The sequence below is a fragment of the Triticum aestivum genome, chromosome 1A (assembly GCF_018294505.1).
Source record: "Triticum aestivum cultivar Chinese Spring chromosome 1A, IWGSC CS RefSeq v2.1, whole genome shotgun sequence".
NCBI classification, from domain to species: Eukaryota; Viridiplantae; Streptophyta; class Magnoliopsida; order Poales; family Poaceae; genus Triticum; species Triticum aestivum.
Window position 1 is genome coordinate 224,271,874 of NC_057794.1, and position 72,089 is coordinate 224,343,962.

The 72,089-nt window shown below is 44.8% G+C and overlaps 1 protein-coding gene and 1 long non-coding RNA gene across 2 annotated transcripts; both read right to left on the reverse strand.

Annotated features, from left to right (window-relative positions):
- Nucleotides 1-17,777: 17,777 nt before the first annotated feature.
- On the reverse strand, nucleotides 17,778-40,440 carry LOC123043718 (RING finger and transmembrane domain-containing protein 2). The gene is made up of 8 exons (XM_044466260.1): nucleotides 39,717-40,440; nucleotides 37,747-37,823; nucleotides 36,913-37,081; nucleotides 21,561-21,649; nucleotides 19,640-19,804; nucleotides 19,441-19,518; nucleotides 18,777-18,880; nucleotides 17,778-18,384 (listed from the first exon to the last, which is right to left on the reverse strand). Exons 1-8 carry the CDS (start codon nucleotides 40,288-40,290, stop codon nucleotides 18,279-18,281), a joined length of 1,362 nt encoding a protein of 453 aa, XP_044322195.1. The 5' UTR covers nucleotides 40,291-40,440; the 3' UTR covers nucleotides 17,778-18,278.
- A 4,604-nt stretch (nucleotides 40,441-45,044) lies between these two features.
- On the reverse strand, nucleotides 45,045-48,355 carry LOC123043728 (uncharacterized). Its single transcript, XR_006419498.1, has 2 exons — nucleotides 45,547-48,355; nucleotides 45,045-45,434 (listed from the first exon to the last, which is right to left on the reverse strand). It is a non-coding gene; the product is annotated as an uncharacterized lncRNA (long non-coding RNA).
- Nucleotides 48,356-72,089: the final 23,734 nt, after the last annotated feature.

Sequence of the window (72,089 nt, forward strand, 5' to 3'; positions counted from 1 at the left end):
CGGCGTGACAACTTATGACCAGAACTCGAAACTCTAAAAGACTAGACTCTAAGACCAGCAACTTGACACGAGATGCAACCGCAAATTCAACAAAGCAAAAACCCTAAAAATATTATGCAAAGGCTCAGATTGGTTCGGATATGATGAACTAACCCTAATTTTTTTTTCTGGCTTTTTCGTGGACTGTAGGTATGAAGAACAGACTCAATCTAATCTACGAAAAACAGTAAAATCTCACCGAGCAACCTGGAAATTTGATACCACTTGATAGAGGCTAAGGTGTCCCGATGTTTCGATGAGATGGTGGCTATCGTTTTCTGTGGGAGTCGACCTTGACAATCCAACTACGAACGTGCGAGACGTCGCGCCTTAGCAATCGCTAAACCAACTTCCGAGGGTTATTGACCACACCAGAGCACGATCAGCCTGACCACGAGGGTCTGTTTCCTATGAGCAAACGAAGAACAAGCAAGAAACTGAGATTGCAATCGGGATATTGCGAATATAAGATGAAAGCTTTATTGATCAAGGAGGGGTTCTGTGACGTCTTGGTCTGGTCGTTGGACACAAACGAAGTACGCGAAGTTGCAGCTATGGCGAACTTTTAATCTAAATAAAACCCAAAGTCTAAACGACGCCCTAAGGGCTGTATATATGGAGGAAGAGGGGGGAATTTCGTGGCCCTTGAGGGTGGGGTCCGAAACCAACCCTAACTCTTGTTTCCCCACACATACGGACTCTAAAAATAGCCTATACTTAAGTATTTCGAAATTACATGGGCCTGGCCCATTAATAAGGTGACGCAGCACCTAGAATAGCCTATGGACGAATATTATGAAGTGGCATCTTGTATATTTCGTCCAAGGCTTCATGCACTCCTTATGGCGGCTTCAAAGTCCTGAAATCATCACTTGTAACTCCGTTCTTGATCCCCTTGCGCATGCCATCAACTCCATGTGTGTTCTTGCTCCAATGTTCATCCTTCTCCAAGCTAGGCCCTTCATTTGTAAGCAAAACAAATGTATCCAATTTAGGCAGCATCATAATCTCATGAACATTAGAATCATTACCAAGAAACGAAAGTACCTGGTAATTTAATTGGCATGCGCGAGCTCTAGTAATTGGTCCAGTATATGTAACAGTAGGGGCTGTGGGTGTAACAATGGTATTGATGTCCTCATCAGATATACACTATACTATACTATTATATTACTTATGTTACTGTTCGGAGATGGGGGCTGAAGGGGCAGGTGGTTCTATCCAGGTAGTGATGGGTCTGGGTTCCCGACAGCCCCCTGTGTTGGGGAACGCAGTAATTTCACAAATTTCCTACGCACACGCAAGATCATGTTGATGTATAGCAACGAGGGGAGAGTGTCTTCCACGTACCCTCGTAGACCATAAGTGGAAGCATTATGAGAACGCGGTTGATGTAGTCGTACGTCTTCACGATCCGATCGATCCAAGTACCGAACGTACAGCACCTCCGAGTTCAGCACACGTTCAGCTCGGTGACGTCCCACGAACTCCGATCCAGCAGAGCTTCAAGAGAGAGTTCCGTCAGCACAACGGCGTGATGACGGTGATGATGATTCTACTGACGCAGGGCTTTGCCTAAGCACCGCTACGATATGACTGAGGTGGATTATGGTGGAGGGGGGCACCGCACACGGCTAAAAGATCAATCGATCAACTTGTGTGTCTTGGGGTGCCCCTGCCCCCGTATATAAAGGAGCAAGGGGGGAGGCCGGCCGGCCCTAGCAGGGCATGCCAGGAGGAGCCCTGCTCCCACCGGGAGTAGGACCCCCCCCCCCCCTTTCCTAGTTGGACTAGGAGAGAAGGAAGGGGGAGAGACGGAGGAAGGAAAGGGGGCGCCCCCCCCCCCTCCTAGTCCAATTCGGACCAGAGGGGGAGGGGGCGTGCGGCATGCCCTGGTCTCCTCTCTCTCTCTCCACTATGGCCCAGTAAGGCCCATACATTTACCGGGGGGTTCCAGTAACCTCCCGGTACTCCGGTAAAATCCCGATTTCACCCGAAACTATTCCGATGTCCAAATATAGGCTTCCAGTATATCGATCTTTATGTCCCGACCATTTCGAGACTCCTCGTCATGTCTGTGATCATATCCAGGACTCTGAACTACCTTCGGTACATCAAAACACATAAACTCATATTACCGATCGTCACCAAACTTTAAGCGTGCGGACCCTACGGGTTCGAGAACTATGTAGACATGACCGAGACTAGTCTCCGGTCAATAACCAATAGCGGAACCTACATGCTCATATTGGCTCCTACATATTCTACGAAGATCTTTACCGATCAAACCGCATAACGGTATACGTTGTTCCCTTTGTCATCGGTATGTTACTTGCCCGAGATTCGATCGTTGGTATCTCATACCTAGTTCAATCTCATTACTGGCAAATCTCTTTACTCGTTCCGTAATGCATCATCCCGCAACTAACTCATTAGTCACAATGCTTGCAAGGCTTATAGTGATGTGCATTACCGAGAGGGCCCAGAGATATCTCTCCGACAATCAGAGTGACAAATCCTAATCTCGATCTATGCCAACTCAACAAGTACCATCGTAGACACCTGTAGAGCACCTTTATAATCACCCAGTTACGTTGTGACGTTTGGTAGCACACAAAGTGTTCCTCCGGTACTCGGGAGTTGCATAATCTCATAGTCATAGGAACATGTATAAGTCATGAAGAAAGCAATAGCAACAAACTAAACTAATGGATGGGTCAAGTCAATCACATCATTCTCTAATGATGTGATCCCGTTAATCAAATGACAACTCATGTCTATGGTTAGGAAAAATAACCATCATTGATTCAACGAGCTAGTCAAGCAGAGGCAAACTAGTGACACTCTATTTGTCTATGTATTCACACATATACTAAGTTTCTGGTTAATATAATTCTAGCATGAATAATAAACATTTATCATGATATAAGGAAATATAAATAACAACTTTATTGTTGCCTCTAGGGCATATTTCCTTCACCCTGATGGCTACTTTGTGGCGGAGCGACAGGGCAGGTTGACACCACCTAGGAGAGAGGTGGGCCTGGCTCTGGTCGGCGTCCACGGTTACTTCAAAATAACACACTTAACAATATCTTGGTATTTGATCTGAGTCTGGCCACTGGCCTATACGCACTAACCAACTACGCGGGAACAGTTATGGGCAGTCGACGTCGTCGTATCAGCCGAAGCCTTCTTGACGTCTGCGACTCAGCGGCGCGTGCCGGGTTGGACCGCGCAACGCAACTTCCTTTGTAATGGAGGTTGCTAGGTCTTCTCACCGGCCGCGTACGCAACGTGCAGGTGTGCAATGGGCGATGGGCCCAGACCCCTGTGTGCATAGGAGTTAGATCGGCGTGCTGACCTCTCTGTTGTGCCTAGGTAGGGCTGCGACATGTTGATCTTCCGAGGCCGGGCATGACCCAGGAAAGTGTGTCCAGCCAGAGGGATTGAGCGTGTTGAGAAATGTGGTGCACCCTTGCAGGGAAGTTTATCTATTCGAATAGCCGTGTCCCTCGGTAAAAGGACGACCCGGAGTTGTACCTTGACCTTATGACAACTAGAACCGGATACTTAATAAAACACACTCTTCCAAGTTCCAGATACAACCCGGTGATCGCTCTCTAACAGGGCGATGAGGAGAGGATCGTCGGGTAGGATTATACTATGCGATGATACTTGGTGAACTTACCATCTACTCTCTTCTGTACGCTTCAAGATGGAGGCTGCCAGAAGCGTAGTCTTCGATAGGACTAGCTATCCCCCTCTTATTCTGGCATTCTGCAGTTCAGTCCATAGATCTACCCATTTCATTGATACCAATGCATATGTAGTGTAGATCCTTGCTTGCGAGTACTTTGGATGAGTACTCACGGTTGATTTGCTCCCTCTTTTCCCCCCTTTTCCTTTCTTCTCAGATGTCGCAACCAGATGATGGATTCCAGGAGCCAGAGGATCCCGAGGATGTTTCTACGTGGAGTTTGGCTTAGAGGAGTAGTTAGGAGGTCCCAGGCAGGAGGCCTTGCCTTTCCGATCGTTGCTAATTTGTGCTAGCCTTCTTAAGGCAATCTTGTTTAACTTATGTCTGTACTCAGATATTATTGCTTCCGTTGACTCTTGTGTCTTCGAGCATTTGTATTCGAGCCTTCGAGGCCCTTGGATTGTAATATAAAGCTTGTATTATTTTATTTGTGTCTAGAGTTGTGTTGTGATATCTTCTCGTGAGTCCTTGATCTTGATCGTACACATTTGCGTGTATGATTAATGTACGGCCAAATCGAGGGTATCACAGTATTCCAATGATATGATCCAAGATGATCCAGTATGACAATCTTAATGTAGTATGATGCTATGGTTCTTGCTTAAAAGCTCTTTGCTTATCTTTCCCTTTTGCTTAAAAACTTGTATGGTTCTTTCTCTTTTGGGCTCTTTTCTAATGCAATGCTTCACGAATCAAGATAGCAATTGTGTATGCGATGACAACTTTGTGACACAAAAGATGATACCAAGATATGTACCAAGATGATATGGTAAGTATGCAATGGGAAGTATGATCACTAATGTGCACAAGTCACATTGTCGGCAATACTCAAAGACTAGTCTCGATAGGCAAAGATACGCAAAATTGGGCTATGGTGGTTATCAATGTAATGGCAAGGAGTAGACAAATATGTCATCGAGATTACCGTCCTTGCTTACGGTTGAGGATGTCAAAATGGTGGAGTGGTTGTTGTCGATGACGAATCTATGGCATAGATGAGCGGCAGTGATGTTGATGTCGAACCGTCCCTAAGTAGCCGAAACACGTTAGGAAACGGGAACTGCAACTCAAATTCTCAAAGAAAAATGTGGCAAAATTGTGTCGGAGTGCGAAGCAAGTAAGCAATGGTGGTTGCGGAAAAGCGATTGTGGTATTGGGGTGCGTATGCGGAAGTGGAAGTGTTAATGGAGTGTGTATGCGGGGGTGGAGGTGGAGAGGTGGCGGAGGCTGAACTGAACTTTTTCAGTTTCATCAGGAAACGTCAGACGTCCGGTGGATGTCGGACGATCGGTGGTCGGACGTCCGGTAGCGGGCGGACGTCTGGTGCCTGGGCGATTTCAGGCACGGTTTGAACAGCTAGGGTTCGTGGGGGAGGTGGCAAAATTGGTCAAATCCGAGCAATTTTGTGGATAGAAATGGTGGAGACGAAGGGGAAAAACTAGATCCACTCGTGGCAAAGTAAATCCATGGATCAAATCCAACAAAACTTCATCACACCAACAAATCACAAAAAAAATTGGGGCTATTTTTGGTGGGGATTTTCGAGAATTGGGTAAGAACACAACAAAATCAAGCTAGAAAACAAGGTGTAGGGGCTCCAAATCCGTGATCAACCTTGCTCATGATACCAAGATGATGTAGGGTGGAAACCCTCGGGCCGATCTTTCACGATTGGAGCAGATCCTATGAAGAACACGAGAGGGGAACGAGGGAAAACACAAGAGGAAACACTCAAACAACTAGATCCGTTGACACATGTGCTAGATTCCCGAAACACAAAAGGAGAAACAAGATCCATGATCAACAAGGGACGATACAAAGGTAACCGGTTCTTCTCCGTGAGAAGGTCTTGAGGGGGTTCTTCCCATAAAGGGGTCTTGAATCTGCTTGGGGAATCTTCTCCGAGGAGGTCGTGAGCTCCAAAGGAGAAGTAACCAAGGGGGTGAGCAAAGCTCTATCTCTAATATGAGCTATCACATTGCTAACCCTAACTAGGAGGAGGGTTACGGTGCAAATGGAAGCGAAGTGAAGGGGTACATGGGCCTCGGGCCTGAAACTGTGCGCAGACAGGTACCAGACGTCCGGCGGGTTACGATCGTCCGGTGGCTCGTGGGCGTCCGGTCGTCCGGTAGTCGCCGGACTTCCGCTTGTTTTGGCTCGGTTGAGGTGGCACCGGATTTCTGGAGATGGCCGGTCGTCCGGTCGCGTCGGACATCCACTGTTTTGGCTCGGGTGTGGTGACGCCGGTTGTTCGGTCCTGGCCGGACGTCCGCTCGCTGTAGCTTGTGTTGGATGGGACCTGGGCAGGCTGGGGCTTCAGGTGTCGGACGTCCGGTCCCGACCAGTCGTCCGGTGGTTGTAGCTTCAGTGGCAGCTCTTCTTCTTGTCCTTCACACTTGGTGTCCTCGTCGTCTTGTCCGTTGGATGTAGCTGCTCTGTGGCTTCCCTCCAAGTACATGATCACACATAGTGTTTCCGCTTGAGGTAGTAGCCATGTCTCATGTATAGAAAGTGGTAGTTCGGAGAGGAGCGAGTTCACCTTATCTTCGATAGCCTTCGCTCGGGCTCTTGTCATTGGTCCAAGTGGTGTCATAGGAGACGTAGGTAGGTCCATGGGGATGACCTTGGGATGCTCCGCATCACTCCTCCTCCACGTCCTACTACACTGACGACGCCATGATAGTCACACTGCATATTTTCACCGTCATGCTCTGCCTCAACGCTTTCCTAATCGTTACTCCATAGGACTTCCTTTGCAGCGACGGCGCTAGCAAACAGCTTACCATGCCGCCGATGAGATCGCTCGCCCGCGACTCCGTGCTCGTCGTATCAGACACGGTGCCGTGACCACTGCCCACCGCTGTCGCAAGTTATGGTTAGTTGTTAAGTCTTAATCATATTCCGTGCAAGCAACCAAACAACATGCACTCATCTAACCACGTACAATGCGAGCAACCAAACATGGTGCGTAGAGGCATTGTTACGATGCAGGAAGAGGACATGCAGGCAACCAATTAACATGCAGATGTTGGTTTTTTGTCTGCATATGCTCAACCAGGCTCAACTGGGACAAGTATGCAAAATGGAAAAAAATGATGCGGGTAACCAAACACGCCCTAAATATACCTTCACGTACTCTTGCGTCGTGGACGATGGAATTGGCGCCAGAGGCAACCGAGTACCTAGACAGGCTGCATGGTCTACCGGCCACTTGCATTGTGCTCTGCGTCCTTCTCGATCTGTAATCAGCCGTGAGTTTGAGTTTTAGTTTGAGTAGCTAGGTAGTGCAGCAGGACGGCGACACCAGAGGACAGGGCGATGCATGGTTAGCTTTAGGGGGCACATCGCGCCATCGGCGTCACCAGAGGACAGGGCGATGCATGGTTAGCTTTAGGGGGCACATCGCGCCATTGGCGTCACGCTTTGGCATATTATAGGATCCTGGCATTTCACTTTTGTATACACACATATATGGTGTACTTACATTATTAACAATTGGCGGGAAAATGCAATTTTAGATAGCCGTTCATCCAACCACATCATGCATGTGTGCATTATCGATCCCAGCTGATGCGGAGCATCCTGCGGACATTACCATGTCAAAAGTCCATTTGGCAAGTGACACGTGCGACATCTACTTCACACACACAAAGGTAAATCATTTCTTTTACACGTGCTCACTTGACCCTCTCGAGGATGGTATACTACTTGACACTCCTTCCGTGTGCGTGCATAGGTATTGTCGAAACATCACGAATGTCGAGGAGAAGTGCGAGCGCAAGTGTACGTCTACGCCATCCGTGAGGGAAGCGTGGAAGAGAAGACGGAAGAAAGGAGAAGAAGAAGACGGAGCGGCTGCTGGAGTCAGGCCGGATGTCCGGACCTCCGTCCGGATCATCCGGATAACTCGCAACAGAAGACACCCGAAGGCCTCATGTGAAGCCGGATCATCTGGTCCCCCTCCCGGATCATCCGGACCCCCATCAGGATCATCCGGGCCTTGCCTGCGTGCAACGTTTTGGGCCGAGGCCCATGTACCCTTTCCGCCCCCTCACTTACCCCTTAGTGGCTTAGACTATAAATAGACCTCCTCCACCTCCTTTCTAGGGTTAGCGTTGGTTTAGCTCATTTGAGAGATAGAGCTACGCTCATCCATATCGGATCTCCTCCGTGCGAGAGACTGCGGCCTCTTCGGAGAAGATCCCTTTGGATTCAAGCCCCCTTTCTAAGGGAAGATCCCCCCGTGGATTCAAGACCTCCTCGCGGAGAAGACCGATTACCGTGTATCGTCCGTTGTTGACTTTGGATCATGTATCTTCCCCTTTGTACTCGAGGATCTAGCACATGTGTGACTATTTCTTGTTGGTTGAGTGATTCTCTCGTGTTTCCCCTCGTGATTTCCCTCGTGATTTCCCCCTCGCGTTCCTCGTGTTCTTCGCGGGATCCGCTCCTTTCGTGAAAGATCGGCCTATAGGGTTCTACCCTACATCATCTTGGTATCATGAGCAAGGTTGATCACGATTTCGGAGCCTCCCACACCGTTTTCTAGCCTTCTTTTGCTTGATTTCGTCTTAAATTCGAAAATTCCCACCAAAAATAGCCCCAAATTTTTTTGTGATTTGTTGGTTTGATGATGTTTTGTTGATTTTGATCCATGGATTTGCTTGGTTTCGAGTGGATCTATCATCTCCCCAAGTTTCCCCACCTTCCATCCACGAAATCTCCTCAGTTTTCCCCCGAAAATCCCCCATTTCCGCCCAAAAATTCGTTCCCGAGAGAAAATCCCAAGCAATTTGACCTGCCCGGATCATCCGGAAGTGCTCCCGGATCATCCGGATCCACCCAGATCAGCTGGACCATCTCCTGGATGTCCGGACGCCCCACACGACAGAAATCCAGTTGACGAACTCGGATCATCCAGACCTACTCCCGGATGTCCGGGTAACCCTGACATTGACTCGGCTGAATTTTTGTTTTGGCCATATCTAATTTATCCGGAGTCCGTTTTTGACGTTCTTTAGCTCGTTTTAAAGCTCTTGACATTCCCCTTCTCACAAAAGTAACACCACCATCATTTGACTCCATCAAATTTTCTGAAATTTGGCATGTTTGCCTAGGCCCTCCATCATATCATCTGCTACACCACCACCGACTTCCGCAACCTAACCCATTTCGATCCCCATTGTATATGTTGTTGTTTGAGTTGTGACTTGAGTCTTCTAAGGTGTTTCGGCTACTTAGGGACGGTTGCTTCTTCATCGACCACCACCACTTCCGCATAACCTTGCCCACCATACACTCCCGCCACCTCAACTTAACCCAATTTTGTTTGCGTTGTGAGTTGTGTCTCCTAAGGTGTTTCGGCTACTTAGGGACCGTGCTTTCAACTCCGACACCGTGTATAGTCCACCACCATAACCTCCACTTCCGCATTTCCTAGTGCAACACCACCGCTTTTCGCTACCACCATTTGACTTTTGTCCTTGAGATTTTGAGTTGTGGTTTTTCCATTTCCTAAGGTGTTTCGGCTAATTAGGAACGGGTCAACATCGACAACACCGCCTCTCATCATCGCCACGTACGGTAACCTCGACGACACCATTGTATATTCCCCTTGCAATTGCATTTTTAACCCCTAGCCCATTTTGCGTCACTTGCCTATCGAGACTAGTCATTTGAGTATTGCCGGCAACGTTACTTGTGCACATTAGTGATCTACACCTCCCATTGCATACATACCATATCATTTTGGTATCATATCATCCCTTGTGCCACAAGATTGTTCCCGTATATACCCAATTGCTATCTTGGTTTGTGCATTTCGCATTGTGGCATTACAAAAAAAAGAATAAAGCTTTTAAGCAAAGAAAAAGAGTGAACAAAGAGCTTGTAAGCAAGTGCCATAGCATCATCCCACATTGCACATAAGATTGTCATATCCGACCATCTTGGATCATACCATCGGAACATCATACATATATAGCATACTTGGGATAGAAAGTTGATACATTTTGCATCTTATAGGTTGTGCACAAGTGTCGTATCCGCCTATTGAGCAATCGTGCTAGTGTCTCTCTTGAGTTGTGCAACATGAGTGTTTTTCGTGGATTCCACATTTTATGCTCATCCTTGGTTGCACGACCCCATTTATCTATCCGTGTGTGCATTTCCGTGTGCCATTCATTGCTATTGGTCTACTTGTTACACTTGCGAATTTGTGAATCTTTTTCAACATTATTGACTCTTGCTAACATTTTACATCAATTTTTTGTGCCACTATCCTCACCGAGCTCCACCATAAGCCTTATTTGTGTACGTGTGAGAAACCGACAAGAATTGGTACCAATTGTGCTATTTCCTTGTCCACATTGGAGTGATCATTGATCCACTTTCAACTTCGGTCAAGGTACATTTGGTATTCGTTCTTCTCTTTCTACCACTCACATTTTTCTCTTGGAGTGATGGATAGGCAAGGCATTTCATCTTCGGTCTACAACAACAACAACGAGTTCGATGCCGCGAACAACTTCACTGATGCAAAGATGCAAGCTCAAATGGAGGAGATCAAGGCCCTCATCAAGTCCTACAAGCGGTCTTCCTCATCTTCGAGAAGACGCTCAAGAGCACATGCCTCCGAGCTACCATCTCCGGCAAGATCACATCGGCATCGACACCATCACCAACAAGGACGTGAAGGTCAAGAGATCAACACCAACAACCGCTCAACGACTTCACTATCCCCCTTGGCATCTTCGCCAAGCGACTTCAAGGCATCTTCGCCTACGGACATACGGCATCTTCGCCCACAAGCACCTCAAGAGAAGCTCCCCAAGCTCAAGTCCGCGACTTCCATGAGCTACTACGACCTCGACACCGACCACAAGATTCCTTTCTATGGGACTCAAGAACCCGAGGAGTATCTCGAGTGGGAGCGCCTAATGGATGACTACCTCAAGTTACATCAAGTTCCTCCCCAAGATCAAGTGAAGTGCGCCACAAGGAACTTCCACGACTACGCGTCCACATGGTGGCTTCACGCACCTTCGGAGACCTACGACATGAGTTGTCCCAAGACTAAGAGAGCTTTGCAGCGCGAGTGTGTGCCTCCAACCTACACGGAACAACTTCTATGCCAATTGGAGAACACCACCCAAGGATCCAAGTCCATCGACACGTACTTCAAGGAGATGAAGATTGCCTTGCGACGAGCCGGCGTGGATGACCCCATTTTGATGAAGTTCCACTTCATGATGGGATTGAACAATGACATCTCCAAGATGATCTTCCTCGAGAACTACAAGTCCCTCGACGGCAACTACATTGGTGCTCTCGGCGGAACAAGAACTCATGAAGGCCAAAGGTCCTCCACCCCAAGCTCACTTCGCGACGACCAAACTCCATGAGAACGAGCATGAGGCTAGTACCACCATGATGTCCAAGCCCGACGAGCTCCAAGACGATGCTCCCAAGTTTGACTTCACCGCCATCCCTCTTTGTGGCATTGACGATGCCGAGTCTACTTCGACTCTTTTTCAAGATGGTGCGGCGACGACTACGACTACGGACACCATCAAGGACCAAGCTTTGGAGGCGAGCGACATGGTGACGAGCAAGGATGATGCTTCCATCTTAGGAGGCGAGAGTGATGATGTGCCATCTTCGGCCTTCATCCATGGCGACAACAACGAGATGGTTGAGCATGGGATTTTCCCATCGACCACGGCAACGTATGATGACTTGAGTGACTTGTGCCACCATATTGAGAGTGAGAGTGACTTCACCACTAGCCCCATATATGTGTTGCCACAATTCACATGTGAGGAGAGCCACAACCCCCACCACTTGAGTGAGATGAGTGACTCCACCATATGTGAGTTTGAGTGCACCTATTTTGAGGGAGTGAGTGAACCACCACATAGAGAGAGTGAGATAGTTGATAGGTCATATGAGGCCACTTTTAACACTAACGACTTGACCTCTACCTCTATTGTGTCTTCTCATTTGGTGCTAGGTCCCTTATATGATGATGCGCCGATTCTCGACGACTTCGTCCTACCTTTGGACAAGACGATGGCCATGGTGGAATATGATGCACCCCCCACATGGTTCCATCACAATGATGATCTTGACCACCATTCGGTCTTACCCACCTCACCTACACCACGTGAGTGGAATGACAAAGGTAACATAGGTGAAGGTGATGCTCTTGTCCCACTAGTGGACTATCATGACATTGATTGCTTGCATGATGTTGATCAACCTCTTTCCATGCTTCATGCTAGTGTGACTTCCCCATGCGATGATTTACCCATTTATGATGAGTATGATGATTGCCATGTGGAGTCTATTAGTGGTGATGCCATGTTACATATGATTTCTTGTGCTAATTCTCTCGGTCACATCATGTTTGCCAATCCGCTTGACTTGTCATATGCTATGCATGAGATCGACCACATGTCATATTTGCAATCTCTTCATAGTGACTATGCATATGCCATTAAGATTAACCCAAGTTGCACTTATGGCATAGATGACAAGCCTATGGTTATTGGCATTTGTTTCTCTTGTGATGATATTGACATGCTACCTTTGCATCATTTATCTCATATGTTATGCCATAACCATCTTGCTTCGGATATGCATTGTTTTGGGTGTTGCCCATTTTCTCCATATGATGTTTCAAATATTGCACATGAGGAGACCCCCATAGTTTCCTCATATATTTTAGGAGATTGTGATCACTCCCACCCATTGCATGATCCCAATACTTGTGTGCACCATATGCTTCCCATGAATAAACATGATATTGATGTGCCATATAATTGTATGCTCAATTTGCATCCCCATCGTGTTATACATAACAACTATTCTTTCATGATGGATGACATGTTTCTATACCATGCATCAAATTTCTTTGAGTGATGCTTATCTTGTGCTAACTCTCACGTGCACATACACATCATGATGGATGATGTGTACATTTACCACACACACAATTTCTTTCGCTTGTGTGTTTGTTGTGTAGGTACCCATGCTTACTTGTCAACCTCACAATACCATGAGTTAACAAAACGAGCTCTAGAGAGCAACGATGCCTTGGGATACCATGGATTGTCCTTCCCACCGCTCTCTTCACGCGAAGTCTTCGCGCATTTCTTCTATATAGCTCTCACATGGTTATGGGTTATTGTCCATTACATATTCTATGCCCATCTTGCCATGTTCACTTTGCATGATATGCTCATTCTATGCCTTTGACATGCATTTGTGACCCATGCTTTGCATTACACATGATGATTGATTCTAGTACTTGTATGTGTATTTGCAAGCTTGGTGGAGATATCACTTGTTATTGCCATCTTTGCTTTGTGACCCATGCCTATGATGATACTATGATCTTGCTTTGTGTTCGTGCTTGCGACATGTCATATGTTTTTCTATGCCTCTTATTTGCTCACATGACATGATTGCCATGATTTCCTCTAGTATGTTGCATCTTCGCACTACTAGCTTGCACGACTTGATTCCTATGATTGCTTGCTTTGTTGCATCACAAATGATTCATACTTGCTTATTTCATGCGGTTGATGACAACCATCTACATGCTTTGCACATGATTGTTATTGCTTCTTGTCATATCTCTCCATATGTTGCCTCCCTCATACTAGATGATTTGACATGTATTGAGTGCAACAATGCCTTTAGTCTTGATAATGAGTTTGCCCCCATAGCATTCTCACATATATTCGGAGATTTTGACATATTCCTTATGAAGCATGCTTGTCTTACCTCTTTGCACAATATACCTAGTGCCACGAATATTGCCATTGTTGCATCATATTATCCATGCACTTGTGCTTCTAACGGTTATGTGCAAGAGAAGAGAACCATCGTGATGGGTGATGTGTTTCTCTACCATGCGCATACGTTCTTTGTTTTATTGTGTGCATGTGTAGGATACTTGGACTTTGTGTCGACTTCCACCTCACATGAGTTGACCATTCGAGATCTTGAGAGCGAACCACTTGCGACCGACTCGCTTCTACACCGCTTTTGCTTGCGTTTCGGCATTGTGAAGAACACACAAGGACATGCTTTCAAGGTGATATCCTTCTCTTTTGAGAACCCCCAAACCATGATCATGGATATTATGGATCATACTACTTGTGTTGCTTGCACCATGAGACTTATTGTTCATCTTGGACCACTTGATTGCACACATGTTAGAGATCTTGCTTTGACTTGTCATTTTCATCGTTCCATGCATCATGATATATATGCCTTGTGGGTTGCATCCAATTCTTGAATTACTTGCTCCTATCATATGTTTGGTTGCAACAATGTCACTTCTTCACATATACCATGTCCCATTGATTGCTACGTGATTAACTTGATTGCCTCACACATGATGAACAATTGCTCTTTCTATTGTGTTGAGTGCCATACTATCTTCACTACACTCTATGCACGTTATGCTTGGATTGTCTTGCACTTGACTCATGTGTTTAGACACTTCATTTTATTTGGTGTTGTGAATGCTTCCTATGCTTACCATAGACCGTTTGTTGAGCGCTTTATGCATGCTTGCTATGAACTTGAGGTGGATGCCTATTCTCTTGTCAAACATATTCGCATATCTACCTCACATTTACATGCTTCTCCACATGATATCTTTGCTTGTGCTCAATTCATATACTTACATGCTATGTCACAATCCTTTGTCATACCATATGCTTTGCATGATGACGACACTTGTTGGGTGAATCACCGCTTGAATGCTTGGTTTTGCACTCACGCTAACCACATTTGTTTTTCCAAGTGTTTGTTGTCCTTGCTCCTTTTGAAGGAATCCCTAGACGGTGCGACCTTGGAGAGTGCCCATTTCGAGCTTCAAGATGACGAGAACTTGAATCATCTCCTTTACACGTGCTCACTTGACCCTCTCGAGGATGGTATACTACTTGACACTCCTTCCGTGTGCATGCATATGTATTGTCAAAACATCACGGATGTCGAGGAGGAGTGCGAACGCAATTGTATGTCTACACCATCCGCGAGGGAAGCGTGGAAGAGAAGACGGAAGAAAGGAGAAGAAGAAGATGGAGCGGCTGCTGGAGTCAGGCCGGACGTCCGGACCTCCGTCCGGATCATCCGGGCTCAGCCGGATCATCCGGGTCCCCCTCCAGATCATCCGGATAACTCGCAACAGAAGACACCCGAAGGCCTCATGTGAAGCCGGATCATCCGGGCCCCCTCCCGGACCATCCGGACGATGGCCGGATCATCCGGACCCCCATCTGGATCATCCGGACGATGGCTGGATCATCCGGACCCCCATCCGGATCATTCGGGCCTTGCCTGTGTGCAACATTTCGGGCCGAGGCCCATGTACCCTTTCCGCCCCCTCACTTACCCCTTCGTGGCTTAGACTATAAATAGACCTCCTCCACCTACTTTCTAGGGTTAGCGTTGGTTTAGCTCATTTGAGAGATAGAGCTACGCTCATCCATATCGGATCTCCTCCGTGCGAGAGACTGCGGCCTCTTCGGAGAAGATCCCTTTGGATTCAAGCCCCCTTTCTAAGGGAAGACCCCCCCCCCCCCCCCCCCCCCCCCGTGGATTCAAGACCTCCTCACGGAGAAGACCGGTTACCGTGTATCGTCCGTTGTTGACTTTGGATCGTGTATCTTCCCCTTTGTACTTGAGGATCTAGCACATGTGTGACTATTTCTTGTTGGTTGAGTGATTCTCTCGTGATTTCCCTCGTCTTCCCCCTCGTGTTCCTCGTGTTCTTCGCGGGATGCGCTCCTTTTGTGAAAGATCGGCCTATAAGGTTCTACCCTACATCACCAGCCTAGCTTCAAGGAATCTTTATTTAGTTGCCGGTTGATCATCTTGTGCATATGTGCATGCCAGATCGTGCGTGATGGGTGGTTTGATCCCTACTGAAACTATATGCGTAGGATAGATGATCGGAGTTGGAGGTATTCCGGTTCTGGAATGTACGTCGGCCACCTGAATTTGCACACAGTGAAAGAACAGGGTGTTAATTTGGACGATGGACGATGTTTGATTATGTGAAAATACAATATTTGTGGTTCTTATTTAAATTTTGCTGGAAACATTGCCCCATTATTAGTATCTCACAAATATCTAAATATTTGTAGTATCATTAGTAGCACATGTGAATACAGTTGCGAGTACATGATTAAATTAGCTGTTCAGTACTAGAGGACATACTTCCTCCATTTACTTATACAAGGCCACTATGAAATATATATTTTACATCTATACAAGATCACCAACAGTATTCGAGGCAAAAATGAATGATGTTTTCTCGTACTAGCAACTTGTTTAATACTTGCATGCATGCAGTTATAATGACACTCAGCTACTTTCTTCACTCAGTTTTATGAGTAAAGTGCACTGTACTTATCGTATAAGTTCACTTTGATCACTATACTCAAGAATACGATCAATACGGTTACTATATACGTGATGAGGTGATTATATGGTCACTGCAAGATCGTATAGCTCCGTATCCATCCATTTTAATGAGTCAAAGAATCCTCCTGGTGCCTTGTCGGATCAGTTTTCTCTCTCTCTCTCATTCTTTATGGGCAAACAGGCTAACCAGTTATAACAACCTCCAGTTGTAATTAACTAATGGCGTTTATACCTTTAGCAGCGGCACACGCATGCAGCGTGCAGCTTGTAGTGCATGCACACGCACTAGCATGGACTCAAGTCGCATGCTGGCCTCTATTGCTGCCAAGTTCGTGTAGTACCTCGCCTGTTGTCCGTCGCCCGTTCTTGACCCTGCCACCCGAGGTTGTCGACCCGTTGCTCTACCACTACGCCAAGTCCGAGCTCTCGCTGCTTGTGGCGCAACGCATATGAATTCCGTCTGCGTGAGATGACATGGCCATCAATGATGATTATGATGACACCCACACTAGGTCGCTCTACTCGCCTTGTGCGCACGATTGCCGTGCAGATGCTGAAGTACGACCTTGCGGCCTCAACTTCGTCGCCGGTGTGTTCGTGCATTGTGCTAACTACTGTGTGTCTGCCCGTTGCGTGCTAGTGTGCGAGTGCTTGCATGCGTATTGTGTGCATGTTATAATAAGGATTCACTTAAAATAGTATGTGAGCGAACAGAGGGATCAATTGAACAGTATTCACGAGCAGTATCAAGATGTGTGAGAGAAGATACACCGTTGGCGCTTTTAATTTTTTTTTATTAATTTGTTTGTTTCACCCTCTGACTGGTGGAACTCAACATACTACGTGAAGAGAGGTAAGTTGACTAAGGCTGCATTATTTCTGTACTACCAACACTGTTTTAAATCCCAAAAGACTTTACCACCAAAGCCACATGGCATGATTATGATTTAAATCCCAATAACTTCCACACAAAAAGTAAAAATAAAAAACACGATATGCTTGTCACACGAATGCAGGAATGTATAAATGGTGATTTTCCTCTCATTAATCGTAGCTGGTTAGCCTGCTCAACCATCAAACCTGTTCGATGCCCGCAATTGAGCATAATTTTATTTTTGTTCAACTTCTTTCTTCCACCCGATGGCAGGTACGCCCCGCATGAGAGAGAGAGAAAGTGATCTAGGGCGATGCCAAGTGGATTCTTTGACCGGTCAAAATGAATGGATATGGAGCTATACAATCTCCATATCACGTATAATCACCTCATCACGTATATAGTGACCGTATTGTTGAGTACAGTGACCAAAGTGAACTTACACGATGAGTTCAATGACCAACAATGTATTTTACTACAGTTTTATTGCATGCACACAATGTATTGATGATCCCAGTAAATGAAAAGAAAAGCTGGCATACAAAACATGTATTAAATTCTATCTTAGTACTTGTAATTTGAGTTTGTAACCTTGTATATAAAAATGGAGGGTACACGCAATACCGGAAACATATCTGATTATCAGAACAAGACATGTGTTAATATTGTGGTCCTCGTAATATTTACTGTTTGTAAATAGTACAATGTATACGGCTCTCAACATTTCATATATCACAGCTTTACAGGTTACATTTCTACCCCTTTCTCAAACAGAATTCTGCTAGAATGCAAAACTTGCAAGCTCGAATTAAACCAAAACGCATTCACTTTTGTAAAAAAATGTTACCAAATTTACATTACACAAGTCAATAGCAAGATGTGGTCCGGCACTTCAGGATTCGCAGGAGCAGATTCCTCCAGCTATATTTCCTGCTGTTGCAAACTTATGCAGATGCTGCAACTGACCCGAACCATTGCTTGAACATATGCATGAACGGAATGGTTGCAATGAGATAATTTTCACAAACATTCTCAGTATCCTCATTCCACAGGGAAGATGGTGCCACATCATAAAGAACAAAGGACTTCCACCTGGACTTTTCTTATAGCCAATTGCTTGTGATCGATTGTTATGTGTTAGGGTTTGCCATTTGGGCTCTAAAACAACTGGAAGAAGAGACTTGTAGAACCATCACCAAATGACCGAATGTCAGCAGGCTTTACCAATGCTCTACACAAAGGGCAAGTTCGTTCTCGCTCAAACCTAGAACAGAAACAGATAAAAACAATCATTAGTTGAAATTTCCAGATGTGGATAAAGGTAAAATTAAGGCATAAACCTATACATTGAAACACGGTACTGAAAAGAAAGAAAAGAAAATCCCGTTGCACTCCTAATCATACAAAATCAATAGAACATCTGCACTGCCATGAAAAGGTCTTGCTCATATGAGCTCTAGAACCCCTGGTCATACTAAGAGTTACAAAGTGGTTCATTATCCTGTAAACCATACCCCTTGCAAGTTCATTCAAGCGCAACGAATATGCAAGAACACATTGCCAAATGTAAAGAAAATGCAAGAATCAATTGTACAACAAACTAGATGGATTACGCATTCAACCAACAAAATAAAGCACAATAAAAGAGAAAGTTACCATTCAGAGACACAGTCCTCGCAGAAAATATGTTTACAGCGAAGGAGAACAGGAACGTGCATCTTTTCCTGGCAGATGGCACACATATCACCGGCAGCACTTGCCTGCAGTGAGTTCCACCAACACACAGATACATTAGCAGTCTTTAAATTCTTAGCTCCTAACTGAAATGGCAAAACAGAGAGAACTAATCTTATCCATATTCACTAGATTGTGGACACTGAGAACTTATATACTGGAGTAGAAGGTAAATAACAAAATAATAATGTGATGTAGTCATCTTTAAATAATATAAGAAGAGCAACACAGGATTAGAAACTTCCTCAGGTTAGTATGCAATTAAAAATAAACCAGAGTTAAGTGACACTGAAACTCCTGTTAGCAATCGTTTTTAACTCCACAAAGGAGACAGAAAAAAAACTAATCACAACAAGCAAGAGTTGGGTTAATTCGATATATGACACTGCCAACTTTGCATATTCGAAAAATGCCATTGCAAAAGACGACTTGTAAGAAGCGCGCCAACATTAGGGAACGTCATTACACAGTTGAAAGCAGGGAGTTATCGACATTATTCTCGGAACGATAGTATCCTCAATGTAATGAGTATTCACAGCATACTGCATTTTTAGTTCAGGCACTTGAGAACAAATGATCTTTTCACCTGTTCTACTGTCGCATAAGACCCATAGTGCACATCTTTACGTGACAATGCTTTCACTGCAGATAAGAATGATTGAACCTGGAGGACACATGGCCAAAAATGAGAAGATGGTAAAAATGTCACATGCACAAGACAAGTTTTTATGGTTTTGACCAACTGCATCAGCATGCAAAATGCAATAAGCAAGAAGCAAAAGTACCTTCTCAACTACCGAAGTCAACTTGAAAGTCAGGTATAGCCCAGTAGTTAAAGATGAGAACAGACTCCCATATTCCTTGTTCAGAAAGAAACGGTACCAAACAGGAGTCGGCAATAAAGCACGATATAGAAGCAGAAGGTACTCCACAAGTGTTAGCATTTGTCCCTAAAATAAGAATAGGAAAATCCTCAGAACCAGGTAAAAGCCCATCAGTACTTAAACAAAGGATCAAAGGAAGTTGCAAGCTTCTAATAACAGAGAGAATTTACACAAAAACTTTAACTAGCATTCGAGATATGGCTCGTCCATAGCACCAAAATCACAATGATTGAAAATCAAACATTTGGAAGCATCATCCCATTTATGTGTGAATGAAGCCCCCATAACCAGTTGTTCTAAACATGACAGTTCGGTCCATGTTACTCTTACTCCAGAACAAATAGCGGATGAAGCCAACAGCAGAATAACAAATGATGAATTTTCAACATTATTCAGTAAGCGGCATACCGTCAGAAACTTGTGAGAGATGCTTGCAATTATTCCTAGGTGTGAGAATGTTAAAAACTATCTGGTACTAAAATCTTCATATTGTGAGAACACATGAAGCATTCAGCAGCTGCGCACACTAATTCAGTAGAGATTTTTGGTACTCCCTCCGGGGGGATTGTAAGTCGGCAGGACCATGGCTCCACGATCAAGATGCGTATTAAATATCCTCCCTCACTGAATCAGAATTTAGCGGTTAATCGCCATCATTATTGCATGCTTGTTGGCCTTCCCATGCAGCGCTATCATCGAGTAGAAACCGAAGCATGCATTGGCTAGACGTTCTACAAGGGCTGGAAAGGAGGGCATACAGGCCAGAAATGAGGGCATGCAGTTTTGGCCCTTACAGTTAATTAGGCACCCGACTTCAATGATTACGAGTATAACAACTATTTAGACTAGTCTAGTATTCTCAATCTGATTGTCGAGTAGCTTCTTCGTATAGACTAGTCTGTTGAGTCGAACAGTGGAGCAACTAGTCATCGACTAGTCCAGACTAATCTGGGTGTTTGAGTCAATCGACTCAATTTGGGAGGGATAAGTGAGAGCTTAGCCCACGGGACGGAAAAAATTGTAGCCCTAGCTTTCCAGGCTCGCTCCACAACGAGCCACCGCACCTGGGACTAGGCCGCCGCCACCGCTGCCACCCACCACCGCCACCAGCAGTGACCAGGAGCATTACAACACTCTCCCTCCGCTGGTTCTGCTCCTCCCCTGGATCCACCCCTCTGCTGTTGTGCTCCTCCCCTGGCTGTTCTCCTATGCTGATGTGATCCTCCTCTAAATCAACTCAAATTTTATTGTATATTGTACTGTAATATATACTAGTATATAATACTTCCTCTGTAAATAAATGTAAGACGTTTTAGATCACTAAAATAGTGATCTAAAACATCTTATATATGTTTACAGAGGGAGTACATAGGTATTAGTAGTTGAGTACTGTAAGTTGAGTACTGCAGTACCATGTCGACTAGTCCAGCAGTAGTCTAGACTAGTCATGATTAGTCTATGAGTCTCAACCTCGGCTCGACTCGTCGACTCGCAATTCTTGCCCGACTTGCACTCCAGGAATATCTGGGATGACCAGCCGACTAAAGTACCAGTACAGAGGGTGGTATCTGAGGGAAGACCAGTACTATTATGGACATGGACAAAATTTCTCTTACAACAAAGATTGTGCAGTTTGGGGACAGAAGGGAATTTCATGCCAACAGTATAGCTTCACGCTCCATGGGGTGTAACACTACACACAGGATTATTTTATTTTTATTTTTTTGGAGAAAAATACACACAGGATGTTATAAATATGATGACTAAAAGAGCATCACTAAATAAGAAGTTTAAGTACACAGACACACAAGAGATTTATCACCTGCCTACGGTAGTTACGGCCTCTGCTGTTCTTGTAGTACATAAGTAGCATGCACTTGACGGTCATCGCTGCTTGGCGGACCATTGTATCTGCAGGTAATTCTTGTTTATGAATGTGGATGCGGCAGAACCAACAATGCTAATAGCTATGAAGAGTTCCTTTTGGCTGAAGAAAAAATATGAGTTGCCAATAAGTGTAGTTGTCTCAAACTCCACACTGAAATTGCTGGACACAATCAAGTTAATGCCATATTTCTAGCATTCCCAGATTTCTGGTCCAGATAAATACTGAAATAAGTTTTCCAGCATACTTATTTTTCTTTTGTGTATTTTACTGAAACTTTTTACAATTGCTCTGAAGCTGAATATCAATGGAGAGAAGTTGACAAACTCAAAGGAATGAAGGCACAACAAGAGCATTATTTCTGTTGTACCACATAAAGTTCTAACAAGCTAACGGGACAAACAACAATGCTAACTCCAATTATACATCTCCTATTCTTAAATAGTTGCAACCCACTAACTATTTTTCCTAAGCATGCAAGGCTTCCAAATCAACGAACCACACATGTTCGCCATGTCATTAATCTACAGTCCCACTAACTATTTTTTTCCATGCATGTAAGCCTTTCACATCAACCAATTATGCATGGCTGCCAAATCATTTGCCTCACATCATAATTAATCTTCTATTTTTAAATAGCTGCAACCCACTACCTATTTTTCCTAGCTATGTAATCATGCCACATAAACAACTAATGCATGCAAGCCATAAATTACTCTTTTTTTTTGCATTACTCTATGTATGCAATGATGCCATATCATCAATTTGTTCATGTTAGTCGTAAGTTATTTTGTTGCATTAGAGTTCACCCACCTTTCACAGTTTGTTAGAAATGACATTCTTTTAACTCCAATTCATTTTTTCCTTTTTTTATACGTTTGTATTTTTAATTGTCTTTAAGCTTACATTTGCTTTCCATTAGTTTAAGATGTTTCCGTAGCGATTATTTATTTACCTTTTAGCAAGGTTCCCGCAGCAACGCGCGGGGCATCATCTAGTTTATACTATATAGTAGCCAGTCAAAGTTTTTTTTTCAAAAAAACGCAAAAGCTTTGCGTTTCATTGTATTCAAAAGAGGGAGTTTGGTACAATCCTCCTAGGATGACAGTTACAAGGCAAGCACATGAACATTAGTGAACATCCCAGGTTTGTGGTAGGATGCCGCGGAGGCCTAGGGCCCCGGCTTTGGACCAAAGTGCAGCCTCGGCCTTGATCGAAGCGATCAGTGAGGTGACCGAAGGGCGAGCCCCCTCGAAGACGCAACCATTGCGATGCTTCCAAATCATCTATGGCACGAGCAGGGCAGTGGAAGCAAGACCCTTGTGCATAGGCTTGGGCGTGTTCTGTCTTGCCGATTGCCACCAATCGTGGAGTTTGGCGTCGTTGTCGGGCGGCGGCCATGAGAGGATCGCGTGCCACACCTGTCTAGTGAAGGGGCATCCCAGGAGAAGGTGATGTAGCGTCTCCGGGGCCTACTCGCAAAGCGGACAACATGGTAGGTGTGGCGGGTTGCGGCGCGCGAGGCGGTCAGCAGTCCAGGAGCAGTCAAGGTTTGCAAGCTAGTGGAAGAAACGCACCCATGGCGACGCCCAACACTTCCAAGTTAGCCTCCAAGCCTGGCAATGGGTAGAGCCGTGGAAGGTGGCGAGGTATGCAGACTTGGCAGAGTACACTCCATTCGCAGTCCACTTCCAATGTAGGCTGTCCGGCGCATTGCTAAGGTTGGTTTGGGCGATCAAGGTGCCAAAGGCAGAGGTATTCGCCGATCTCCGGGATGCCAATCGTGCCATGGATGTCGGTAGCCCATTGGTTTTCATGTAGGCCGTCGGCGACTGTTCTAGACTTGCGGCGTCGTTTGGGGATGCAAGCGTAGAGGAGAGGCGCGACCTCACTGGCGGCGCGGCCGTTAATCCATCGGTCTTCCCAAAAGAGGGCGCGCAGGCCATTCCCGAACGTCGTTGTTGTGGACGCGAAGAAGAACGCGCGTTCCTCGCGCAAGAACTGCAGGTCAAGGCCCTTCTAGGCCCTCCCGTCGCCGGCGTGGCTGAGCCATAGCCAGCGCGTGCGCAGGGCGAGTCTAGTGTGCTCGAGGTCGTGCACGCCAAGGCCGCCAAGCAGGATTGGCCGACAGACGCGCCGCCAGTTAACATGGCAGTTGCCGCCATTGGCCTCAGCGCGGCCTGCCCAAAGGAATTCTCTCGATTTTTTCTGGTAGTTTGAGGGTCTATTTTGGTGGCGAGCATAAGGAGCTGGTGGATGGAGATCGCGCTCAGGGCGGCTTTGACGAAGGCCAGGCGGCCAGCCTTGTTCATGAGCCAAGCCTTCCAGGAGGGCAGCTTCCCGGCCACTTTGTCGACGACGGGCTGGAGTTGGGCGGTGGTAGGGCAACGCAGCGTGAGTGCAATGCCCAAATAGGTGATCGGGAAATCAACGATGGGGCACCCTAGGTGCTCGACAACATGGGCAGCATCTTCGGTGTCGCATCGGATCAGAGCCACGGCACTCTTCCGAAAGTTCACTTGGAGTCCAGATGCGCGCCCAAAAAGGTGCAGGATTTCCTTCACCGCCGTGATGTCGCCAGGCGAGGGGTGGCAGAGGAGGATTACATCAACTGCATATAGGAGATGGCTGGTATGGTGCGGCGAGGGTGGAGCTGTTGCATGACACGAAGCTCGATGGCGCAGTGAAAGAGGAGAAAATCGGCTATTTGCCACTTTCAATACGGGGCTTCGCAGAATTGCCACTCTCAACATTGGCTTCGTAAAAATGCCACCCAACTCATGTGCACTTTGATTAACATGCCATTTTCCCTTTTTCCATTGCTTTTGTTTTTCTTTTCCTTTTTCTAGCACCCGAAAGGGCCAAAGTACCCCTGATGTTGTCTACCGCTATCTACACGTATTTGGAATCAGATGAGAATGCTTGAAGCAGACGAGTGCATGCTGCCCGCCAAGAATATCGTGTTGGGCGCATCGCTGATTGCCTGGACGTCTTGCTTCAATCGTTGGACGCTGCCCATTTCATGTCTCCTTGCATTCTCCATCTTCACAACTTGGGCAGACATCCGTCTCCTCCAACAGATGCTGCTGCCAATGCGCGAAGGGGAGGGTGAGCTACGCTGGCGCGCGCAGGAGTGGGCGAGCACTGGCGGCGAGCTGCGGTTGCTCGCGTAGGCATCCGCGAGGCTGTGCCGGTCCATGCAGACATGGACGAGCACCAGCGGCGAGCTGCAGGCATCGGCACGGCAAGGGCGAGCACCGGCATCGACCTGCGGTTGCTCACACGGGCATGGTCAAGCTAGGGCGGCGAGCCGCGGTGGTGCGCGCAGCGTGGGCTAGCAACGGCGGCGACCTGCGGTTGCTCACACGGGAGTGGTCCTGCTAAGGCGAGAGCCGCAGTGGCGCGCGCAGGTGTACGCTAGCAACGGCGACCACCTGCGATTACTCACCCTGGCGTGGTTCAGCTAAGGCAGAGCATCGCTGGCTCGGGCAAGCATCAACGAAGTACAGCGGTGAGCAACTTGACGACAAGGATGAGCTAGTCGAGCAATCCCCATCCAACCAGTACACAAACACATCGGATCAGGTTGAAATATCTAAGGGCACTTTGGTCCTCTCAGTTCCCAAAAAAAGAAAAAAAAGAAAGCAATAGAAACTAGGAAAATGGCATGTTAATCAAAGTGCACACGAGCTAGGTGGCATTTTTACGAAGTCAATGTTGAGAGTGGCAATTTTGCGAAGCCCCATGTTGAAAGTGGCAAATAGCCGATTTTCTCATGGAAGAGCCTGCCCAATGTGTCGACAGCCAAGACGAAGAGCTGTGGGGACACGGGGTCGCCTTGACACAGCCCACATATGTGCCAGATCGCGGGTCCTAGGGCGCTGTTTAGGAGAATCTTGGTGCTGGCCAACGACAACAGAAGGGCGATCCAGTCGAGGAAGCGGTTGCAGAAGCCGTGGCACCGCAGTACGCCGAACAAGAAAGGCCACAAGACGGAGTCGAAGGCGCGCGCCAAGTAGAGCTTGAGTAGCACGCGTGGGGCACCAAGTTGGTGTAGGAGTCGTGCGGACTGACGCGCCAAGATGAAATTGTCATGAAGGCTTCGTCCGGGGATAAAGGCATTCTGGACGTTGCTGACGAGGCTATTGAGCTTGGGCGCGAGGCGGAGTGACAGCAGTTTGGCGAGGATCTTGGCGACAAGATGGATGAGACTTGTGGGCCTGTAGTCGCCAAGGCTGCTAGCATCAGCGCGCTTAGGGAGAAGCGTGATTAGCGGTTGGTTAAGGCAGCTGAAGCCTTGTCCGCTGAGCGCGTATACTTGCTCAAAGACGTTCAGGAGGTGAGCACGGCGCCATCAACCGTGAGGGAATGGATCCAGTTCTTCTGCTTGCGGTAGGTACACTGACGATGGTAGAACGATGTGTTTGCGTCGTCGTCTTTAAGAGACGCGATGCGCGCGCGCTGACGGGCAATCGTACGCTCAATGGAGGCAAGGCCCAAGTAGGAGAGCTTTATCTAGCGATGTAGCCAGTCTTCATGGAACGATAGCGTCCTATGCTCCTGCGCGGCATCGAATCGGAGGAGCAGCTCGCGGGAGATCGCGAATTGGTCACGCACATTGCCAACCAACCGCGCGTTCTAGCTGGTGAGCTTGCGCGGTGGCCTGCATGCGTCGCATGAAGCACCGAAAAGGGTCAGCATCCTCCATCGAGTTCCATGCGCTTGCCACAACCTCTTGGAAACCGGCAAGACGCGTCCAATACTCCTCGAAGTGGAACCGGCGATGCACCTTAGGCATTGGCGAGCAGTCAAGCATGAGAGGTGAGTGGTCTGAGACGACCATGGCCAAACAGTGTAGGTGGCATTCGCCGTCTAGCTCCTCCCAGTATGCGGAGCACATCACCCGATCGAGATGGACCAAGGTAGGCAGGTTCTACCCGTTCGACCAAGTACAGCACCGGCCATTGAGGTAGACCTCCTTGAGCGCGAGGTCATTGAGCACACGCCAAAATCCCCGTCATGCGTCTGTTGAGGTTGCCGTTGTTCTTATCCTCATCACGATAGATTAGGTTGAAGTCGCCGCAGACGAGCCATAGTCCGGTGCAGGCGACACGCACGTCATGGATTTCCGGAAGGAACACGGTCTTGCCATGGTCATCATGGGGCCCGTAGAAAATGGTGAGCCACCAGGGCGCGCTGGAGCCATCGGGAGTCGCCACCCAGGCGGAGAGAATGTTGGTGGTGAACATCGGTTCCGTGATCGACACGTCCCGACTCTTCCAAGCCAACAAGATCCAGCCACGGGTGCCGCTCGCAGGGAGGTAGACGTAGTTGTCAAACTCTGACCCCAACGCCTCGAGGACCGTTGACGAGTAGATAAACTCCATCTTTGTTTCCTGGAAGCAAGCGATCGTAGTGCTGGAGGTTACAACAAGTGAGCGGATGGCAGTACGCCTGGCGCGAGCGTTTAGGCCGCAGACGTTCCAGATAATGATTCGGAGGCCGTGATCCATGGGACAAAGGTCGACGGTTGGGCACGCAGTAGAGCGGCTATGTCGCGATTTGGCTGCCAGTGATCACCGTGCTGATCGGCGCCATGGATGGATCGGATGGCAGCTCGCGACCGATGAGCGTGGCGATGGCCACCAAGACGGCATGCGGAGAGGCGCGGCAAAAACCCCATCATAGGCCTTCATGGCTTAGGCGGAGATCACCTGGTCGATGCCGATGATGCCCAAGGCGCGCAGAAGCTGGACTTGTGCGCGGCGCCCGGCATAGGTGGGGCACCAGTCTTTGCTTTCGCGGTGGTGGCGGAGCGTCCACGTCGCGGCGAGAAGTTCAGGGGCTGCCAGCCACGTTTGCGTCCTGGATTGGGGAGGGCAGAGCAGGTTTGCTTTGTGGCAGCGGCGAGGAAGTCTCCTAAGGTCCACGAGCTGGCGGGGCTGACGCGCTGGCGAGATCGACTAAAGGTGACTGGCGGCAAGGCGAAACGTGCAGCCTTGCCCAGCTGCGGTGCGTGGGATGCTGGGGTTGGAGCAGGCGACGATGGGCCTGTGGAGGCGGGCCCGTCAACATAGCAGCTTGTGGGCTGGCGCCTCTGCAGAAGGCGCCTAGGTTCCTGGGCCGAGGGGGAAATGATGCGAAGCATCCTATGGTCATCCCCATGGACCTATCGTCGTCTCACCAAGTGCCAAAAGGACCTATGGCACGAGCTAGAGCTAGAGCTAGAGCTCTCGAGACCGAGGTGACTTAGTGATATCACATATGATCCACTCGAGACATGGCTGCTACCTAAGTCCGGAATGTTGTGCATGATTAGGTACAAAGAGGACCCTTCCGAAGATGCGCGTGAAGACGGACAAGTCCCCAAGTTCACGGATGAAGAGAACCAACGAAAGGAGTCAAGAGCAGCTTCTAGGACCCGGACATCCGACCATGACCCCGGACATCCGGCCTCAGCCCGGACATCCGGCCAAGCCCGGAAATCCGGCATCCTCCGTCCCGAATGCATCAAGACCGACCCCGCCAGCCCGGACATCCGGCCCCTCATGAAAGCACGGACATCCGGCCCGATGTCTGGACATCCGGCCTCCCCTATCTACGCACAGTGTAGGGCCGAGGCCCATGTACCCCTTCACCCCAGTAGACTATATATACTTCTCCTCCTCCCTCTTTCTAGGGTTAGCATTGGTTTAGCTCATTTGAGATAGAGCTTTGCTCATCCATCTGGATCTACTCCACCGAGAGAGACCACGGCCTCTTCGGAGAAGATCCCTTGCGGATTCAAGGCCTCCTCACGGAGAAGAACCGGTTACCCTATGTATCGTCCCTTGTTGGATTTGGACCGTGTGATCTCTAGGTGTACTCGGATCTAGCATATGTGTGACCTAATCTCGTCGGTTTGAGTGATTCTCTTATGTTTCCCTTCGTGTTTTCCCTTTGTGTTCTTCGTGTTCATCGTGGGATCCGCTCCTTCCGCGAAAGATCGGCCGTATAGGGTTCCACCCTACATCATCTTGGTATCATGAGGCACGTTGATCACGATTTCAAAGCCTCCCCTCTTTGTTTTCTAGCCTAATTTTGTTGATTTTATCCTAAATTCGAAATTCCCCACAAAAATAGCCCCCAAATTTTTTTTGTGATTTCTTAGTGTGATGAAGTTTTGTTGGATTTGATCCGCGGATTTCATGTGTTGCAGGTAGATCTAGCTTTCCCCCATCTTTTCCCCAATTTCCATCCACAAAATATCCCGAATTTGCCTCTTCCACGCGGAGTTCCTCGAGTTCGTCCACGGATCCAGAGCCCAGACATCCGGCCCCCGACAGCAACATCTCCATCCACCGCACTGTTTTCCGCCTAACTTTCGCCAAAATTTGCTCTGGTGCCCAAATTCACTTCCGCATACCACTATCACTTCCGCATAGCACCACCATTTCCCGCAAACACCACCATCGCTTAACCGCTACCAATTTCGATAATTTGGTCATGTTTTGCTTTGAGAATTTGAGTTACGGTTCCGTGTCCTATTGTGTTTCGGCTATTTAGGTACGGTTCAACATCAACATCACCGCAGCTCATCTTCGCCACGGACGCGTCATCGACAACGACCACTCCACCATTTTGACACCATACCGTAAGCAAGAACTGTAACCTCATCTTGGTATCGTGATATCCCATCATTATACATTCTTGCCATTATATTGATAACCACCATAGCCCAATTTTGCGTATCTTACCCACCGAGACTAGCCTTTGAGTATTGCCGGCAACGTCACTTGTGCACATTAGTGGTCATACTTCACATTGCATACTTACCATATCATTTTGGTACATATCTCGGTATCATCTTTTGTGTCACAAAGTTGTCATTGCATATACAATTGCTATCTTGGTTCGTGAAGCATTGCATGAGAAAAGACCTCAAAAGAGAAAGAGCCAAACAAGCTTTTAAGCAAAAGGGAAAGATAAGCAAAGAGCTTTTAAGCAAGAACCATAGCATCATACTACATTAAGATTGTCATACTCGATCATTTTGGATCATATCATCGGAATACCATACATATAGCATATTTGGGATAGAAGTCGTTGCATTTTTGCTTAGTAGGCTGTGCACAAGTCTTCGTATCCGCCTATTGTGCAATCGTGCTAGCGTCTCTCTAGTGTTGTGTAACAAGAGCATTTTCGTGGATTCCACATTTTGGCTCATTCCTTGGTTGCACGACCCCACTTATCTATTTGCGTGTGTGTTTCCGTGTACCACATTTTGCTATTGGTCTACTTGTTGCATTTGCAAATTTGTGAATCTTTTCCAACATTTTTGAAGCTCACTAACAATTGCATCAAATTTTGTGCCACCATCCTAACCGAGCTCCACCATAAGCTTTTACTTGTGTAGGTGTGAGAAACCGACAAGAATTGGTACCAATTGTGCTATTTCCTTGTTCCACATTTGAGTGATCATTGATCCATCTTTAACATCGGTCAAGGTACATTTGGTATAAGTTCTTCTCTTTCTCCCACTCACATATTTTCTTGAAATGATGGATAGGCCAAGTACTTCTACCAACTCACTCTTCATCGAGCAAAACAACAACATGTCCTCCTACGTCACAAAGAGTCACCTCTTTGGTGCACAACGAGCTTTGCATCAAGAGCAACAAGCAATGAACGAACGCATCGACAACGTCGTCACCGACTTGCGACTCTTCGACCGCAAGCTCGACGACCACAAACAAGAGAATGACGCAAGAATGGACGAGATTCGTGCTTTGTTGCTCAACCGCTCTTCTTTCACTTCGTCCTCACGACGGAGGCGCTGGAGTCGACACTTCGACGACACCATCTCCGGCCCAAGTACACCGACATCGAACACTCTTCGACGTGTCGCGCGCCAAGACCGTCAAGCAAACTGCAACCCTCTACATGACAACGCCTCTCAAGAGCAACGACACCGTCAAAACCAAGCTACTTTTGCGCAAGCACGAGAACGGCAACGCCAACAAGAAGAGGAAGAACGGGCAACGAGCACGACTACACCAAGATGCACAAGATGCCAAGGCACAACATCAAGAACAACAACTACGTGAAGCTCAATCACTTGAGGCGCAATGTGCCCTCCGAGATTCAAGTCGAGCCATAGCCACGCGCTACCGGCAAGCTCGTGAGCAACAAGAAGCGCTTCACGAAGAAGTTCAAGAGAGGAACTATCAAGCTTGAGTGCATCGTCAAGCCCCACAAGCTCACCAAGAACATCAAGTTCACCAAGGAGAAGATAACGGAAATCCTCCAAGAGAAGAGCAAGTTGAGGGAGACAATCCTCCTCGTCAAGGACGTCATCATCCCCGACCCCAACACAATGAAGAGCAACGCTACGCCAAGCTAGAGTTCACCATGCCCAAGTTCAATGGAAGCAATGATCCCGAAGAGTACCTTTCATGGGCATTGAAGGTTGACAAAATCTTCCGCTTGCACAACTATGAGGAAGAGAAGAAGATCGCGATGGCATCCCTTGAGTTCCAAGATTACGTCCTCATTTGGTGGGAACAAGTCATTGAGCGCCGAGAGGCACGAGGTGAACCACCCATCACAACGTGGGCGCAAATGAAGGATGTCATGAGAGCACGTTTCGTGCCAACCTACTACAACCGCGACCTTTTCAAGAAACTCCAACTACTCAAGCAAGGAACCAAGAGCGTTGAAGAGTGCTACAAGGAAATGGAGATTGCCATGATACGAGCCAATTTCACGGAAGATGATGAGCAAACTATGACACGTTTCTTGAATGGACTCAATCATCCTATCAAGAAGATCACCGACTTCCAACCATACTCGAACCTCATCGAGCTAGTGCATCAAGCTACCAAGGCGGAACATCAAGTGCAAGATGACTTCAAGTATGCCAAGTGAAGATATTAGCATGGATTTTGTCCTTGGTTTGCCTAGAACTCGAAATGGAAAGGATTTCGTGTTTGTTGTTGTGGACCGATTCTCAAAAATGGCTCATTTCATTCCTTGCAATAAGATAGACGATGCTTCACATATTGCAAATCTTTTTTGTAGGGAAATCTTGCGCCTACACGGAGTGCCAAAGACGATTGTCTCGGACCACGACGTCAAGTTCTTGAGTTATTTTTGGAAGACTTTATGCGTCAAGCTCGGAATCAAGCTCTTGTTCTCTTCGGCATACCATCCTCAAACCGACGGCCAAACGGAGGTGATGAACCGTACGCTCTCCACTCTACTACGCGTTTTAATCAAGAAGAACATCAAGGAGTGGGAGGAGTGTCTACCCATCGCCGAGTACGCCTACAACCGAGCAAGACATTCGACTACCGGCATGTCCCCCTTCGAGGTCGTCTACGGTTTTAACCCGTTGTACCCATTGGACATTCTTCCCCTACCACTACAAGAACGCACAAACATGGACGCGAGTGCCTGAGTCAACTATCTCAAGAAGATGCATGAAGATACAAGGCACACCATTGAGCGCTAAGTACAACGACTCGCGACCAAGCTCAACCTCAACAAGCACCCCATGGTATTCAACATTGGAGATCTTGTGTGGCTACACCTTCGCAAGGACCGCTTCCCCAACGAACGCAAGTCCAAACTTCTACCACGAGAGGATGGACCCTTCAAGGTGCTTGAACGCTACAACAACAACAACACCTACACAAGATCGACATTCCACGAGACAAGTACTCCGTGAGCGACATCTTCAACGTAAAAGATCTCTCTCCCTACCAACAACAACAACAACAACAAAGCCTTTAGTCCCAAGCAAGTTGGGGTAGGCTAGAGGTGAAACCCATAAGATCTCGCAACCAACTCATGGCTCTGGCACATGGATAGCAAGCTTCCACGCACCCCTGTCCATAGCTAGCTCTTTGTCGATACTCCAATCCTTCAGGTCTCTCTTAACGGACTCCTCCCATGTCAAAATCGGTCGACCCCGCCCTCTCTTGACATTCTCCGCACGCTTTAGCCATCCGCTATGCACTGGAGCTTCTGGAGGCCTGCGCTGAATATGCCCAAACCATCTCAAACGATGTTGGACAAGCTTCTCCTCAATTGGTGCTACCCCAACTCTATCTCGTATATCATCATTCCGGACTCGATCCTTCCTCGTGTGGCCACACATCCATCTCAACATACGCATCTCCGCCACACCTAACTGTTGAACATGTCGCCTTTTAGTCGGCCAACGCTCCGCGCCATACAACATTGCGGGTCGAACCGCCGTCCTGTAGAACTTGCCTTTTAGCTTTTGTGGCACTCTCTTGTCACAGAGAATGCCAGAAGCTTGGCGCCACTTCATCCATCCGGCTTTGATTCGATGGTTCACATCTTCATCAATACCCCCATCCTCCTGCAACATTGACCCCAAATACCGAAAGGTGTCCTTCCGAGGTACCACCTGGCCATCAAGGCTAACCTCCTCCTCCTCACAGCTAGTAGTACTGAAACCGCACATCATGTACTCGGTTTTAGTTCTACTAAGCCTAAACCCTTTCGATTCCAAGGTTTGTCTCCATAACTCTAACTTCCTATTTACCCCCGTCCGACTATCGTCAACTAGCACCACATCATCCGCAAAGAGCATACACCATGGGATATCTCCTTGTATACCCCTTGTGACCTCATCCATCACCAATGCAAAAAGATAAGGGCTCAAAGCTGACCCCTGATGCAGTCCTATCTTAATCGGGAAGTCATCGGCGTCGACATCACTTGTTCGAACACCATGGTGATGAAAATTTCGATCCGAGGTCGAATCTTTCCCAAGGGAGGGGAGATGATGCAGAGCATCCTACGGTCATCCCCATGGACCCATCGTCGTCTCACCAAGTGCCAAAAGGACCTATGACACGAGCTAGAGCTAGAGCTCTCGAGACCGAGGTGACTTCCTTCCTTAATGATATCATATATGATCCACTCGAGACATGGCTACTACCTAAGTCCGGAATGTTGTGCATGATTAGGTACCAAGAGGACCCTCCCGAAGATGTGCGTGAAGACGGACAAGTCCCCAAGTTCACGGATGAAGTGAACCAACGAAAGTAGTCAAGAGCAGCTTCCAGGACCCGGACATCCGGCCATGACCTCGGACATCCGGCCCCTGGAGCGTCCACCACGACAGCCGCCAAGTACCTACAGGTCCCGGACATCCGGCCTCAGCCCGGAAATCCAGACCAAGCCCGAAAAAACGGCGCCCTCCGTCCCGAATGCATCAAGACCGACCCCGCCAGCCCAGACTTTCGGCCACCCCAGCCCGGACATCCAGCCCCTCATGAAAGCCCGGACATCCGGCCCGACGTCCGGACATCCGGCCTCCTCTGTCTACGCACAGTGTAGGGCCGAGGCCCATGTATCCCTTCGCTCCCCTGGACTATATATACTCCACCTCCTCCCTCTTTCTAGGGTTAGCATTGGTTTAGCTCATTTGAGATAGAGCTTTGCTCATCCATCCGGATCTACTCCACCGAGAGAGACCACGGCCTCTTCGGAGAAGATCCATCTTGGATTCAAGACCCCTCACGGGAAGATCCCTCGCGGATTCAAGGCCTCCTCACAGAGAAGAACCGGTTACCCTATGTATCGTCCCTTGTTGGATTTGGACCGTGTGATCTCTATGTGTACTCGGATCTAGCATATGTGTGACCCTATCTCGTTGGTTTGAGTGATTCTCTTGTGTTTCCCTCCGTGTTTTCCCTATGTGTTCTTCATGTTCATTGTAGGATCCGCTCCTTTCGCAAAAGATCGGCCGTATAGGGCCCCTACATCAGGAAAGGTGGCCCGTTTCGGGGCATCGTTGGCGGCCGCAGGGGTCGAGTGCGCGGCATTTTGAATTTCCAGCACGCTTTCCCGTGGCGCACAAGTGGGCCTGGATCACAGGTCGGCCGGGTCCGCAACAGCGGGCTAACGAGGGCAAAGCACTGCTTTGTCCCGACAGCGAATCAACATATGGGGCGGTTTGGGCGCCCCTCTGGAAGCAAAGCTAGGACCTCACTGGTGGACGACAAGTCGTCCTGATCCCCAAGCGAGTGGACTGGTCGTTTGTGGCCCTGCCCTGGTTGGGTTGCCCCCCTACGCCCACGGCGACACGCGAGACTGGCTCTGAGCGGGCCCGGCAGTAGAAGAGTTGTGGTTTGGCACCAATGGGCTAGGGCCAGCTGGCGAGTTGGCAGGCACCAGCGCTTGAGTGGGCGTCTCGATCGGCCTCGGATCCACCGCGGCTGCAGCTTTTGCGAGCGCGGCCTGAGTCCTTGCACGCTTTTTCTTCCCCCCTCGCTTTCCTCTTTTGGCTCTGCGACGAGGGAGGTGGGCCCCCTCCTGAGTGGGCCATGCATCTCACAAACCCCTGTACGGGCGATGGCGCAAGCGCGGTAGTGGCGGCGCGGGACGCAGGTCAGCCGCGATCAACCGCCACACCGTCAGCGCGCTGGCGACCGTTGGAGCGCGTCCAATCGGGCGAGTCAACCACCAATCCGTCCGCGCGTCCATCGGGTGCGGTGGCCGTGCGACGGTGCTTCCGACCACGTCGTCGTTGATGACAGCACCCGGGGCCATGGCCCGCGGCGTCATTGTCGTTGATGTTAGTGTTGCCGCCGCTGTTGGCAGCTCCATCAGCCGTGCAGGGGAGGGGTTCAGACCTAGTGAGCCGGACGGAGATGGGGTACTCGAGGGTGCGGACGACAGGGGGCAGACCAGGGCGGGCAGCGAGGACTTGCTCCACAATCTCCAAGATGGCCGCCCGGCGAATGGTGGTCGGGTCTCGCACGCGCCCAGCGAGCCAGAACATGGCGAGGTCAGCGCGGGAGCGTGTATCCGGATGCAGCCGCTCAATCTAGCAGCCAGCCCCCAGAATGTGCTCGACGATGGACAGATGACATGTCTACGCTGGGATGCCGCGAAGCTCGAGCTGCACAGAATACGCGAAGCTTCCGGCGATGGCGTGGGCGAGCTTGCACCAGACGGTGGAGCAGGGTGAAGTTGTCGGCATTGATGAGATGATCGCCGGCCATACTGTCCATAATCTGTCGTGAGGAGAAGATGAGGAAATCTTTTGGGGCATGTAGGTGTACGGTGAAGTCGCCGGGCTGCAGGTCAAACATGGTGTGCAGGGTTGTCTCCACCTTGACCGGGAAGACAGAAGGCCTAGTGTAAGTGATGGTGGCCACCATGCCATGCGTCAGCACCTCTTCCGCCTCCTCCATCTCGATGGAATGGGGAATGGTGACCCGCACCGGCTCGATGGGGGCAGTGGGGGCGAAGGCGGGGTGTTGCGCGGCGGAGTCACGCGCGGGCGGTGAAGGGCGACGGCAGGGTCGGAGGCCTAGGTTGCCAGAGGCAGCGCGCGGCGGGCGCCGGGCAACAGCGTTTCGCAGCCGCTGGACTCGTGGTCGGAGATGAGGCGGCGGTGGCAGCGCACGGGGTTGGTGCAGTCCCGCACCCAGTGTCGCGTATCGAGACATCAAAAGCAGAGGCCAGCGACTTCTTAGGGGGAGGGACTGCGACGGCGGCATGGGGGGTTGGGGCGGCCGGGCACCGCTCGTGCTGGCGGCGGTTCCTACGCCGCGGCTGCTAAAAGCCTTCGGCATCCAGCACGGGTCCTCCATTGACGTGGTGGACCTCCGAGCGGGGGCCCAAGCGAGCAGAGGCGGGGACGCGAGCGGCCGGCACGGTCAAGCGGTGTCGCACCAGGGCCGCGGGTGTGGGGGCAGGGCTTGGCGCGGCCGTCGTGGGGCTACGCGGGATCGGCGGGGTTCTCACGACGTCGCGGAAGGACCGCGAGCCGGAGGACTCACCCGCATAACCACACCAGCGGATGCGGCCGTCGGGGCTGGAGATGTGTCTGTCGGGGCTGGAGTCCCCGGAGTAGGTGCCAACGGAAGGCATGGTCGCGGGGGCCGACACGGGTGGGGAGGACGACTGGAGGAGAGGAGGGCTACCGGCGAGGGCTCGACGGCGGCGAGGCTGGTGGAGGGGCTAGGCTAGGAGCGGGAGAGGGGAGGAGAGCGGAATGGAGTCATCCCCTCAAAATGCTATTGTTCCTGTTCGTCAATCTAGCCAGTCGAAGTAACAAGCTGAATAAGTCAATTGGCAGTTCCAAAATGAAATTACCTAGAATAAATAAGAACTATAAAAATGGTTCAAATAGGACAGAAGAGCCAACAACTCAAAGGAAGACAATTCTATGCAGCTTGGACAAGATTCAGCTATTGTACACTAGATAGCATTGTGAATATGTGAGAACAAATTTTACAAGTGTTTCAGGCAGTATCAATACCGTTAACCATGATGATAAAAATTGCATGCCAGAATGGTGGTATATCTTTTGGAGGAACCATGAACAGAGGTCTAAGAAGATAATCGTTCATGTACCACCAATAGACGCCAAACACATGGACCATGAAGATTATGGTGATTCCAACAAGCATAGCAACTTTTCTCTCACCCTGTAAAAGAGTTAAAATAAGAGTTAGGTATATCAAGATGCTGACACTAGCAAATGTTTTCATGATCTAGCTAATGGGCTTCCAACATGTTTGACCACAAAAGGTATAGCACAATCTGAGCCACATGCTATTTGATGACCTAATGTAATGGCCAAAATATAAATCAACATCAACTGCATTGAAATCTTCATTTCTTATAAAAATTTCCATGCTAAACAGAGGATAAAAGGGAGGCCATTATGACTAAAAGCTCTCGAGAGTCTACATATTTAAAAAAGAAGGCACGCCTAGGCGGGCGTTTAAGTGCACCTAAGGCTCTAGGCAATAGCAAAACGCCTAGCGCTTAATCTGCGTGTAAGCGTGTGCTTTGATCAGAAAAGCGCAAAGCAGTTGCAAAACACACAATTAAGCCTAGAATTTTTTTAACTACAAGAGTTTATGAATGATGGCCTCAGGAAATTCATTATTTGAAAATGCTTTTATGTTCATGAAGCTAGTAATACAGACCATCAGTGGAACCTCGCTTTATTTCACACAGTCATCATGGTCCGTTCAAATTCATGAGGATGACAGAAAGGAAGGGCTGTCTTAGTAGACTTCCACATATTTCATACTAGAACTGAGTTTCTTATGATATGCTAAATTTGGTATATATAATATCATACCTTCAATGCAGTTTGCTTCTTCAATATATCATTTGACTTGAACATTACAGCAGCAATCCAAATTGTGACGAAGAAACCTGCAGATCAATCCTTCCATTATTGTGGATGCAAATTGCACCATTGCCAAAAAGGCAACAGGAATATACAACTGAAGCAGGAAATTTACATCCAACTCAGTATGATTCTTACAACTTTCCTAGTAGAAAAAATAAATTTGTTGTCCTTACAAGGATTAATATGAATGGATAAGATAGAAATGAAAAGGACCAACAAATGAACTTTATATAGGAAAATGATAGCTACACCACCATTAATGATACACGGATAGCTTTGTTACATTTGCATCTAATTGAAGTAATGCATAAAGGCAGACTATTTTGGAAGACCTTAATTTTAACATATTGGCATAAATAAAATGCTAGCTGTAGGCCTCCAGATGCAGATCTCTTATTGTATGGAAAAAATAAGGTTGGCCTAGGCTCCCCTGCCAGACAAATTAAATGCTAAGAGACTATGCTAAATATACCGATCTTAAGTATAACTACAAAACCATGAAAACATAAACACACCATACAAGAAAGTTCTAGTTATTCATAGGTGTTGATATATTTCTTTTCAGTCATCACTTAAGGCAGGAAGAAAATGCATTTATTTGGAAGCATAGAAGACTGATTGGAATACTTCATCAACTAATCTCAAGCTCCACCAGATTGGGGAAAAAAGCTCCTCCAGACAAGGAAAGAGAAGGATGGCTCTCAGCTAATAGAGGGGCGAGCCAGAACAATCTTCTTTTTTTTTGACGGGACGAGCCAGAACAATCTTTACTATTAAAGGGGAATCGGTAGCGTCACTTCCACCTCCTCCCCCGGGTTTTTTTCTCCCCATGCCTCTCCCTCCACTTTGGTTTCCTTTTAGGTTTTGTTAATCTCAACAAATGCCGCACAAAATAAAAAACCAACATAAATATAGTACTCCCTCCGTAAACTAATATAAGAGCGTTTACAATACTAAAGTAGTGATCTAAACGCTTTTATATTAGTTTACAGAGGGAGTAACTTGAAATAATCAAAATAAAATCGGTACTTTCCAAAACCACGTCATGCATCAACTCAATCAAATCAAATAAAATCAATTCTTACCAAATCTCAACTCAATAAAAACTTTCTTTGCCTTCCCCTACCAATACCCAAATCAAATCAAAGCTTACCAAAACCTCAACTAACCAAAACTTTCCTTGCCTTCCCCTACCCTTACTCAAATCAAATTGAATCTTATCAAAATCTATAATACGGTGAGTGTAAGGTATACGTCAGACATGATTGATGTTGAACCACTAGAATATTTATGCCCATGTTGCAACACATGGGAAATAGCTATAGTTATGTTAAGTAATGAAAGCTAACTCCCAAGACCTGGCTATGAGTATATTCAGCATTGCATCTACGTCACTAAACGGTAAATAAAAACCATAATATCTCTTTTACCATGATGACCTAAAATTAACCAAAATAATACGCCGCAACATTAGAAAGTTGAATAGCTGCTATGAAAAATCAAACTTTAACATGTTACATCATACTAAGATCAGAACTAAGATCTTGTACTTCTAACAAAAAAGTAACTAAATGATCCCCCATAACAACAAAAAGTCAAATGGACGCTATGACAAAACAGAACGCAACATATCAGAACTTAAATCAAGCATTAATCATGAGAAATAAGTACTTGTACACCTAAAACACGTTGTATTTTGTTTAGCATCCACATTAGAATGTACCAAAGCTATCTCAACCATTAATACAGCCCAAATATGTTCTTGTGGACTTGTGCCCTAAAAAGGCATCCATTTTGTTTGACAACATATTCTTGGGAGGTTACACAGCTCATGATCGCAACCACATTAAGACGGAGGGCATGCCATTTCCGCAGAGACAACATCTTTTAAACCGGGAGGGAAATGAGTATCAAACCTTGGAGATGCTGCCGAATGAAGACAACGAGCAACAGCAGCGAGAATGGTAGTATCTGCTCGATCCACCGAGCAACGTGGTGCACGTCGTAACGCTGATATGGGCGGTCCCCAGCCCCATTTCCCGTAGCACCGCCACTGCCACCGCCGCTTGCCTCCGCATCAGCACCGCCTCCCCTTCCCGCCACGGAGACCGGGTCAAAGTTGGAGGAGGCGGCCACCTCAATTGAGTCCTGCGGCGAGGCCCCTGTAGCCGTCGCGCTCGCCGTGTCAGGGTCGCCGGGGTCACCCTGGATCCGAATCGAGACCTCTCCATCCCCAGCAGCGGCGGCAGAAAGTAGCCCGTCAGCCTCAGACGACGATGAGGAGGAGGGTACCGCCTGCTGCACCGTCTGCGGGACGGGCCCGGAGGGGACAACGCCTGAGTACTCGAGGAGCGCGGCGAGCGGAGCCTGGAGAAGGCTGGAGGCGGAGAAATTGAGACCGTAGCGGCTGAGGCTAGAAGCCGCAGCACCGGCAGAGGCGCCAGACCCGGTTACCCGGCGATCGGCGGAACCTCCCGCCGGTGTCTCCATAACCGGCGGCGGAAACCTAGAAAGGCGAAGCCGACGGCGCACGCGGAGGCGGAGGCAGAGACCCCTGAAATGGGAAGTTCGGGAGATCCCCACTTTGCTTGGGTTGTTTACATTGCTTTTATTTTCCTTTTTGGCCTTTCGTCGAGGCGCCTCTCCCCTCATTTTCCTTGTGTGCTTTAATTTGTTTTTAGAAATCGAACCTGTGGATCTGACATTTTTAAGAAGTTGCTCCTCATTTCTACCTATTCTCTCGTCATGCACATTGTTCACATTAGCTTTATGCCATATCACTGTTAATTCATCCCCACTAACTAAATATCTTAATATGCAAAGTATCCACATCAACAATGCAGCCCATGTGAGATGCAAGACCGGACAACCTCATCAGGGTCAAATGACCACAAATCTGTAGTACTACGCACCAAGATAAATCTGGTCATCGAAAGGACTCAAGACCCGTCGTTTTCACTTCGGCTCTTTCGCCTTCTGTAACAGACGATGCGTTCTAAACAAGCCCCCAGACGCATCTTATTTTACCTCCCCGCACATCTCATCTTCCCACCTCATCACGAGGCGATCTAATGGAGCTGCAGCCAGAGAATCTTGGCTTCACCATGTGCGACCTCAGGCCAAGATCGGCTAGCTGCTCCGCCAGCTGCACGCTTGGGCGAAAACATCGCATGCCACCGCATCACGAGCACCCGGCATCGGCTTCGCTCGGCCATCCACGTCCTCCTTCCTCATGGGCTTCACCGGGTGGCCGCTGCACGCCATACCCCCACCGGGACCCGGCGTGGTGCCACCAACAACCTTGCCACCGCCCATTGTACATCCTTCAGCCCCTCCTCCCTTCACTCTGGTTTGGAATGCAGCAAGCCGGTCGGTATGGCGTGCGGATGTAGATGAACAAGTTGGGCTATTTGCACCATGTTTCTGATCGCCTATACCAAACTTTTTCTCGCGAATATGCAAGATGCGTATCATTCCATTAATAGGTAGAAAGCAAGAGTGTCAGGATTACACGGGTATCACTTTACCAAGTACGCAGAGTTGGCGTGGAAAAGTGGTACATGAGCAGAATAGATGGGGGTGCTCGGCCCCAACCTAGCTATCTACACATCAGGGAGGCATAAAGTTTGCGATGTCCTTGGCCCCGGCAGAAGCCCATGTCCGAGCGTCGTCCTTGATGATCTGTAGAAGTAGCGTGGAGGAGGGGTGCATGTGGTCGAAGATGCATGCATTCCGGTGGCGCCAGATGGACCGCACAGTGAGAAGAGCGAGGGAGGCGAGACCTTTCCGCAAGGCCGCTGGAACCCGCCTGGTAGAGTCAGCCCACCACTCGAGGAAGCAATCATTCGGTGCCTGGAGGGGGGATTGGCAGCCGGCACCAGGCGAAGATCTCATGCCAGATGATCCGGGAGAATGGGCATTGTATGAGAAGGTGATCGAGGGTTTCCAGCACTTGGTCATAGAAGATGCAGCGGTCGTCATGCGGCAAGCCATGGCGCGCGAGGCGGGCGGCGGACCAGCAACGATCCTGGCTTGCGAGCCAGGCAAAGACACGGATCCGCAGCAGGGCCCACGTGCGCCAGATGAGTTTCGAGCTGGGCGTGATGGTGGAGCCAGCGAACATGGCTCGGTAGCAGGAATTCGCAGTGTAGATGCCCAAGTCGGTCCACTTCCAGCGTAACACGTCGGGGTCGAGAGTTAGGGTTACGGGCTGCAGGGCGCGCCAAAGCTCGATGTATTGAACCATCGCAGCCGGCCCCAAGGCACCCTGGATGTCTCCCACCCAGGCCCTGTTATGGATGCCCTGCGCAACGGTCGTCGTACGCCTCCGGCGCTTGGGGACCAAGGCGAGGACGGCCGGCGCAAGCTCGCTGACTGATGAGGACATCAATACCATTGTTACACCCACAGCCCCTACTGTTACATATACTGGACCAATTACTAGAGCTCGCGCATGCCAATTAAATTACCAGGTACTTTCGTTTCTTGGCAATGATTCTAATGTTCATGAGATTATGATGCTGCCTAAATTGGATACATTTGTTTTGCTTACAAATGAAGGGCCTAGCTTGGAGAAGGATGAACATTGGAGCAAGAACACGCATGGAGTTGATGGCATGCGTAAGGGGATCAAGAACGGAGTTACAAGTGATGATTTCAGGACTTTGAAGCCGCCATAAGGAGTGCATGAAGCCTTGGACGAAATATACAAGATGTCACTTCATAATATTCGTCCATAGGCTATTCTAGGTGGGGCGTCACCTTATTAATGGGCCAGGCCCATGTAATTTCGAAATACTTAAGTATAGGCCATTTTTAGAGTCCGTATGTGTGGGGAAACAAGAGTTAGGGTTGGTTTCGGACCCCACCCTCAAGGGCCACGAAATTCCCCCCTCTTCCTCCATATATACAGCCCTTAGGGCGTCGTTTAGACTTTGGGTTTTGTTTAGATTAAAAGTTCGCCATAGCTGCAACTTCGCGTACTTCGTTTGTGTCCAACGACCAGACCAAGACGTCATAGAACCCCACCTTGATCAATAAAGCTTTCATCTTATATTCGCAATATCCCGATTGCAATCTCAGTTTCTTGCTTGTTCTTCGTTTGCTCGCAGGAAACATACCCTCGTGGTCAGGTTGATCGTGCTCCGGCGTGGTCAATAACCCTCGGAAGTTGGTTTAGCGTTTGCTAAGGCGCGACGTCTCGCACGTTCGTAGTTGGATCGTCAAGGTCGACTCCCACAGAAAATGATAGCCACCATCTCATCGAAACATCGGGACACCTTAGCCTCTATCACTGACCGAGCGACCCAAGATCCAACGGTCTTTCCAGTTTGTCCTCTATCAAACTTACTTTTCTATATCTTAAGTTTGTCCTCTCAACATCAATTACGCCACCGCCACCTGATGTTTTTGTGGGATTTTATTGCAATATTCAAACTGAACTTTGTTAGGATATTGATGTTGTAAGGTATAAATGCGTGACTGTTTTCTTAATCGCTTTTACATTGTCGAGTCTGAAGGTGAGCGTTATTATGTATTCCACTTAACCTTGAATTAATAATCAATTAACCATCCCGTATTACGATTGAATCATCTGCTCTGCCGCATTCCATTCATAATTTGTGCATTGATTCTCTTTAGAGAAATTTCGATCTATACTTCCAGGAGCAGTCCATTGGTCGATCTCTTTGTGCCATTATCCGTCGATCTTCTAATAGGGTTTTAATTAAACAGGGAAGGCGGATGAAGTAGAAGATTGATTAAGTTGAGCAGAGAGATCCAAGATTGCCCCTCTTCGGCACTCTGGCCCCGACAATTCCTGGTAATAAAATGATCATATCATAATAGTGATGTGTTCTTTTTACATGTATGGTTATCAATGTTGTTCATAGAGAGTAAGTTGTCATGACGTATGTGATACAGTTGGCTTATGTGTGATCACTTACAAATTTTTTGTAAATAAAAAATGTTATCTATGACTAGCAAAAGGGCCCATGCGTTGCAACGGGAAGAAAAAAATCATAATATTCAACGGCTGTGACCACATTTTGCGGCATCACCGTGATATACTATCACTCTCAATTTCATGAAATTATGAACAATTTTCAAAATCATGAACCTTTTTTAAAACTTGTGCATATATTTGAAATCGTGGACATTTTTTAAATTCATGAGTTTTTTTCAAATTTTTGAACATTTTTTGAATTCATGAACAGTTTATACTATTTGCAAACATTTTTTAAAAATTGTGAACATCTTTTTAAAGATTTTACTTGAATCGGCGCACATTTCTAGAACCGACGAACATTTTTGGCCCAATTGGTGGACGAATTTTTTAAATTTACGAACATTTTTTTGATTTAATGAACATTTTTTAAATGCATGATTATTTTTTGAATCCGCGAACATTTTACGAATGAATAAACTATTTTGTAAGTCATGAACAGTTTTTTCATTTGTAGGATATTTTTACATTCATGAACATTTTTTTAGTTGGCAAATTTTTGTTCAATTTCATGAACATTTTTGAATACACAAACTTTTTAAAGAATCATGAACATTTTTTTATTTCCCGAACATTTGGTTTAAAAAATGTGAACATTTTTTGAGTAAGCAAATATTTGTACAAAATCGCAAACATTTTTTGAAGGAAAAATTGCACAAAAATAATGAGAAGCTAAAAAGTTTATGCGACATGAAAAATATCAGTACTAAATGGGGTTGATTGCCTTTTATTAGCTTATTAACTCCAGCGCAATGCATTGCAGAATTCCTTTATTAGAGAACACAAGTAATATAGATTAGAGAAAGTAGCATAATTTGGACTCAGGCTTTGATCTGTTGACCTTTTACCCTTATTTCCAAGCATAGATCACACCGTATATATGAACTATATACCAAAATTATAATAGACATCTTGGCGAGGAAGAACAACAAAGTTTCATAGATATCGACATAATTCAGGGAGGCTCACATAGGTATATTGGCACATATGTACAACTAAAGCCTCTGCGAAACCTGAGGAGATCAAAGAAATGAACATGGAGGCTGAACATACAGTCTGCTATATACTCCCTCTGTCCTAAAATTCTTGTCTTAGAATTGTCTAGATATGGATGCATCAAGTCACGTTTTAGTATTAGATACATCCGTATCTAGACAAATTTAAGACAAGAATTTTGGGACGGAGGGAGTATAATTCATGGATAGAACATTACTACAACATAGCATAAGTATGCAATGCGGGAGCTAAATCTTCAATTTTACTACACCGCGTGTCTGCATAAACAACCAATTTCTGCTAAAAGTGTTGCTGAGTTAGCATAATGGAATATGTAAGCAGCAACACCAAGAAGATGAAGTTTTACAGTAATGTAAAGTTCTCTACAATCCTAATTTTAAAGATTATCCAACAAACAACTACAAGAAAATTATGGAAGTCACCGGCCACCCTTCAATCACCAATTGTGAACAGGCAAACAATTCTTCAGCTCACATGCATAGGCTTGATCTAGAGGACACATGAACTTCGATGGTGAGGAGATCCTAGTACACATGAGTATGTCTGATGATGAGGAGGCAGGTCATGGTGAGCAGAGCATGAACTGCAGGGTGCAGTGCTGCTGCATGGTGTCCTACATCAGGGCGAGGAGTGAGGAGATTAGCACAGCTCCAACGAATTAGAAAACTGAAAATAGTCATGTACTCAGGTTTAGTCAGTAAGGAAATGGCAAGTTAAAAGCATACTGTGTCTGATTGTCTTTCAACAATGTTACGGCACTGATCCTTGTATCTTTCTTTAGCAACATTGAAATACTCCTGAACCTTTAGGAATTCAGACTTGTGTAAACAAGTAGGCCAATTATAGGAGAAAAACATATAATGAATATGGAACCGGAGAAACAATATATCTAAATCTCATACTAAAACATGGAAATATGACATAACTTGCAAAACTTTTTTTTTCTGATTCTCCCAAAATTAGGAGCGTTAACAACACATACCTGAATAACACATCGAATAAGGACAACAGACCATAGAGAAGCAGATGAAAAACAAATTGAATTTACTGGCCTTAATACGTGCATGGAGCTTCTTAAAAATCAGAGTGCCCCAATGCTCCGCTTTCTGGATCTCCTACAACAATCAATAGAGACTTTTGCTTCTGTTAGATTGTACTCACTACAGCTATGAAGACCACCGTGACACCAATATTATTACATTAGCCAAGGTTTCAAGATTAGAACAAAAAAAGTACATTCGTTATTCAAGGCACAAATTATTAGTTTTCGGACTCTCCTTGGATTGAGAACTATATCTGTGGTCCATAGATCATGTGGATGGAATAAGATAGGCATGACACACAATGAAGTAATTCTCAGTTAAATATTCAAGTAAATTTTAGGTAAAAAAGGACACTTAATCTTCATATATAAATTAGGAGGAAATAGCATGATGATGTATGCAGAATTACAGTCATACGTTCTCACTTACCAAAATAAGCAATGCAACTCGGAGTCCAGTAATCAATCAACGGACGAACTGGGTCAATTTGCATGAAAACATGATTAAGAATATTAAATCCTCCTAGCCCAGGATCAGAACTAATGGCACCACAAAAGATGATTAATTAATTAATTAAACATGGCATCTCCAAAACATCCGGCTTTTGACAACAGCTGTTGCAACTCCATCCGGTAGCCCACGCATAGATACTGCATTGCAACTACATTACCCCTAACGATTCTAATTAAGGTGGCCACCAACCATCCAGAGATCGAAGTAACACTGCGGCATGTTGTCCAAATCCAAATGGCATAAGTAACATTGCGGCATAAAGAAATCATTACGTCTATGTAAAAAGAATGAGAAAAACACATAAAAAGTTATTGTGGAGTAAATATGACATACAAATATCACACTTCAATTTGACATTGTCTATGTATTCTCAATTATTACTCAGAGCATTTAAGGAGTTATCACCAAGCATCCCCTGCCAAGACGAGAACACATAGAGAGCATGCAAAATAACACAAAGTATATACTGTACTTTCAGTAATACAAATGCCAGTACCATTACTTCACCCTGCCACTAAAAGTTACCCCATATGTGACCACTTCCAGCAAGTAGATGGCTCATATTCAGCTATACATTGGCAAACTGGAGCAAGGCTACAATGACTATGGTTTGCAGACCAAAAGAAGACTCACCGACAGGATGCCAGAAGTGGTAGATTATTAAAAATAATAAACATAAGAATAATCAGAGATGCGTATTGAACCCTGCATGTTTAATTCAATCGTGCATCATGTTTTCTGCTAACCCTGCTACATCCGTTGTCAAAGTTTCAACTTCATTCAGTCATCAGGAAAATAGTTTAAACTCTGAAAGAGGTCAGAAACTACCACCGTTTCCACCAAAACATTATGATATGTTAGACATTATATCCCATAACAGAGTGACAAACTGAATAATTTCCCATAAAATGTGAGCCTGAAAACTATCAGAGTAGCAGGGTTGTGGTTTTTGACATTCAACTCCCCTTAAACATTCTGGGGCTTCTGTGTTGCTAACTGTACATGCTTTGTTTCTACTATATCAGTACTCTCACGTATTCCAAGTATCTCATAAAAAATGTGAATCTGTAGCATATGACATCAACAGCAAATTAAGAGTACAACAAAAATATACCCCACACACAGCAAGCAAGCGGCATCATGTAGAGCAAGCCGTTCAGATTGGAGGGGCGCATATGGCTGGCTACGTTGTCCTGCTCGTCCAGATTGGACCTGGCACATGCCAGGCAGTGAAGCGGGAGGGAGCATACGGCGCGAAAAGGGAAGGTCGGGGAGTGGCGCGCAGGTGGAGGAGATGAGCCCCTGGGGTGGGAAGCGACACTGGGGTAGCAGCGATGTTAGCCATGGGAGGCGGGCGAACTGGTCCGTCGGTTGGTGGAGTGCGCCGGGAAGTTGTGGCCGGTGGCGAAACCGGCGGGTTTGGGGGAACCAACGCCGAGGTCGAAGCAACGGGGAGGAGTCCCGGAGCACCGTGGTAGCAGGGGAGGGGAAGCCGGCAACGGCGCGGCGTCGTGTGTCGTCGGCGGTGGAAGGCCACGGGGTGGGGCACTTGGGGTAGGGGTAGCGCCCCGGCGGAATAGGCCGCAAGGAGGGGGTCGGCGGCGCGCGGCAGGGGCCGGCGGCGGCGGCGGGGGTGGAGGAGCGCTGGAGGTGGAGATGGGATTGGGAGGTTGGGTTGTGGGTTGTGCGGGTACGTTTTTTTCTCTCTCGCTCGTACCGGTTCGGGACTTCTCGTCAGGACTGCGGCTTGAATATCTAAAAACACAAAGGCTTTTCTGCAAAACTGCCGTGACGTACGACCAGCAGCAATCCGTGGTTTTATTATAGCACTAGCAAAAGAGCCCGTGCGTTGCAACGGGAGAGAAAACATAACACACACTCTTAACTCAACAACCATCACTCAAGACCACAATAGGTCCATCTTCTTTATTTTTATGAGGCATCATATTTGTGTTGCCGCTTATCCTCTTTCTCACCCTCGCCGGCGATGGCCTCGGTGTTCGCACAAAACAACAAACAACGTGTGTTGAATATGGTTAATTCTAAGGCGTCTCTCTCTCCCTCTCTCCTCCCTCTCCCTCTCTCTCTCCGTCTCCCTCTCTCTCTCTCTCTCTCTCTCTCTCTCTCTCTCGCGATGAGAAATCTGTTGTTTTCCCTTGCGACATTTTTCAGAGGTATGCACGTGTAGTTATCGATGTTTTCTTTTCCGTATATGGTTATAGTGGAGTGTTTATTTGCAATCGGGATCGCCGCCGGTATGAAAAAACGGATCTTGCGCTATAAATTATAAGTTTGCTTCCATAACAATATTTTAAAAATATTTAACAGGTAAAATTAACATCATATTTAGATTCCACACATTTTTCTAATAAAATTTCATATATAATATGTTAAAACCAAAGTTACGGTTTAAAAGATACAGATAATTTAGAAAATCATTTGATTTGACTCAAATATATTCCAAAATAATATTTAAAGATACTTAAAAGGTAAAAATAATCTCATATTCATATTCTACATATTTTTCTAATCAAATTATATATATAACATGTTCAAATCGGAGTTACGGTTTAAAAGATATGGATGATTTTAAAAAACATTTGTTTGACTTAAATATGATCCCGGATGAATTACCTAAAACATCAGGGAGGTTTTCAAAAAATGTAAAATAACGCTTCGGGTGTGACTTAAATCCGGACGGCGGGTTGATTTCAAAAAAAAACAGGGACTTTTCTGTAAAATACGAAAATAATGCGGGTTGAATTCTCTGAAATAGAGGGACTTTTCTGAAAAATGGCATAACGGACGAAAGAAACCCAATTTGCTTTATTATTACGTAAAGATATACAAATTATATTAGTTAAAACATTTAGATCATTCAACCAATAAATTGGATATATCATCTCTTTGTCTGAATGTCCATGCATCGTTACGGAGAAAACGTATGAAAAATACTGTTTTTTAGAACCGTATTAAAATTACTTGTGGTGTGAGACATATACTCCATTTAAATTTTAGAAAATTGGGCACTTTCTCAAATTAAACAGAGAACAAAAAGTGTGGTTCAAAACGGGCTAAGAGAGTGCCTGATTTGTTTGTTTCACGACAATTCTCTGAGGCTGTCAATTGCAACAAGAGTAGTGGTGCATTGAAGTGTGATTGTTTATATATAACTTTCTATTAATGTTTGAAAAAAATAAGTTTTTACTATGTTGTTTTAGAAAATGTTGGTTGTTTGGCTTGCAAGATTAAATTTCTTTTCTTTCTTTTTGAACTGGGCCCAAACACAAGCATTTTACGCAGATGGTAGGCTCTTTTTCTAGAAAAACACGCGCACTTATTAAAAAAAGCACGCACACTTTTGAGCGATGCACACGCATTCTTTCATTTGTTGGCCTAAAAAAATTATATTTGTGGGATAACCACATACGGAGAACGATAGAGGCAGTAGCCAGCGTGAACCAGCTCCTCCTCGTGCTCTCCGCCTGTCTCTCTCCAAGCTTTCCTCTTCCTCCGTTCCCCTCCCCTCTCCCTCTGGCCTCCCTTGTAGGTAGTCAGTAGTTAGCAAGAGGCGCTCGCCGGCTGGAGGCGCGTCTGCAGCCTAGATTCTCTCCCCGCTGTTCCATGCTTGTCCCGGTTCTTGGTGTCCTCTTTGGAGTTGCTCCATGGTTTGCTGGTGGATTTGTTTCTCTTCTTTTTTCTTAATAAATCCCTCTGTTTTTTCTGTGCTTGATCTATACTCACCTGTTTGCGTCTTCATCTTCTTCTTCTTATCTCCGTTGAATAGCAGAGTCTCCCCCGCCGCTCATGTTCCCTTTCCCTTGCAGGAGCTCACCGAGCAACCATGGCGCCACCCCGAACTCTGGATCCGGCGCCCCCAAACCTCGACGGCCTCCCCCGCGCGCCTCCCTGACCCTCCTCCATCTGGATCCGTCCGGTGGCAGCCGGATTGTCGCTGTTCTCTGGAGTCAAACCCATGCCGCCGCGTCCCTCAGTCATCTCGCGCAAGAGGACGACGAGTAGACCCCTGTCACGGGATCTCGCGGGCTCCTCAGCCTCGGCTGGATCCAACACGCGCTGATTATGCCGCTGCCCCGCCTCCCGCGCGTCCTCCTCCTCCCAGTCGTGGCCCATGGCGGCGAGGAGCGTGTTGAGCAGCCCGATCGTGGTCGGCGGCGTGCGCTGCAGCCGGCCGGCGCGGGCCTGGAGCGCTGCGGCCTGGGCCTCGCTGTCGGCGAACCGCGTGCGGCGAAGAGGAGGCAGGCCGTGGTGTGGGGAGGAGGGCGCGGCGGAGAGGAGGTAGGCCGGCGCGCGGGGATGGCGTCGTGGATGATGCGGACCGGCGGCGGGGAGGCGGAGGATCCAGATCGGGGTGGGAGGCGCGGTCGCTCGACTCTGGGTTTTTTTGTGGCAAACCGCACACGCGTCCACGGATGGATTAGAAATACAAAACATTTTTTTTCCACATATTTACTGGACTGCGGGTTTATTTTCATAAAAGTCAAGGGGTTTTCTGTAAAAATGCCGATGACGGACGACCAGAAGCATTAGCTAGTTTATTAGTAGGTAAAGATAAAGATAAAGAAATATGCCCGTGCGTTGCAACGGGAGACAAAAAATTATGGCTAACCAACTAAGTATGACTCAATATTCTAATATATGAGCGTACTCTATTTTAACAGAGTGGCTCACCTTGTTGCCATTCTCATCCTAGCCGATGATGGTCGCGATGTCTACGTGATCACAATACATTCGATGCGGTAAATCCCAAGGCTATGAGTTTGCCAGTGCATACCACACTTGTCATTATGTTGCGCAAGGAAACGTTTAAAACTTTAAAAACAAATCTCATTGACCACGAACTACTCCCAACGCCAAGACATATAAAGACTTTCGAAAAACTAATTAAATCCTAGACATAAAATACTTTTGAATCAGTGAACAGTTTTTCGAATCGACAAACATTTTTTTTGAAATTTTTGATTTTCTCAAAATCATGAACATTAGTTTTTTACAAAAAAATGTACAAACCGGTTTCGAATTCATTAACAGTTTTGAACCAACGAACATTTTATGAATCGATGAATTTTTCTAAAATTGGGAACAAATTTGAAAAACAAATGTTTATTTTTATTTTTGTGAACTTTTTTTGCGGGAATTTGTGAACATTTTCTAAATTGTCATGAACATTTTTTTCAGATTCCCGAATATGACCATGATTTATTTCCCGACCATTTTTTTCAAATTGTGATTTATTTATAATTTTGCGAACAGTTTTACAAAACCACCAACATTTTTTGAATCTGCAAAATTTTTATTTTTTTTGAATTCATATATATATATATTTTATGATTTCTCAAAATTGTTTTTTGAAAAATCGCAACTTTTAGAATATTAAAATCCCGAATTAATTGAAAGAAGAAAGAAAACAGAATGAGAAAAGAAAATGCAATAAAATAAAATAAAACAAACAGGGCAGCGAAGCCCCGCACATGGGCTGGCCCATGAACGCATACATGCGTGAGAAAAGAAAGATGTAAATTGTGGAGGCTGGGGATCACACCATGGTCTAGTCGCTAGACGAGAGATCCACCAACCAGTCTACTGCTTATCATTTCGTGACTTCTACTCATCGCGGCTCTGTAAAATAACAAAGGAGGCGGCGACTTTTGGTCCGAAAAATTGAATCATTTTCTTACTTACGGGTGGCATTGGTGGGTAATATTTACCAATTTAGAGAGTAATTTTAATGACGGAAAAAGATATTATATCAGATACTCCAGCAACATATATTCCTAGCTGAATTAGTGAGTTATGTGGTGCCTTTTCTTACACTTATTCCTTGCTGAATTCAGCAACATATATTGCTTGGTAAATTATTTTGCTTATCCAAGAAGAACCCGCTCAAGAAGCTGATGTTAGTGCTTCACTTCTTACAATATTTTGATGATCTATTGACTTTGGAACTATTTGCAAGATTAGTCTGCATCCATGCAGCAGAGCGAATACATAACAATCATTTCTCACACAATTAATATTGATGGCCACAAATAGTGATTATGTCTGATGCGGCCAAGCTGGGCCATTCATGATTTTTTTATGAGATCCCATAAGGAGGTGAGATTATATTTTCCCACTGATCGCTTCTTACAATATTTTGATGCTTTATTGGTTTCAGAACTAATTGCAAGATTAGTCTACATCCATGCAGCAGAGCGAATACATAACATGCATTTCTCACACAGTTAATACTGATGCCCATAAATAGTGATTATCTCTGATGCGGCCGAGCTGGCCCATTCATGATTTGTTTTTGTGAGACCCGATAACGGAGGTAAGATATTTTTTCCCACTGATCACTTCTTACAATATTTTGATGCTTTATTGGTGAACTAATTGCAAGATTAGTCTACATCCATGTAGCAGAGGGAATACATAACATGCATTTCTCACACAGTTAATACTGATGGCCAAGCTGGCCCATTCATGATTTGTTTTTGTGAGACTCCACAATGGAGGCGAGATATTTTTCCCCCACTGATCTGTTGGAGATGCTCTGTGTGAGGTTAGTGTTGAATGCAACTGCTAAATGCTTTACGATAACTTATGATGGAAAACTGGAACAAGCTTAATTTACTTTCACTACATTTTCTGTAAAACGTACTTGCAAGCTAGAAGATGACATCTTTTGCTTAATGCAGTTCCAAATATGCTGTGGTGGTTAGTTGTATCGATTCCAAGTTTCTATCTAAAATTTCCATTCTTTTATAGATAACCGAAAGCTTTCACACTAATGAGTGATGAGAATGGTTTATCATATGGAGTGCTAAGGATCAGGACAAACTGTCGCATTGAGGCACATTTAAGCATCTGAATCACTTTTTTTATCTACTTGGTCTCACTTCCTTTGTACTCCCTCCAGTCCTATTTACTCTGCATATAAAAATTGTTTGAAGTCAAACTTCGTAAAGTTTGACCATATTTATATGAAAAAATATCAACATATACAATACTAAAGTTATGTGATATGAAAATTAAAGTCATGACGCATCTAATGATGTTGATTTCACATTGTGAATGTTGATATCTTTTTCTATAAACTTGGTCAAACATTACGAGGCTTGACTTCAGGCAAATCTTATATGCGAACTAAAAAGGACCGGAGTGAGTATTATAAGACTTCTTATGCACGGGATTCCTGATGGACATGCCATAATCATGCACTTAGCAAATAATTTCCTTTGTATTATTCTATGTTAACCAACATTTATAACATTTTGTCTATAATAATATGTATTTACACATTTCCCTAGCAACGCGCGGGGTATCATCTAGTTTTATTTTATTTGTAAACACAAGGAAGGCGCCATCCCGTGCCACTTTTTCATTCATCAACTCATAACAATGTACAACATGAATTACCTTGAATCTGAAAGTTGAGAAGGGATTTCAAAAAAATGGCAAGATACATTGATATTGAAATAACTAGATGATACTCCGCACGTTGCTGCGGAAATGAAGCTAGTAAAAAATTATACAAAAACAATAAATAAATGTTTACTGAAAAAGGTCTGTAGAAATAGTTTAACTATGAATGCTATGTTAGTGTAGTAAAAAAATCATCTGCAACTGATATGTTCGTTACAACACCCTTAATGTCAGATTACATTATATTGGGCCCGAAAAGAAAAGATGAAGGTTCGCAGAGGCGGTTGTATAAAGAAGTCAAAGCTGCCAGTTTGCTTCCGTTCAGCTCAGCTACACTTAAAAAAACATGTTTTACTTGTATTTTCTGTTGTAAGCTGCAGTTGTGAAAATTCATGTAACAACCTAGAAGACTTATGAACTAAAAAAATCATTTAAAGATAATACTGAGTGGATCTCTATTGAAACACATAGAACGAAGTAGCATATTAGCATTACTATATTTTTGTTGGCTATTCATCTTTCTATTGAAAAGTCAGACAAATGAGCAAAGCAATAGTACATGATAGATAAAAATTTCTAATTATCTAGAATGTCCAAACTCTACAGTTTATAGCATGTTATCAGATCTTATGAAAGTTTACAGAGCGAGTACCAATTATGGCCGGAAATATTTTCTTACCGGTCCTTCATGTAGAATTCAGTCTTGATCCCATGAAAACCAAGCGACTCAGCAATTGAATATTATACTTATAGTTCTCACCTGAAACTGTCGGAAAAATAGTGATTGATATGTGCATCCACTCATATGACATCTGTGTACACCGTACTTGTGGTATTTTGCTAGTATAGATACATGAATCACTAAGCAAGAAACAGTATATATCATAGGAACCAACAAATCTGAAGAAAAAGTAAAATAATCTTACCGCAATTCTGTAATTATGTGATGTGCTGAAAAAAATCACTTGCAGTAATAAGTGGAACTTTGATATTTGTCGCAACTCTGTTAGTGCCTCAAATACCATGTACATGATTAATCATATGGTGGACACTTTGTTATCTTCTAGAGAGCAATAAAATTTCAGTTGTGAATGGTACAGAATAAAGGGGATACAATGTTACTATACTATGGTGCACTGACCACCGTGACCTGAGAAAAAAAGTTCTACCTCTAGCCAAAGAGATGCAAATAAATCAATAGGTAGAAATATGTTTCTTCAACTAAGTAAAAAATTATTTACCTACAACGCTCCTCACGATCTTCATCAACACATAAAGCAATATCAAGAATTGCACTCGATCTTGAGGGGGAATCAGCCTTCGAACTCATAGAATCCTCGAAATACTAACCTCTCCATCAATGTTGCCGAGCAGGCCGCGGCGCGAGCAGATCACCTAGTGGAGTGATGGCGAGGCGATGGCCATGGCCAGTTCATGCTGGGCAAGGAGTACCAATATTTCGTTTGTTGGTGTGATGGGGGAAGGGATTCATCGATGAATACATGGCGCATTAGTATATAATAGGAAGGGGAAAGTTAAGGGGAAAAGGAGATGCAAGGAACGGGTAGAGGTAAGCAATACGAAGAGAAGAAGATGATGCAGAATTTGAGTCTGACTTTTTTTTTGAACCAATAAGACTTCATTCCTATTTGAGTCTGACTTTTAGTATGTGAAGGAAATATGCCCTAGAGGCAATAATAAAGTTGATATTTATATTTTCTTATATCATGATAAATGTTTATTATTCATGCTAGAATTGTATTAACCGAAAACTTAGTACATGTGTGAATACATAGACAAAATAGAGTGTCTCTAGTATGCCTCTACTTGACTAGCTCGTTGATCAAAGATGGTTATGTTTCCAGACCATATACATGTGTTCTCATTTGATGAACATGATCACATTATTAGAGAATGATGTGATGGACAAGACCCATCCGTTAGCTTAGCATAATGTTTTATTGCTATTGCTTTCTTCATGACTTATACATATTCCTCTGACTATGAGATTATGCAACTCCCGAATACCGGAGGAACACCTTGTGTGCTATCAAACGTCATAACGTAACTGGGTGATTATAAAGATGCTCTACAGGTGTCTCCGAAGGTGTTTGTTGGGTTGGCATAGATCAAGATTAGGATTTGTCACTCTGGGTATCGGAGAGGTATCTCTGGGCCCTCTCGGTAATGCACATTGCCATGAGCCTTGCAAGCAATGTGACTAATGAGTTAGTTACGGGATGATGCATTACGGAACAAGTAAAGAGACTTTCCGGTAATGAGATTGAACGTGGTATGATGATACTGACGATCGAACCTCGGGCAAGTAACATCCCGATGACAAAGGGAATGATGTATGTTGTTATGCGGTTTGACCAATAAAGATCTTCGTAGAATATGTAGGAGCCAATATGAGCATCCAGGTTCCGCTATTGGTTATTGACCGGAGATGTGTCTCGGTCATGTCTACATAGTTCTCAAACCCGTAGGGTCCGCACGCTTAACGTTTGATGACGATTTGTATTATGAGTTATGTGATTTGATGACCGAAGTTTGTTCGGAGTCCCGAATGAGATCACGGACATGACTAGGAGTCTCGAAATGGTCAAGAGGTAAAGATTCATATATTGGAAGTTTGCATTTGGATATCAGAATGGTTCTGAGTGGTTCGGGCATTTTTCCGGAGTACCGGGAGGTTACCGGAACCCCCCAGGAGAAGTATTGGGCCTATTGGGCCTTATTGGAGGAGAGGAGAAAGGCCACGTGAGAGGGGCGCCCCCCTGCCCAAACCGAATTGGACTAGAGGAGGGGGCCGGCCCCCTCTTTCCTTCTCCCTCTCTCTCCCTTCCCCTTTTCCCTCTCTGGTGGAAGGAAGGAGGGGGGCCAAATCCTACTTGGACTAGGAGTCCAAGTAGGACTCCCCCTTATGACGCGCCCCCTAGGCCGCCCACCACATCCTCCCTCCTTTATATACGGAGGCGGGGGGCACCCCAAAGGCACAACAGACATCTCTTAGCTGTGTGCGGTGCCCCCCCTCCACAGTTTACCACCTCGGTCATATCGTCGTAGTGCTTAGGTGAAGCCCTGCGCCGGTAACTTCATCATCACCATCGCCATGCCGTCGTGCTGATAGAACTCTCCCTCGTCCTCAACCGGATCAAGAGCTCGAGGGACGTCATCGTGCTGAATGTGTGCTGAACACAGAGTTGTTGTGCGTTCTGTGTTAGGATCAGTTAGATCGTGAAGACGTTCGACTACATCAACCGCGTTACTAAACGCTTCCGCTTTCGGTCTACGAGGGTACGTGGATACACTCTCCCCTCTCGTTGCTATGCATATCCTAGTTAGATCTTGCGTGATCGTAGGAAATTTTTTGAATTACTATGTTCCCCAGCAGTGGCATCCGAGCCAGGTCTATGCGTAGATGTTATATGCATGAGTAGAACACAAAGAGTTGTGGGCGATAATAGTCATACTGCTTACCACCAACATCTTACTTTGATTCGGCGATATTGTTGGATGAAGCGGCCTGGACCGACATTACATGACCGTGTTCATGAGACAGGTTCTACCGACGTGCTTCGCACACAGGTGGCTGGCGGGTGTCTGTTTCTCCAACTTTAGTTTAATCGAGTTTGACTATGGCCGGTCCTTGTTGAAGGTTAAAACAACACACTTGACGAAAAATCGTTGTGGTTTTGATGCGTAGGTAAGAACAGTTCTTGCTAGAAGCCCATAGCAGCCACGTAGAACTTGCAACAACAAAGTAGAGGACGTCTAACTTGTTTTTGCAGGGCATGTTGTGATGTGCTATGGCCAAGACATGATGAGATATAAATTGTTGTATGAGATGATCATATTTTGTAAAAGTTACCGGCAACTGGCAGGAGCCTTATGGTTGTCGCTTTATTGTATGAAATACAATCACCATGTAGTTGCTTTACTTTATCACTAAGGGGTAGCGATAGTCGTAGAAGCAATAGTTGGCGAGACGACAACGATGCTACGATGGAGTTCAAGGTGTCAAGTCGGTGACGATGGAGATCATGACGGTGCTTTGGATATAGAGATCAAAGGCACAAGATGATGATGGCCATATCATGTCACATATTTTGATTGCATGTGATGTTTATCATTTATGCATCTTATTTTTCTTAGTACCGCGGTAGCATTATAAGATGATCCCTCACTAAATTTCAAGGTACAAGTGTTCTCCCTGAGTATGCACCATTGCTACAGTTCGTTGTGCCGAGACACCACGTGATGATCAGGTGTGATAAGCTCTACGTTCACATACAGCGGGTGCAAGCCGGTTTTGCACGTGTAAAATACTCGGATTAAACTTGACGAGCCTAGCATATGCAGATATGGCCTCGGAACACTGAGACCGGAAGGTCGAACATGAATCATATAGTAGATATGATCAACATAGTGATGTTCACCATTGAAAACTACTCCATCTCATGTGATGACCGGACATGGTTTAGTTGATATGGATCATGTGATCATTTAGATGGCTGGAGGGATGTCTATCTAAGTGGGAGTTTTTAAGTAATTTGATTAATTGAACTTTAATTTATCATGAACTTAGTCCTGATAGTATTTGCATATCTATGTTGTAGATCAATAGCTTGCGATGTAGCTCCCCGTTTATTTTTTTGATATGTTCCTAGAGAAAAATAAGTTGAAAGATGATAGTAGCAATGATGCAGAATCAGTCCGTGATCTGAGGATTATCCTCATTGCTGCACAGAAGAATTATGTCCTTGATGCACCGCTAGGTGACGGACCTATTGTAGGAGCAAATGCAGACGTTATGAACGTTTGGCAAGCTCGGTATGATGACTACTTAATAGTTTAGTGCACCATGCTTTAAGGCTTAGAACCGGGACTTCAAAAACATTTTGAACGCCATGGAGCATATAAGATGTTCCAAGAGCTGAAATTGGTATTTTAGACTCATGCCTGAGTCGAGAGGTATGAGACCTCTGACAAGTATTTTGCCTACAAGATGCATGGAGGAGAATAGCTCAGCTAGTGAGCATGTGCTCAGAATGTCTGGGTACTACAATCGCTTGAATCAAGTGGGACTTAATCTTTCAGATAAGATAGTGATTAACAGAGTTCTCTAGTCACTATCACCAAGTTACTAGAACTTCGTGATGAACTATAATATGCAAGGGATGACGAAAACGATTCCCGAGCTCTTCACAATGCTGAAATCAGTGAAGGTAGAAATCAAGAAAAGCATCAAGTGTTGATGGTTGACAATACCACTAGTTTCAAGTAAAAGGGCAAGAGAAAGAAAGGGAACTTCAAGAAGAATGACAAGCAACTTGTCACTCCCATGAAGAAGCCCAAAGCTAAATCCAAGCCTGAAACTGAGTGCTTCTTCTGTAAAGGAAATGGTCACTGGAAGCGGAACTTCCCCAAATACTTGGCGGATAAGAAGGATGGCAAAGTGAACAAAAGTATATATGATATACATGTTATTGATGTGTACTTTACTAGTGTTCATAGTACCCCCTGGGTATTTGATACTAGTTCAGTTGCTATGATTAGTAACTCGAAAGATGAGTTACAAAATGAACAAAGACTAGTTGAGGGCCAGGTGACGATGTGTGTTGGAAGTGATTCCAAGGCTGATAAGATCCCCATTGCACACTCCCTTTACCTTCGGGATTAGTATTGAACCTAAAATAAAAGTTATTTGGTGTTTGCGTTGAGCATAATATGATTGGATCGTGTTTATTGCAATACGGTTATTCATTTAAGTCAAAGAAATTGTTATTCTGTTTACATGAATAAAACCTTATGTGGTCATACAACCAAGGTGAATGGTTTGTTGAATCTCGATCGTAGTGATACACATATTCATAATATTGATGCCAAAAGATGCAAAGTTGATAATGATAGTGCAACATACTAGTGGCACTGCCATTTAGGTCATATTGGTGTAAAGCGCATGAAGAAAGTCCATGCGGATGGACTTTTGGAATCACTTGATTATGAATCATTTGATGCTTGCGAACCATGCCTCATGGGCAAGATGACTAATACTCCGTTCTCCGGAACAATGGAGCGAGCCACTGACTTATTGGAACTAATACATACCGATGTATGCGGTCTGATGAGTGTTGAGGCTTGCGGCGAGTATCATTATTTTCTGACCTTCACAGATGATTTAAGCAGATATGGGTGTATCTACTTAATGAAACACAAGTCCGAAACATTTGAAAAGTTCAAAGAATTTTAGAGTGAAGTTGAGAATCATCGTATCAAGAAAATAAAGTTTTTACGATCTGATCGCGATGGCGAATATTTGAGTTACAAGTTTGGCCTTCATTTAAAACAACGTGGAATAGTTTCACAACTCATGCCACCTGGAACACCACGGCGTAATAGTGTGTCCGAACATCGTAACCGTACTTTATTAGATATGGTGCGATCTATGATGTCTCTTAACGATTTACCACTATCGTTTTGGGGTTATGCATTAGAGACAGGTGCATTCATGTTAAATAGGGCACCATCTAAATCCGTTGAGACGACACCGTATGAACTGTGCTTTGGCAAGAAACCTAAGTTGTCGTTCTTAAAATTTGGGGTTGCGATGCTTATGTAAAAAAGCTTCAACCTGATAAGCTCGAACCCAAATCGGAGAAATGCATCTTCATAGGATACCCAAAGGAAACTGTTGGGTGCACCTTCTATCACAGATCCAAAGGCAAGATATACGTTGCTAAGAATGGATCATTTCTAGAGAAGGAGTTTCTCTCGAAAGAAGTGAGTAGGAGGAAAGTAGAACTTGATGAGGTAATTGTACCTTCTCTCGATTTGGAAAGTAGTTCATCATAGAAATCAGTTCTGGTGATTCCTACACCAATTAGCGAGGAAGCTAATGATGATGATCATGAAACTTCAGATCAAGTTACTACCGAACCTCATAGGTCAACCAGAGTATGGTCTGCACCAGAGTGGTACGGTAATGCTTTCTAGAAGTCATGTTACCAGACCATGACGAACCTACGAACTATGAGGAAGCGATGATGAGCCCAGATTCCGTGAAATGGCTTGAAGCCATGAAATCTGAGATGGGATCCATGTATGAGAACAAAGTATGGACTTTGATTGACTTTCCCAATGATCGACGAGTCATTGAGATTAAATGAATCTTCAAGAGGAAGACGGACGCTGATAGTAGTGTTACTATCTACAAAGCTCAAATTGTCGCAAAAGGTTTTTGACAAGTTCAAGGTGTTGACTACGATGAGAATTTCTCACTTGTATCTATGCTTAAAGTCTGTCTGAATCATGTTAGCAATTGCCGCATTTTATGATTATGAAATTTGGCAAATGGATGTCAAAACTGCATTCCTTAATGGATTTCTTAAAGAAGAGTTGTATATGATGCAACCAGAAGGTTTTGTCAATCCTAAAGGTGCTAACAAAGTGTGTAAGCTCCAGCGATCCATTTATGGACTGGTGCAAGCATCTCGGAGTTGGAATGTACGCTTTGATAGTGTGATCAAAGCATATAGTTTTATACAGACTTGCGGTGAAGCCTGTATTTAGAAGAAAGTGAGTGGGAGCACTACGGCCTTTCTAATAAGTATATGTGAATGACATATTGTTGATCGTAAATGATGTAGAAATTTCTGGAAAGCATAAAGGAGTGTTTGAAAGGAGTTTTTCAAAGAAAGACCTCAGTAAAGCTACTTACATATTGGGCATCAAGATCTATAAAGATAGTTCAAGACGCCTGGTAAGACTTTTGATGAGTGCATACCTTGATAAGATTTTGAAGGAGTTCAAAATGAATCAGAAGGAGTTCTTGCCTGAGTTGTAAGGTGTGAAGTTGAGTAAGACTCAAAACCGACCATGGCAAAAGATAGAGAGAGAATGAAAGTCATTTCCTATGCATCAGCCATAGGTTCTATAAAGTATGCCATGTTGTATACCAGGTCTATTGTGTACCTTACCATGAGTTTGGCAAAGGGGTACAATGGTGATCCAGGATTATATCACTGGACAACGGTCAAAATTATCCTTATAAGACTAAGGAAATATTTCTCGGTTATGGAGGTGATAAAGAGTTCATCGTAAAGAGTTAGTCGATGCAAGCTTTAACACCGATCTGGATGACTCTGAGTCTCAATCTGGATACATATTGAAAGTGGGAGCAATTAGCTAGAGTAGCTCCATGCAGAACATTGTAGACACAGAAAATTGCAAAATATATACGGATCTGAATGTGGCAGACCCGCTGACTAAACTTCTCTCACAAGCAAAACATGATCACACCTTAGTACTCTTTGGGTGTTAATCACATGGCGATGTGAACTAGATTATTGACTCTAGTAAACCCTTTGGGTGTTGGTCACATGGCGATGTGAACTATGGGTGTTAATCACATGGTGATGTGAACTATTGGTGTTTGAATCACATGGCGATGTGAACTAGATTATTGACTCTAGTGCAAGTGGGATTGAAGGAAATATGCCCCAGAGGCAATAATAAAGTTGTTATTTATATTTCCTTATATCATGATAAATGTTTATTATTCATGCTATGATTGTATTAACCAGAAACTTAGTAGATGTGTGAATACATAGACAAAACAGAGTGTCCCTAGTATGCCTCTACTTGACTAGCTCGTTGATCAAAGATGGTTATGTTTCCTAACCATGGACATGTGTTGTCATTTGATGAACAGGATCACATCATTAGAGAATGATGTGATGGACAAGACCCATCCATTAGCTTAGCATAATGATCGTTAAGTTTTATTGCTATTGCTTTCTTCATGACTTATACATATTCCTCTGACTATGAGATTATGCAACTCCTGAATACCGGAGAAACACCTTGTGTGATATCAAACGTCACAACGTAACTGGGTGATTATGAAGATGCTCTACAGTGTCTCCGAAGGTGTTTATTGGGTTGGCATAGATCAAGATTAGGATTTGTCACTCTGAGTATCAGAGAGGTATCTCAGGGCCCTCTCGGTAATGCACATCACTACGAGCCTTGCAAGCAATGTGACTAATGAGTTAGTTACGGGATGATGCATTACGGAACGAGTAAAGAGACTTGTCGGTAACGAGATTGAACTAGGTATGATGATACCGACGATCGAATTTCGGGCAAGTAACATACCGATGACAAAGGGAATGATGTATGTTGTTATGCGGTTTGACCGATAAAGATCTTCGTAGAATATGTAGGAGCCAATATGAGCATCCAGGTTCCGCTATTGGTTATTGACCGGAGATGTGTCTCGGTCATGTCTACATAGTTCTCGAACCCGTAGGGTCCGCACATGATAACCCACAAGTATAGGGGATTGCAACAGTTTTTGAGGGTAGAGTAATCAACCCAAATTTATTGATTTGACATAAGGGGAGCCAAAGAATATTCTCAAGTATTAGCAGCTGAGTTGTCAATTCAACCACACCTGGAAACTTAATACCTGCAGCAAAGTATTTAGCAGCAAAGTAATATGATGATAGTGGTAAAGGTGGCAAAAGTAACGGTAGTAGTTTTGGTCTTATAGTGATTGTAACAGTAGCAACGGAAAAGTAAATAAGCGAAGATCAATATATGAAAAGCTCGTAGGCAATGGATCGGTGATGGAGAATTATGTCGGATGCGATCAATCATGCAACAGTTATAACATAGGCTGACACAGAACTAGCTCCAGTTCATCAATGTAATGTAGGCATGTATTCTGGATATAGTCATACGTGCTTATGGAAAAGAACTTGCATGACATCTTTTGTCCTACCCTCCCATGGCAGCGGGGTACTATTGGAAACTAAGGGGTATTAAGGCCTCCTTTTAATAGAGTACCGGACCAAAGCATTAACACTTAGTGAATACATGAACTCCTCAAACTATGGTCATCACCAGTAAGTATCCCGATTATTGTCACTTCGGGGTTAACGGATCATAACACATAATAGGTGACTATAGACTTGCAAGATAGGATCAAGAACTCACATATATTCATGAAAACATAATAGGTTCATATCTAAAATCATGGCACTCGGGCCCTAGTGACAAGCATTAAGCATAGCAAAGTCATAGCAACATCAATCTCAGAACATAGTGGATACTAGGGATCAAACCCTAACAAAACTAACTCGATTACATGATAAATCTCATCCTACCCATCACCGTCCAGCAAGCCTACGATGGAATTACTCACGCATGGCGGTGAGAATCATGAAATTGGTGATGGAGGAAGGTTGATGATGACGATGGCGACGGATTCCCCTCTCCGGAGCCCCGAACGGACTCCAGATCAGCCCTCCCGGGAGAGTTTAGGGCTTGGCGGTGGCTCCGTATCGTAAAATGCGATGAATCCTTCTCTCTTATTTTTTCTCCCCGAACACGAATATATGGAGTTGGAGTTGAGGTTGGTGGAGCACCAGGGGCCCACGAGGCAGGGGCATGCCTAGGGGGGTAGGCGCACCCCCACCCTCATGGACAGGGTGTGGGCCCACTGGCCTTGAATCTTTCACCGGTATTTTTTATATATTCCAAAAATAATCTCCGTTGATTCTCAAGTCATTCCAAGAACTTTTATTTCTGCACAAAAATAACACCATGGCAATTCTGCTGAAAATAGCACCAGTCCAGGTTAGTTCCATTCAAATCATGCAAATTAGAGTCCAAAACAAGGGCAAAAGTGTTTGGAAAAGTAGATACGATGGAGACGTATCAACTCCTCCAAGCTTAAACCTTTGCTTGTCCTCAAGCAATTCAGTTGATAAACTAAGGTGACAAAGACAAACTTTTACAAACTCTGTTTGCTCTTGTTGTTGTAAATATGTAAAGCCAGCATTCAAGTTTTCAGCAAAGATTATGAACTAACCATATTCACAATAACATTTAGGTCTCATGTTTACTCATATCAATGGCATAATCAACTAGCGAGCAATAATAATAAATCTTGGATGGCAACACTTTCTCAAAACAATCATAATATGATATAACAAGATGGTATCTTGCTAGCCCTTTCTGAAACTGCAAAACATAAATGCAGAGCACCTTTAAAGATCAAGGACTAACTAGACATTGTAATTCATGGTAAAAGAGATCCAGTCAAGTCATACTCAATGTAAACTAACGATAATACATGCAAATGACAGCGGTGCTCTCCAACTGGTGCTTTTTAATAAGAGGATGATGACTCAACATAAAAGTAAATAGATAGGCCCTTCGCAGAGGGAAGCAGGGATTTGTAGAGGTGCTAGAGCTCGATTTTGAAATAGAGATGAATAATATTTTGAGCGGTATACTTTCATTGTCAACATAACAACCGAGAGATCTCGATATCTTCCATGCTACACACATTATATGCGGTTCCCAAGTAGAATGGTAAAGTTTATACTCCCCCACCACCAAAAAGTATCAATCCATGGCTTGTCCGAAACAACGGGTGCCTCCAACTAACAATAATCCTCGGGGAGTTTTGTTTGCAATTATTTTGATTTGATTTGAGCATGGGACTAGGCATCCCGGTGACCAGCCATTTTCTTGTGAGTGAGGAGCGGAGTCCACTCCTCTTGAGAATAACCCGCCTAGCATGGAGGATACAGATAGCCCTAGTTGATACATGAGCTATTCGAGCATACAAAACAGAATGTTTATTTGAAGGTTTAGAGTTTGGCACATACAAATTTACTTGGAACGGCAGGTAGATACCGTATATAGGAAGGTATGGTGGACTCATATGGAATAACTTTGGGGTTTATGGAATTGGATGCACAAGTAGTATTCCCGCTTAGTACAAGTGAAGGCTAGAAAGAGACTGGGAAGCGACCAGCTAGAGAGTGACAATGGTCATGAACATGCATTAAAATTAATCAGCAGCAAATGCAAGCATGAGTAGGATATAATTCACCATGAACATAAATATCATAGATGCTATGTTGATTTTGTTTCAACTACATGCGTGAACATGTGCCAAGTCAAGCCACTCGAATCATTCAAAGGAGGATACCACCCTATCATACCACATCACAAACATTTTAATAGCATGTTGGCACACAAGGTAAACCATTATAAACTCCTAGCAAATTAAGCATGGCATAAACAACTATAATCTCTAACTGTCATTTCAAACATGTTTCATTCATAATAGTCTGAATCAGGAACGATGGACTAATCATATTTACAAAAACAAGAGAGGTCGAGCTCATACCAGCTTTTCTCATCTCAATCAGTTCATCATATGTCGTCATTATTGCCTTTCACTTGCACGACCGAACAGTGTGGATAATAATAATAGTGCACGTGCATTGGACTAAACTGGAATCTGCAAGCATTCAATTCAAGGGAGAAGACAATGTAATATGGGCTCTTGGTTAGATCAACAATAATGCATATGAGAACCACTCAATATTTTCACTATGTTCTTCTCCTCTCGACCCCAAAGAAAGGAAAGAAACAAAACTATTTACACGGGAAAGCTCCCAACAAGCAAAAAGAAGAACGAGAAATCTTTTTGTTTTTTTTAATTACTAGTACTACAAACATGGAAAGTAAACTAGCTAAAAGCTACAACTATTTTTTTAGTTTTTTCTTAGGGTTTTTCAAACACACAAGAAGAATGCTAGAAAAGAAAATAAACTAGCATGAATAATACAATGAAAAAGTATGAGCACCGACAACTGGCATGAGTGTGTGAACATAAATGTAATGTTGGTGAGAAATACGTACTCCCCCAAGCTTAGGCTTTTGGCCTAAGTTGGTCTATGCCCACGGATCAAAATTGTAGCTGGGGTCGTACTGAGAGGCAGCGGCAATTGCCTCATGAACTGCAGCTTGGAGGCGAGCTTCCTCCATCCTCCTCTCGTACTCGCTTGCCTCCTCCCTGGTTATAACATATCTCCCTTTTGTCTAAAAGTCAAAGAAAGCAGGAGCAGGGAGAGCAACGTGGAAGGTGTGCCGTCTGTCAAAGATTAGTCGGTACTGGAGGAACTGATCGTTCCTCTCAACAAACTGATGACGAACCATAGCATTATAATCTAGATAAGCCGGAGGCAACTCAATATCATCCCCACATATGGGTATACCAGAAAATCAGCTAAACAGGTTGCATAAATTCCACCAAAGAAATCTCCATTAATACTATTATTATGCAATCTACGTGCAACAATGGCCCCCAAGTTATATTGTCTATCTCCTAATACAACACTCTTGAGAACACTCAGATCGGGAACGCTCATGTGACATGCCTCGTCCTTACCGTTAATGCATCTACCTATAAAGAGAGCAAAATAATGTATGGCAGCGAAATGAATGCTCCCTATGGTAGCTTGCGTGATCTCCCTAGATCCCCCCACAGTTATACTAGCAAGAAAGTCTTTATATTCAGGTTTGCGAGGCTCACTAGCACTACCCCACTGAGGGAGTTTACAAGCAGTATTAAAATCTTCTAAGTCCATGGTATAAGATTTATCATAAAGATCAAACAGGACAGTTTGAGAATTGCGTGATGATGTAAATTTAAACCTTCTCACAAATGAATCAGTTAAATAGAGGTATTGACAACACTTATCTGACTCGAAGCTCTCAAGATCAGCGTTACACACATATGCTTCAAATTCCTACTTAATTCCTGCTTGGACCATGAAATTTTTTGACGGCCATTCACAAGGCTGCACTTGAGCTTCTCTTGGTAGTTCATGGTCCGGCTCACGTATCGTGGGTCTTGGTCCTTGCTTCCTTGAGGAACCACCTTGGTACATTTTCCTAAACATATTTCTTCCTCTGAAAAATTTATGAATTTTTTGGTAACTCAAAAATAAAGTGAACCAAACTCAACAAAATTGATAGCAACCACTCCCATAAGTGCCTAGAGGCCATATCATGCATTAAAACTACTTGGGACCATATAAATTTGACATGCAAGCTCAAGAGCAGGGTCACCTAAGCAGCAAAAAATTGCAATAAATAAAGCACTAGAAAACTAATTGGACCATTGGAGGAGTCACATACCGAAGAACAATCTCCCAAAGCAGTTTTGTGAATGGAGCTTTGAGCAAGGAGATCGAAAATGGTAGCAACATGAGCAAGAACTCAGGTTTGAGCTGGTGGATGATTTTTTCTGGAGCAAGATGAAGTGTGTGGGTGCAAGGATAAGTGGAGGGGACCCACGTGGGGTCCATGAGGCAGGGGCACACCCAGGGGTGGGCACACCCTCCACCCTCGTGGGCACGTGGTGGGCCCCCTGGTGTGTTCTCAGTGCCATATATTCTCAAATATTCTAGAAAAAAATCATATTAAATTTTCAGGACATTTGGAGAACTTTTATTTTCGGGGTATTTTTTATTGCATGGATAATTCAGAAAACAAACAGAAAATACTATTTTTTGCTTTACTTAATATAAATAACAGAAAGTAAAAAGAGGGTATAGAAAGTTGTGCTTTCTAACTTCATCCATCTCATGCTCATCAAAAAGGAATCCACTAACAAGGTTGATCGAGTCTTGTTAACAAACCCATTCCGAAGCGCATGAAACCGGAGAAATCTCGAATAACACTAGGTTACCTCAACGGGGATACGGACATCCCCAACAATAAGAATATCATATTTCTTCTTGGCAATAGGAAGAGGAAATTCAAAACCTCCAATAGTAATTGTTGGAATTTTTCCAATAGAATTGATACTGTGGACTTGAGGTTGTTTCCTCGGAAAGTGTACCGTATGCTCATTACCATTAACATGAAAAGTGACATTGCCTTTGTTGCAATCAATAACAGCCCCTGCAGTATTCAAGAAGGGTCTTCCAAGGATAATCGACATACTATCGTCCTCGGGAATATCAAGAATAACAAAGTCTGTTAAAATAGTAACGTTTGCAACCACAACAGGCACATCCTCACAAATACCAACATGTATAGCAGTTGATTTATCAGCCATTTGCAAAGATATTTCAGTAGGTGTCAACTTATTCAAATCAAGTCTATGATATAAAGAGAGAGGCATAACACTAACACCAGTTCCAAGATCACACAAAGCAGTTTTAACATAGTTATTTTAATAGAGCATGGTATAGTTGGTACTCCAGGATCTCCTAGTTTCTTTGGTATTCCAACCTTAAAAGTGTAATTAGCAAGCATGGTGGAAATTTCAGCCTCTGGTATCTTTCTTTTATTTGTAACAATATCTTTCATGTATTTAGCATAAGGGTTCATTTTAAGCATATCAGTCAAACGCATATGCAAAAAGATAGGTCTAATCATTTTAGCAAAGCGCTCAAAATCCTCATCATCCTTTTTCTTGGATGGTTTAGGAGGAAAAGGCATGGGTTTCTGAACCCATGGTTCTCTTTCTTTATCGTGTTTCCTAGCAACGAAGTCTCTCTTATCATAACGTTGATTCTTTGATTGTGGGTTATCAAGATCAACAACAGGTTCAATTTCTACATCATTATTATTAATAGGTTGAGCATCAACATGAACATCATCATTAACATTATCACTAGGTTCATGTTCATTACCAGATTGTGTTTCAGCATCAGAAATAGAAATATCATTGGGATTCTCAGGTGTGTCAACAACAGGTTTACTAGAAGCATGCAAAGTCCTATCATTTTTCTTTTTCTTCCTCTTAGAAGGACTAGGTGTATCAACATTAGCTCTCTAAGAATCATGCTCAATTCTCTTGGGGTGGCCCTCAGGATACAAAGGTTCCTGAGTCATTTTACCTCCTCTAGTCATAACTCTAACATCATTGTCATTCTTCTTATTATTTAATCCATTGAGCAAATCATTCTGAGCTTTAAGCACTTGTTCTACTTGAGTGGTAACCATAGAAGCATGTTTACTAATAAGTTTAAGTTCACATTTAACTCTAGACATATAATCACTCAAGTGTTCAAGCATATCAGCATTGTGTTTCAATTGTCTACCAACATAAGCATTGAAGTTTTCTTGTTTAACAATAAAATTATCAAACTCATCTAAGCATTGGCTAGCAGACTTATTACGAGGAATATCACCTTCATGAAATCTATAGAGAGAATTTACCTTTATTACCTGTGTCGGGTTATCAAGACCATGTATTTCTTCAATAGGTGGTAAATTCTTAACATCTTCAACTTTAATACCTTTTTCTTTCATAGATTTCTTTGCCTCTTGTATATCTTCAGGACTGAGAAATAGAATACCCCTTTTCTTCGGAGATGGCTTAGGAGTTGGTTTAGGAAGTGTCCAATTATTTTCATTAGTCAACATATTATTCAATAGTAATTCAGCTTGATCAACAGTTCTTTCCCTGAAAACACAACCAGCACAACTATCCAGGTAGTCTCTGGAAGCATCGGTTACTCCATTATAAAAGATATCAAGTATTTCATTCTTCTTGAGAGGACGATCAGGCAAAGCATTAAGTAATCTGAGAAGCCTCCCCCAAGCTTGTGGGAGACTCTCTTCTTTAATTTGCACAAAATTATATATTTCCCTTAAAGCAGCTTGTTTCTTATGAGCGGGGAAATATTTAGCAGAGAAGTAATAAATCATATCCTGGGGACTACACACACTACTAGGATCAAGAGAATTAAACCATGTTTTAGCATCACCCTTTAATGAGAACGGAAATAACTTAAGGATAAAGTAATAGCGAGTTTTCTCATCATTAGTGAAGAGGGTGGCTATATCATTTAATTTAGTAAGATGTGCCACGACAGTTTCAGACTCATAGCCATAAAAAGGATCAGATTCAACCAAAGTAATTAACTCAGGATCGATAGAGAAATCATAATCCTTATCGGTAATAAAGATAGGTGAAGTAGCAAAAGTAGGGTCATATTTCATTCTAGCATTCAAAGACTTTTCTTTAAGCTTAGCTAATAATTTCTTAAGATCAGATCTATCATTGCAAGCTAAGAAGTCTCTAGCAGTTTCTTCATCCATAACATAACCCTCAGGCACAACAGGCAATTCATATCTAGGGGGAGAATCTTCATCATCACTTTCATCAATATTACCAGTTTCAATAATTTCATTCTCTCTAACCCTAGCAAGTTGTTCGTCAAGAAATTCACCTAGTGGCACAGTATTATCAAGCATAGAAGTAGTTTCATCATAAGTATCATGCAAAGTAGAAGTGGCATCATCAATAACATGCGACCTATCAGAATCAATAACATGTGTAGGTGTCACAAGTTTACTCAAAATAGAAGGTGAATCAAGTGCAGAGAAAGATGGCAGTTCCTTACCTCCCCTCGTAGTTGAGGGAAAAATCTTGATTCTTTGATCTTTCAAGTTCTTCAGTGATAAGCAGATATAAATCCCAAGTAACTCAAAGAATAGAGCTATGCTCCCCAGCAATGGCGCCAGAAAATAGTCTTGATAACCCACAAGTATAGGGGATCGCAACAGTTTTCGAGGGTAGAGTATTCAACCCAAATTTATTGATTCAACACAAGAGGAGCCAAAGAATATTCTGAAGTATTAGCAGCTGAGTTGTCAATTCAACCACACCTGGAAACTTAATATATGCAACAAAGTATTTAGTAGCAAAGTAATATGATATTAGTGGTAACGGTGGCAAAAATAACGGTAGCATTTTTGGTTTTATAGTGATTGTAACAGTAGCAACGGAAAAGTAAATAAGCGAAGATCAATATATGAAAAGCTCGTAGGCAATGGATCGATGATGGAGAATTATGTCGGATGCGATCAATCATGCAACAATTATAACATAGGGTAACACAGAACTAGCTCCAGTTCATCAATGTAATGTAGGCATGTATTCCGAATATAGTCATACGTGCTTATGGAAAAGAACTTGCATGACATCTTTTGTCCTACCCTCCCGTGGTAGCGGGGTCCTATTGGAAACTAAGGGATATTATGGCCTCCTTTTAATAGAGTACCAGACCAAAGCATTAACACTTAGTGAATACATGAACTCCTCAAACTACGGTCATCACCGGTAAGTATCTCGATTATTTTCACTTCGGGGTTAACGGATCATAACACATAATAGGTGACTATAGACTTGCAAGATAGGATCAAGAACTCACATATATTCATGAAAACATAATAGGTTCAAATCTGAAATCATGGCACTCGGGACCTAGTGACAAGCATTAAGCATAGCAAAGTCATAGCAACATCAATCTCAGAACATAGTGGATACTATAGATCAAACCCTAACAAAACTAACTTGATTACATGATAAATCTAATCCAACCCATCACCGTCCAGCAAGCCTATGATGGAATTACTCGCGCACGGTGGTGAGCATCATGAAATTGGTG

Bases quoted from the DNA above. Each gene is read 5' to 3' on its own strand.
- LOC123043718 (XM_044466260.1), bottom strand. From the start codon at position 40,290: ATGGAGACACCGGCGGGAGGTTCCGCCGATCGCCGGGTAACCGGGTCT. The intron at 37,082-37,746 runs GTATGATATTAT...ACTCTTTTACAG, and splicing joins AGAAGCAAACTGCATTGAAG to GGTGAGAGAAAAGTTGCTAT. The intron at 19,519-19,639 runs GTACTTTTGCTT...TGTGTCCTCCAG, and splicing joins TGACTTCGGTAGTTGAGAAG to GTTCAATCATTCTTATCTGC.